The sequence below is a fragment of the Gorilla gorilla genome, chromosome 1, assembly GCF_029281585.2.
Source record: "Gorilla gorilla gorilla isolate KB3781 chromosome 1, NHGRI_mGorGor1-v2.1_pri, whole genome shotgun sequence".
Lineage (NCBI taxonomy): Eukaryota > Metazoa > Chordata > Mammalia > Primates > Hominidae > Gorilla > Gorilla gorilla.
In genome coordinates, this window is record NC_073224.2 from 53,400,181 (window position 1) to 53,469,051 (window position 68,871).

The window sequence follows — 68,871 nt, forward strand, 5'->3', positions numbered from 1 at the left end:
CTGACAAGGCTCTTTCTGACAGCCCACACGCTAGCTAAGTCAAAAGCTCAAACCTGTTGGAGAAACCAAAAGGACCATCTGCCTCGACACTTCTAAATTCTTCAAATTCAAGTCATCTCAGGGTTTCTCAGTTGGTATTTTTTTAAGATAAAGGTGTTTCTTTGATGTTGGCATAAGCCAGTTAACATACTTGAGGAGAGAACATTTAGGACACATGAGTTTATCTAAGCTATTGAGATTCTGTGTGACCCACATTATAATGGTTCTCAAATATTTTCTTCTAGCCCCTAAACTCCAGATTCCGATTCATATGTCCAACGGTCTACGTGCATCTCCAGGGGAATGCCTAGCAGGCATCTCTAACAGCATATCCAAAATGTAACTTGTTTTCTACCCAACTCGGTCCCACGTCACCTTTCCCATGTCAAGAAATGTTACCACCACCTACCCAGTTGCTCAAACTAAAATTCTAGGAATCATCCTTGACTTTTCCTAACTCTGCAAGACTTGTCAGTTCTCTGTCTAAAATATAAGATCTTCTCTTCCATTGCACTAGTCCAATCTGTCATTACCTCTCCTTGAGGCTGGGTTGGAGCCTCCCTGCTTCCACCCTGGCCTCCCCTTCTCCACACAGCAGCCCCTCCTACATGCTTTTAAAATGTAAATTAGATCCCATGCAGATCAGATCCCATGGCTTCTCCTGCTTGAAACATGTTATTTTTTAAACATTTAGAATAGGCTGGGCCAGATGACTCAGGCCTGTAATCCCAGCACTTTGGGGCACCGAGGTGGGTGGATCACCTGTGTTTAGGAGTTCAAGACCAGCCTGACCAATATGATGAAACCCTGTCTCTACTAAAAATAAAAAAAATTAGCTGGGCATGGTGGCGTGTGCCTGTAGTCCCAGCTACCCAGGAGGCTGAGGCAGGAAAACGGCTTGAACCTGGAAGGCGGAGGTTGCAGAAAGCAGAGATTGTGCCACTGCACTCCAGCCTGGGCGACACAGCGAGACTCCTTTTCGATCTCCTGACCTCATGATCCTCCTGCCTCGGCCTCCCAAAGTGCTGGGATTACAGACATGAGCCACCACGCCCGGCTGAGACTCCTTCTCAAACAAACAAACAATAACAACAACAACAAAAAACATTTAGAATAAAAACCAAATCATTTCCATTGCCCAAAAGTCCTTTCATGGTACAGCTCCTGCCCAGCTTTCTGATTTTGTCTTTCCCTGGCTGAGGAATTCTATGGCTGTGAAATGGGTAGGACACAGTGAACCTCAGCTATGTGCCAGGTCAGGAGCCTCCCGCACATCACCTGATACAGTCCTTGCTACAACCCAGCAAGGTAAGTGTTATTAACTCTGAATTTCTTGTGAGCATTAAGTGGAAATGGATGATGCTAGTGCATAAGCAGTGATCAGCAAATGCTGGAGTCCCTGCCTTTCCTTTTGTTCCAGTGGTGGAGGTGGGCAGGACCTGTAGCCCAGAAAAGTCTACACTGCTTAGGGATAGAACTGGAACCAGAGCCGGCTGTCCCTTGTCATGCATGCTCCCTTATCCACTAGCCTGATGACCTGTCTACAGGGGGAGCTGAGAAGGGTGAGTTCTCGCTCTCTGGAGGGACATGTGGGTTGCTGAAGGAGTTAAGATGTCTCTTACCAAACCCTGGCCCTCCCCATCCCTGCATCTGCCTTCGTGGCTTTAACGAGAAACCCAGGCGCTTCATAAGAGACTGTACAAATAACTTCTAGGGCGCCACTAACTCATTCAGCAGAAAGAGACCCAGGGCTGCCAATGTTTCAGGGAAGATAAGTGAGTGGAAAAAAGGTGGTTTTTATAGCGTCAGGCGGACAGAAGGATTTGCGTGGTTGAGCGTGAGCTCCGCCCCTGCAGCAGGGCTGAGAAAAACCAGGATCCGGGTTCCTCAGCCCCTCTTCACAATATTTGATTAGGAATTTGGGGCGGGACCCTGGTCTGGCACAGGCACGCACACTCTCAGTAGACTCTTTCACTCCTCTCTCTCTTCCTCTCTCACACGTTCTCCAACCCAAGGAGGCCAGACAGAGGGACGTGGTCACTCTCTGAAAGGTTCAACTCGAGGTAAGTATAGTCGTTTTACTTCGGGTTTATCCCTAGCAGTTTCTTAAAAGAAATAAAGGAAAAGTGGTAGGGGATAGGGGAGATGGGGAGGCAGGGAGGGTTCATTCCTCCTTCTCCACATCTGGGCCATGACCCCAGGGATGCTGGAGAGTGGCAGAGAGGGTGTCTAAGGGAGGGGTTCCAGCCCTGTACCTTTCTCTTACAGTTCCTTTATGGGTGCTGAGGGGACCTCCAATTCTCAGGCATGAAAAAGTGAAGGACCCTCTGTCTAGGGAAGCTTCTTCCCTGCTACTCATAAATCCCACCATTCTGGGAGTGTGGGCATTTTGAAGGGTATTCCAAGACCTGGATGTCCCTGCAATCTCTCTTATAGAGGGGTTTGGTACATAAATGCTATTATGGGAGAGGGGGAAAGTTTTGTGTAGAATGTGTGTGTGTGTGTGTGTGTGTGTGTGTGTGTGTGTGTGTGTGTGTGTGTGTGTGTGTTTGGAGTGGAAGGGAGAGAATAAAAAGAAGCGTTGAGAACTGGCCATGTCCAGGGAGCTGTGGATTGGTGTGGGGATGCAATCCAGGTGAGGGGATGGCCTCTGGCTTGACCTTCTCCACTGATAGGAGGGAGAGATCTTTCTCTAGAGTGGAGAAATGAAAGAACAGCAGTAGCTCCTGAGTAAACTTCCCCCAGCTGATAGAGTGGCAGTCCTGGAAACTTTCGACCTTACAGAAACTCTGAGCACAGGAGGGCCTCTAGCATTATGGGAAACAATGTAAGAGTGTGCAACCCTGAAGCAACATTGCTAAGAGATGGGATGGGGTAAGGAGAGGCATAAGCTCCCCATCAAACCCTTTCAGCACCCATGGCTCTAAGAAGAGGCTGAAGTGGGCAGGGTGCACAGCCCCTAGAAAGCTGAGTCTGAAGGGGAAGGTGGCTCTTGTCTGCCAAGGTGCCCAGTCTGAAAGAAGGAGAAACGGAGACAGAGGCTCACTGTGCCAGCCACCTTGGTCCTGCAACAGCCCAGGGCTGTGCATGGAAAAACGCTCTGTTGGCAGCGGGCCGCTCCATTCGTCTTCTCTCCTGGCCAGAGCCAGGGACCAGCCAGCTTGCCCAGTCAGTGGGCAGTTGGGTCAGCTTCTCCAAAACACTGTGGCTCTTTGTCTGAGGCCTGAGGCTGCCTGTGGATGAGCCAGAGTGCCTGCTTTTCTGCAACCTAGGAACCGATGGGATGAAGTGGGCCCAAGGAAATTGTTTTGAGGGGACAGAGAGGTCTGGGATGGATGGTGGTCAGGAGGTAACTCCGTTGAGTGTCACAGTTGGGGTCTTTCCCATCAGTTCACTGGATCTGATGATGTTGGCTTTTATACTCCTTTCTTTCTTCTGTTTACAGTTGCCAACCCCAGTAGGCCCAACAGCAATGTGAGGGCTGTATGTGACTCTTCCAGGCCAAGAAAGGTTCTAAGGTTTCTCTGTCCAAGGGTGACACTCAGGAAGATGCCCACTGCTCACAGGAGTATGTCATGCATTGGCTATAGGTAACCAGGGTAGGGTACCCAGGCCACCCCTAGTCTCTTACCTTCCATACCTTTAGTTTCCCTCTCAGATGACATCAGATCCACATTTCCTCTTCAGTCTGCCCTGTTCCTATCTCATTAGCATAACAGGTTCAAAAGCAACAGGTTACCAGCAATGTGGGGACCTAGACACAGAGCCTGGTCATCTAGGTGTCATCGCTGGGAGCAGGTAGCTTGGGAAAGGAGAGGGGAATGTCAGGGTCCTACCTCAAGCCGCTTTCCCTTGAGCATACACAAGAGTTTCCAATCTCTAGCTATTCTTTTGGTGTCCCTCATTCATTTCTCTTGGCCCCACATGGCTCTTGCATGTTGCCCATGGTGGAGCATGAGGAGTGCTAACACCTTACTAGGCACCATGGAAGAGAGAAGCAGATTAACTCAGACTCCACACACTGAGTACCTGCTTTAGAAGGCAAGTGCCACACCCAGTGCCAGGGTCCTCAGTCTGGAAAGGATTTGTAACTGCTGTATGAAGACCCTGTCCCAGCCAAGTTGCATGTGTAGCCACAAACTGCTAACCAGTGAGTTTCCTCACTCAGCAGACTGTTACAGATGATGGCACTTTGGAGGGCAACCTGAGCCTTGTGGTGGCTGCAGAGGGACCACACTCCTCCCCAAACACTCAAGACCAAAAATTCCCAGCCTGCCCAAAAGACCAAAAGATTTTCCAGACGTAGTTCAGCTCTTCCCCTTTGATGCGTCAAGTGGCTTCTGGAGGTCTCCCATCCTAGGGCTTTCTCCCTGGACTCTTAGAAAAATACTATTTCCCTGGAACATCCAAACTGGATTTGGGTTCAGATCTGAAGAGCATCCCACTACCATCCTTACCACCACACCACAAACACAGGTATTGCTGTGGGCTTTTCAGCTTTCCCACAGGACTTTCAGAGTGCTAGAGGCTCCTAAGAATCTGCCCCTCCAAAAAAAAATGCAGCCCTTCCCATTCAAAGACATTCTGTCTGTGACTCTATGACCAGGGGAAAATGCACTTAGCTCACCCCAAATAGCCATGGTCCGGCTGGACCAAGTGCAGAACCAGACTGGGAGGAGGCACCGAAGAAATGAGAGCAAGGCTCCTGCTCTCAGATGTTTGACATGGAAGTCAGCTCTGCATAGCTCAAAGCCTAAGGCTTGCCTACTCTGCCTCACTGCCTCTGTGGAGTCTCACTCATGCTGGCTTGCTCTGTTCTCTCCCGCTTCTTGCAGAGACAAAATGCAGTGGACCTCCCTCCTGCTGCTGGCAGGGCTCTTCTCCCTCTCCCAGGCCCAGTATGAAGATGACCCTCATTGGTGGTTCCACTACCTCCGCAGCCAGCAGTCCACCTACTACGATCCCTATGACCCTTACCCGTATGAGACCTACGAGCCTTACCCCTATGGGGTGGATGAAGGGCCAGCCTACACCTACGGCTCTCCATCCCCTCCAGATCCCCGCGACTGCCCCCAGGAGTGCGACTGCCCACCCAACTTCCCCACGGCCATGTACTGTGACAATCGCAACCTCAAGTACCTGCCCTTTGTTCCCTCCCGCATGAAGTATGTGTACTTCCAGAACAACCAAATCACCTCCATCCAGGAAGGCGTCTTTGACAATGCCACAGGGCTGCTGTGGATTGCTCTCCATGGCAACCAGATCACCAGTGATAAGGTGGGCAGGAAGGTCTTCTCCAAGCTGAGGCACCTGGAGAGGCTGTACCTGGACCACAACAACCTGACCCGGATGCCCGGTCCCCTGCCTCGATCCCTGAGAGAGCTCCATCTCGACCACAACCAGATCTCACGGGTCCCCAACAATGCTCTGGAGGGGCTGGAGAACCTCACGGCCTTGTACCTCCAACACAATGAGATCCAGGAAGTGGGCAGTTCCATGAGGGGCCTCCGGTCACTGATCTTGCTGGACCTGAGTTATAACCACCTTCGGAAGGTGCCTGATGGGCTACCCTCAGCTCTTGAGCAGCTGTACATGGAGCACAACAATGTCTACACCGTCCCCGATAGCTACTTCCGGGGGGCGCCCAAGCTGCTGTATGTGCGGCTGTCCCACAACAGTCTAACCAACAATGGCCTGGCCTCCAACACCTTCAATTCCAGCAGCCTCCTTGAGCTAGACCTCTCCTACAACCAGCTGCAGAAGATCCCCCCAGTCAACACCAACCTGGAGAACCTCTACCTCCAAGGCAATAGGATCAATGGTGAGACCTTGGCAAAGGGAGGCGGGGACTGGCTGTCTTGAAAGACACTATTCTGAGTGCTAGTGGCAAAGCAAAAGAAATAGAAATTGGGGAACCAGACAGCACAAATGAAGCAACCTGACAACCAAGCCATACCCCTGTACAAAAGAGAATACACTTATACTAAATAGCAGTGCTAAGACAATTCAGTGGGGAGTGGGTTGGTACAGAAGAAGACTTTCCAGGAGAGGTAAGTTTCATTCCAGGTCTTGAGAGATAAGTGGGCATGGGTTGGAGGTATGCAGGATGGAGACATTCTGGGACAGAGGCTTGCCACAAAGGAGCCAGTCATTTTCACAGGTCACCTGTCAACGTAGGGGACAGCTGGGAAATGTCATGTGTCTGAGATGAAGGGGTCATGTGTCAGGGAGCAGTAAGAGATGAGTTCGGAGAAGTTTAGGAGGGAATACTTCAAAGGGAGGGAGATTTAAGTTTAGCTTCTAAAGTCTGTTTCAGGAGAATGGTGGGTTGAAGCCCTGTACTTACTCACTGTCCCAGAAGAGGATGAGCTCTCTTTTTCCACTTGAACTACTCTTGCGTCTACAGCCTGGTCTTGTGTTTTGGTGTTTATTCTCAGAGCTGAATGCGGCACTTGTTCTGGTCAGTTCTTCCTGGAGTACAAGGACCCCCTGGTGGCAGGGCAGATATCCTTCCTAGGGTAACATGAGCCTGACTACCACCAAGCCTAGGACACTGGGCTTCCTGTTTCATAAGCACTTCCTTGCAATGCCCAAAGGAAAAAAAAAAGGCTGCCTCCCTGACTCTAAGAAATATTCATTTCAGATGGAATTATCTAGCTGATTTTCAGCTCCCTTTCGTCTTAGGATCTAGTATTCAGAACATGCTTACATTACCCCAGGGCCTCTGATGTCTTAATCCCAGCTGGAAGGTACTGAGCCAGCACTTGACCTCCCTTCCTGTCAGCAAAGTCCTCTTCCACCTGGAGAAGGGAGGACTCATTAACGACCACTGGCAAAGGGCTTTGAAGTGGAGCCTGCTGAGATAGAACGGCACCATCAAAGCGCTGAGAAGGACAGAGTCGTCACCCTCTCCCTCTCATTCCTTTCTCCCCTGTGCTCAGGGAACAGATCAGTCATTGAGCAAGATGTTAACAAGCTGGGCAGCCCTCTGAGTGAGAGAGGCACCAGCCCCAGAGGGCAATTTCAGAGTTGACAGTCGGGTGGGCAAGGCAAAGAGGCATCTGTCTGGCACCTTTAGTTTGAAGTGCCTGACACCATCATGTACGGCCTAAACTCTTTTTTATTAGAATCTCTCTTTCTTTGGGGTCTTCTTATTCCCAAGGTGGGGCTTGAGGGGTCCTCTAAGATGTCTTTTTTTTTTTTTTTTTTTTTTTTTGAGACAGAGTCTCGCTCTGTCACCCAGGCTGGAGTGCAGTGGCATGATCTCAGCTCACTGCAAACTCCGCCTCCTGGGTTCACGCCATTCTCCTGCCTCAGCCTCTTGAGTAGCTGAGACTACAGGCGCCTGCCACCACGCTCGGCCAACTTTTTATATTTTTAGTAGAGACGGGGTTTCACCGTGTTAGCCAGGATGGTCTTGATCTCCTGACCTCGTGATCTGCCTGCCTCAGCCTCCCAAAGTGCTGGGATTACAGGCGTGAGCCACCGCGCCCAGCCAAGATCTTGAAGATGTTGCAAGCTGCAGACGTTTGACATTTCCTTGTGGCTGTCTATCATCACACCAGCAGTTACCACTACTTACCTGCCACACACTCTGAATCCAGGAGCAGTCACATCAGAAATGTCACACCGTATGCTGTGCTTCATCCAAGTTTGACCCTGAAACTGTGACAGCAAAGAACAGCTGTCATGGGAAAGAATCTATTAGCACCTACCCATACAATCAGAGAAAGTTAGGATGGAAAAGGCTTCATCACAACCTCTTATCATCGTTCTGCCTTCATGCAGAACCACATCTGCCACTCAAATGGGAGGTGGACCACCTCTTCCAGACGCTTGTCAGAAAATAAAATTAGTGCAGTTTCCTAAGGTCCCGCAAACAAATTCTCTGTTCAGTCAAATAACCCCCAAATTTTCGGTGTCTACTCCCAAATCAATTCTTGTGCAACTTAAGTCCAAGCCCCGTGACTAGGTATCACTTAGTCTCTCTCAACCTTCTTTTTAGACAAAATAATGCTTTATTTTCCTTAAAGTAGTGAATTAATATATGTAAAGTGCCTTGTCTAGGGCCTGGCATAGAATATAAAAACCAATGATAGCTATTATTATTAGCCTTTCTTCTCTCATTGCCACTTTAAAGTTGACAGGCAGTTTTTGTTGTTGTTTTGGGGAAAAAGAGACACAGAGAAGGTAAAGCCATCTCTCAAGGTCCCCCAGATGATGTAGATTAGAACCCTGACCTAAAGGACCTAGAGCCAGGCATCTCCGACTGAGAATGGTGAGGAATATCTCTCTGATGCAGACCACTAGCAGGAAAACAGCTCCCAAAGCTCAGCCCCCTCTCCTACAGCAAACGTGAGGGACATCTCCCTGCAAACCAGTCAGGGACTTGGGGATGGGGGGTGTTGGAGGTGCGATTGAAACAAGCTTCTGAGAAAGGAGCTTAAAGAAGAACAGGAGCTCAGAGGCGCACAGGGGAATCAGATGTGGTCCTCTCCTCGCCACTTCCCTCTTCCATCAGTATCTCCCTCAGTTTTTCCAGCCTGGCAAGAACACAGCTCAGAATGTTATTCGGAAGCTTTGGGATTCAGTGGAGCAGGGCGGGTACACCAGTAGGAATTTGGAAAGACTTATGTCAGTATTTAATTTGGGCTAGAAAAATGTCCTCCAGTGCCTCCACACAGAAGCCTGTCCTATTCATGGGCTTGGGGAAGACGGGGCGGGGGGGGGGTGCTCACAGTACCCAGTGTGTGGCTAGAGTCCATATACACTGTGTGTCTAGCTCCCCACAAGTATGTCCCACATTTACCTATCCACAGCTGGGATCCGGAATTTTAGCGGGCAGTCTGAGGCCTCCAGGCTGGGAAAGAATCTATCACAGAGCCTGCAGCTCCATCCTGAATAGGGCTGGAAATGATACTTAAGCTGAGCCACTTTGCTTCTTCTCCTCACCCCACTGCTCTGCTTGTACACAGATAACATAGACCCAGCCCCGGTCTAGGCTCTGCCCCCAACCTGCTCACTCAGAGGCCACTTAATCTAGTCCTTGGGACCAGAAAGGAAACATCCAAAAGTATTCCAGAAATTCTACCCCACCGGGAGTGTTTTCCAAAGACGGGTATTTCCCAGTTTCCACTGCTTTTCTCAGTGTCTAATTTTCTTTGGGCCTAGATTTTCTGTGTTATGTCTGCAATACAAGTTAATTTGCTGCAACCTCACCTCATCTTATCTTGGTCAGTGCTTAACAGAGACTGAAAACCATTGAAAATGCTAATTTAAAAACACTTTTTTCATCAGCCTCTTTAAGCTCTCCATACTGTCTTTCTTGGAACTGTCTTCTTCATACCTATAACCTCTCCCAAGGGGAGCCCTCATGGTCACCCCTAAGAATAGAGTTAGAAAAGCACTCCCTGCCCCCGCTCCTCCTGCCTGGCCCCAGACTGACGCACCTCCTGACCACTGCTGCAAGCCGATGGATGCCTCTGGTACAACAGCAAGCCCCAGCTCTGGGTCTACCCAAGTATTACAGCTGCTAGGGATGTGTCCATGGACAATCCTACCCTCAAGACCCAATGGGTAACTTCATTCAAACCCCCTTTGCAGAGAATGACAACAGGAGCAAGTTTCCTGAAAGCCTCATTTACCATGGTAAAGACAGCCCTACGAGGCTTCCTCAGCTTTCAGTGGTGACTTTTGCCGTCTCTCCTGGAGTTTTAGCTGAGTTCTTGGCTTTTCCTTTCAAGTTACTGACCCAGTAGACTGGAGACAGAGTGGTTCATTTGTCAAAGAGGACAACCAGAGGGAGAACAGGGTTAATAGCAACAGAAAGATTTATGCTAATACCATCCAAGCAGAACTATTGTCTCTATTAGAATTCTGTAGTTTAGGGGAAAATCTTAGGAGACTTCTTTTCAGGTTTAAAAAAGGGAGTAGATTGTAATCATATTAAATGCAGGAGGCAGGGAAATTATTTATATGACTTTTGAGGTCCCTAGCAGCCCCAGTGCTCTATGAGTCCCCAGCTTCCTTTAAACTCAGAGCCTTGCTCACTGCTCTGGCAGTGTTTAGAATGGAGACGTGCAACCCCCTCAAAGCCCTGGCACACAAAGACACTTGTCTCTCGGCCCAGGCTTTCTCTCTTTAATTTCCTGCCACTTTTTCTATCTGTAAAGTATTAAGTCCCTCCATTTCCCCAGTCTTCTTTCTCACAGCAATTCAGCAAAGCCCTCCCTCTCCAAAAACAATCAAGTACTTCAAGGTGTCTACAGTTGGTCTTTGGCTACCCTCTGCTTCCCACTGCTGCCCACAGCTGCCCACCTGCCCCCCTACCCTGCTAAAAAAAAAAAAAAAAAAAAAAAAAAATGTCCCAGAGGGAAGGACGCTTAAGAACATTCCTGGGCCTGCAGAGTAAAGTTCAGGTTGGTGGTTAGGAAGTGAGCTGCAGACGCAGGCACAGTCCTAACTGTGTCCCTAGTTCTGCCCCTAGTGGTGCCAGTAAGTATGACTCCAATCCTGGAAAACATCTGCCCTCCATCCCCAACTTCCACCCCTTTATCTAAACTGCTTCACAAAGGCTAATCTCACTGTGGCTTCGGGTTCGTAATCTGGGCTTCTCTCCCTGACCCGTTCTCCTCTTGCCCCCACAGAGTTCTCCATCAGCAGCTTCTGCACCGTGGTGGACGTCGTGAACTTCTCCAAGCTGCAGGTGCTGCGCCTGGACGGGAACGAGATCAAGCGCAGCGCCATGCCTGCCGACGCGCCCCTCTGCCTGCGCCTTGCCAGCCTCATCGAGATCTGAGCAGCCCTGGCACCGGGTACTGGGCGGAGAGCCCCCGTGGCATTTGGCTTGATGGTTTGGTTTGGCTTTTGCTGGAAGGTCCAGGATGGACCATGTGACAGAAGTCCACGGGCACCCTCTGTAGTCTTCTTTCCTGTAGGTGGGGTTGGGGGGGGCGATCAGGGACAGGCAGCCTTCTGCTGAGGACATAGGCAGAAGTTCACTCTTTTCCAGGGACAGAAGTGGTGGTAGATGGAAGGATCCCTGGATGTTCCGACCCCATAAATCTCACGACTCTTAAGTTCTTCCCAATGATCTGAGGTCATGGAACTTCAAAAGTGGCATGGGCAATAGTATATAACCGTACTTTTCTAACAATCCCTGGCTGTCTGTGAGCAGCACTTGACAGCTCTCCCTCTGTGCTGGGCTGGTCGTGCAGTTACTCTGGGCTCCCATTTGTTGCTTCTCAAAATATACCTCTTGCCCAGCTGCCTCTTCTGAAATCCACTTCACCCACTCCACTTTCCTCCACAGATGCCTCTTCTGTGCCTTAAGCAGAGTCAGGAGACCCCAAGGCATGTGAACATCTGCCCAGCAACCTGTGGAGACAACCCACACTGTGTCTGAGGGTGAAAGGACACCAGGAGTCACTTCTATACCTCCCTAACCTCACCCCTGGAAAGCCACAAGATTGGAGGTCACCAGCATGATGATGATATTCATGACCTGATGTGGGAGGAGACAGCCAACCTCAGGCTTAGATCAATGTATAGGGCTATATTTTGGCAGCTGGGTAGCTCTTTGAAGGTGGATAAGACTTCAGAAGAGGAAAGGCTAGGCTTTGCTTATCATCAGCATCTGCAATGGGCCAAACACACCTCAAATTGGCTGAGTTGAGAAAGCAGCCCCAGTAGTTCCATTCTCGCCCAGCACTTTCTGCATTCCAAACAGCATCCTACCTGGGTTTTTATCCACAAAGGTAGCAGCCACATGGTTTTTAAAGTATGAGAAACATAGTTTGTCCTCTCCTTTTATCCAAGCAGGAAGATTCTATATCCTGATGGTAGAGACAGACTCCAGGCAGCCCTGGACTTGCTAGCCCAAAGAAGGAGGATGTGGTTAATCTGTAACACCTGGTTGTCCTAAGGCCATAGTTAAAAAGTACCAGCTCTGGCTGGGGTCCATGAAGCCCAGGCCAGGCAGCCAAATCTTGCCTGTGCTGGGCATACAACCCTCTGCTTTCACATCTCTGAGATATATCCTTATTAGTGAAGATGGCTTTTGCTTTATAGTTTGGCTGAGGAGCACTTAATTCTTCCCATTTCAAAAGGTAATGTTGCCTGGGGCTTAACCCACCTGCCCTTTGGGCAAGGTTGGGACAAAGCCATCTGGGCAGTCAGGGGCAAGGACTGCTGGAGGAGAGTTAGCCCAAGTCTGGGCTCTGCCCAGATGCCATCACATCCCTGATACTGTGTATGCTTTGAAGCACCTTCCCTGAGAAGGGAAGAGGGGATCTTTGGACTATGTTCTTGGCTCCAGACCTGGAATCCACAAAAGCCAAACCAGCTCATTTCAACAAAGGAGCTCTGATGTGAGGGGCAAGGCTGCCCCCTGCCCCAGGGCTCTTCAGAAAGCATCTGCATGTGAACACCATCATGCCTTTATAAAGGATCCTTATTACAGGAAAAGCATGAGTGGTGGCTAACCTGACCAATAAAGTTATTTTATGATTGCATCTGCAAGAATGGAGTCATTTAAAGCAGACTGCAGGAGGGTTACTTTAGGAGGACCTGGTGAGGTCGCAGGTCACACAGGCCTTGGACTGATAAGCCCTCTTTCTCATCTATTCTATTCGGGCAGATGAAGCTAAGAGGAAAAAAAAAATGAAAAAAAAAAAAGTCACTTGTATAAAAGCTGTAGTTAGCAAACTGTGTTCTGGAAGTTCTTCTTTAAGTCTAACTTCAATCCTTTCTACACATTCCCTTCCATATGGTCCCCAAGAGATATAGAATAACTGGGGTTTTTTTCAACCCTTTCCACCATCCTCTCTTGCAAAGCCGGTAATTCGAGATCTGGCTAGTCCTGGGTATTGTTGTCTTAACTGCTTCTGCCCTCTAGTGGCAACTGTGCAGCTCTGAGGGCAGCCAAGCCTGCCAAAGCCCGTTGGCCCTGGAAGAGGAAAACAAACCTTTACCCCCCATTTGTTTTCTCATGCATCCTGTGTTCATATCGTGAAAGCCTTTAAGTGCCAGATGTTGTGATAGGTGCTTAGCAAATGCCGCATAAGTTAGGAGGGCAGACTAGGCTTGTGCCTTCAGAACAATCCACTATTTTCTGATAGGGAAATAACAACTTATAGTTATTGGGCACTAAATTCTGTACCAAGCATGTTGCAAATATTACAACTCCATCTTAAGCCAAAGTAAACTAATTTGACTATAATTCTCTGACGCGAGAGTTAGGCAGGAATGCTAGTGTGTGAAACTACCAGAAAGAAATCATAGCTCTAATCACAGTCCTCTCTTCAAGGACAGCAGATAAGGCCCCTCTGCCTTGGATCTCCAGTACAGGAAGATGCCATGTGGAGGAGACAGAGACGTGGCACATAGGGCAGGAATTATCTAACTATAAGGAGGAATCCTCTGCCTGTCCGTTTTTGCTTCTTTGCAGCTCCCATGAGCATCCCAACCAAGACAGAGCAGGGAGAGGAATGGGAGCCAGCCCTGCTGCAAGGCTTCCCTTGTTTCTAAACCCAGTGCTTTGCAAGAAACAGGGTAGCAAGAATAGACTGTCCCTCAGGCTCAGTTGACTCTTTTTCTTTAAGCTGCCATTTGATCAGTCTTATTATGTGCTAAGGGCTTTACTTATTTAGTATTCTTCACCATTCTCTACCACGGAGATTATTATTTTCACTATTTTACAGAGGAGGAAACTGGAAACAAAGACGCAGAGGTCACCCAGGAAGGACGCATCAAGGCCGGGATCTGACCCTGGCCGTCTGTCTCCCCAGCCTGTCAGTTTTGCAATATTATTTCCACTGTGCTGTCCTAAGAATCCTTGTATTGTTGGATTATTAGGTGTATGCGGGAGGCTTGTGGGTCACTGGCTGTCATAAACAGAGAAAGATCATCTTACTTTTTTTGGAGATGGACCCAAATCCATTCTGCTAGCATTCACAGTTCCTTTATGAATTTCCAATTCAAAATTCACTTTTCATCAGTAAATGTTTAGTGAGTGCCACTGAGCAGGAACTGGGGATACTGCAGAGAACAAAAGCAAACAGCCCCTGCCCTTGGGGGCTTGTAGTCCAGTGCAGTGACAGTCCTTGAACAACAGCAAAAAAATCACACTGAGGATCATGTAGTTAGACTGAGAAAGAGCTGTGACGATGAGCATAGGTCTACACCAGGATTATCAAGGAGCCTGGCCTAGATACTCTGAGATACAGAGTGAGAGCACAGTAATCCAGACGAAGAGATGGAAGGGCAGGTCCAGGCAAAGATAGCAGCATGCATACACACCCTAATGCACAAGGAAGCTTCTGAGGCTCTAGACAGCGAAAATGGCTGCAGCACAGAGAGAAAGGGAGAGAGTTTCAGTTGATCACGCTGATGCAGTAGGCAAGGGTCAAAGACAGTAGGCTTTGTTCTCTTATTTCAGACCCAAGTACAAAGAAACTTAATTACCACCGTCCCAAACCCCATGTCCCAGGGCCTGCCCTACATGCAGGCTCACAGTTCTGCCTTCTAGCCACTAGTGGGCAGCATCTCATCTCGCACCACCAGCCTTTTCTTAAACCTTTAAATCGCAGCCCACTTTTTCCCAACTTCCTTTTTTTTTTTTTTTTTTTTGAGAAGGAATGTCGCTCTGTCGCCCAGGCTGGTGTGCAGTGCCACAATCTCGGCTCACTGCAACCTCCGCCTCCCGGGTTCAAGCGATTCTCCTGTCTCAGCCTCCTGAGTAGCTGGGATTACAGGCGCGCGCCACCACGCCCGGCTAATTTTTATATTTTTAGTAGAGACAGTGTTTCACTATGTTGGTCAGGCTGGTCTCGAACTCCTGACCTCGTGATCTGCCCACCTCAACCTCCTAAAGTGCTGTAATTGCAGGCGTGATCCACCACTCCCGGCCTTTTTTTTTTTTTTTTTTTTTTTTGAAACAGGGTCTCACTCTCACCCAGGCTGGAGTGCAGTGGCGCGATCTCAGGTCATTGCAACCTCCACCTCCTGGGTTCAAATAACCCTCCTGCCTCAGCCTCCCAAGTAGCTGGGACTGCAGGCATGTACCACCATACCTAACTTTTGACTTTTTTATAGAGATGGGGTTTCATCATGTTGCCCAAGCTGGTCTCCGACTCCTGGACGTAAGCGATCTGCCCGCCTAGGCCACATGCCTAGGCTTACAAAGCCTTTGTAAAGGATTACAAAGGAAACCAATTACATTGAAGTACAGTTACCAAAATATAAAACATATACATTTTTGATATAATAATATATATGTTTCTTTATCAAGTCGATGAATAACAAGATTTAGCAACAGGTCTAGTTAATTATAGTCATTTCAAAGTATTGATGCATGTAAATGGCATATCAAACTATTTTAACAACTGTAATGTGATATAAAAATATCTTGGCCGGGCGCGGTGGCTGGCCGGGCGCGGTGGCTCACGCCTGTAATCACAGCACTTTGGGAGGCCGAAGCGGGCGGATCACGAGGTCAGGAAATAGAGAACATCCTGGCTAACACGGTGAAACCCAGTCTCTACTAAAAAATACAAAAATAATATCTGGGCGTGGTGGTGGGTGCCTGTAGGCCCAGCTACTCGGGAGGCTGAGGCAGGAGAATGGCGTGAACCCGGGAGGCGGAGCTTGCAGTGAGCGGTCTGCACTCCAGCCTGGGCAACAGAGCAAGACTCCGTCTCAAAAAAAAAAAAAAATCTGTGGGCCGGGTGCTCTGGCTCACACCTGTAATTCCAACACTTTGGGAGGCTCAGGCGGATGGATCACTTGAGGTCAAGAGTTCAAGACCAGCGTGGCCAACATGGTAAAACCCTGTCTCCACTAAAAATACAAAGATTAGCTGGGCATGGTGGCGCATGCCTGTAGTCCCAGCTACTCAGGAGGCTGAGGCAGGAGAATTGCTTGAACCTAGGAGGCGGAGGCTGCAGTGAGCCAAGATAGAGCCTCTGTACTCCAGCCTGGGCAACAGCGAGACTTCATCTCAAAAAATAAAAAATAAATAAAAATATATGTGATTTCAGCTGGTGACAAAGCCTCAGGTACTGCTAATAAGGCTATGGTTTGTTACCTTCATAGTTGAAAGGAATGCTACATTTCTGTTAGATGTATGAAAAACAAAGATAGGATTTCTCATTTCTAAGTCAAGCCAAGGAAAGACAGGCAGAAACATGGATCATAGAGGGAAGACAAGAAAAATAGGCAAATCATCATCTTTTCTCTCTATGAACATAGCTTAATCACTCAACAAATTTTTCCTGAATGCAAACCTTGAGCTAGATAACGTCAGTAGTTGCTGCATTTAGTATGTGAAAGTTGAATGTAAAGTTCTCAAGGTTCTTGCCATGGCATTTGATAGAAATAATAATAACTAACATTTGTTTTACCTTAACAACTTAAAAGACACCTAGTTCATTCAAGAACCCATGAGGTAGTTTGCTATAAGTGCCAATTAAGGCATAGGGACAAAATGTTCATTTTTTTTTTTCCAAGGGTGGGGAATGATGAGGGGCAGGGTAGCCAGGAATGCTGCAGAACAGCCCCAAGCTCCCTCTCACTGGGGGCTTGCAATGCACTTCTTTGTTAGCTTTGTTTGCTAGCTCAGCCATTTATTCTACTAAGCACTCAGATGCAGGGTCCACAGTTGATGTATATCATCAGGAGACTCAGTATCCTGTGTAGACCTCAAACTCTCCCAGAAATTCTTCTGCCTCAGACAGATGGGAGCTAGTAGACATGACTCCTGTTGCCAGCTGAGCCTCTGGGTACCTAGGCTAGCAAGTTGTGCCCAGATGGAGCAAACACATTGCTCAATCTTGTAGCAGCCCAGGTTTCCAGAGTAGGAAACTTTTCTGGAAACTAGGCCATGCTCATATGTGCTGCATGAAATGGCACAATAAACTGGACCTAATCCTTTCCTGGACCGTGTGGTCCAGGGAGCAGAAGAAGGGGGAAATGAGTCCAGAAAGACTGGAATAGACAAAAGGACCAAGCAGACCATGCCCAGCCATGCTGGGCTCCAAAAGAAACTGCAAACACTAAAGATAAATGAGCTGTTTCCATCTATGTGTCCAGATTGTGAGCTACACGTAGGGGAGAAAGAACAGAATTACATTTGACCCAGTTTAAGAAATAAAAACAGGAAATGTGTCAGAGTTCCAAGAGGCAATAAGAAGACCTACCTACATAAGCAAGAGTATTGAAAATCAGAGGGGTCAGTCTTGAACTTTCTTATAACCCACCAGAAATAGAGAATCGGCAGCTTTGTCCTTGTATTCTATCCCAATAATCCCCACATTTTCTCCACAAGTGTTCATCAGAGCCATGAGTCTTGGCAAAATAGGACTCTGGAGGCAGGCAGGGACAATAACAGAAGCATGCCATTGGTGCCAGGCTTAGCTGGCAGTCCCAGAGGTAGATCTGAGTCAGATAACAAGACCAACAATGGCAGTTTGCACAAGAAGGTGTGGGGAAAGCTATTCCAAGGAAGGAGCCAGAAAACTCAAGTCCCAAAGTAGAAACACATATATACAATCAAGGTATACACACGGTCAAGGCGTCAGGGGCATAAGCAGTTCCAAGCCCTGTAGCAAGGGTAAGCCAGGAGCAGAGGGGATGTCCTTATGGCAGCAGGGCAGTGGACCCAGAACAGCCCTGAGGGCTTTGGCCCAGAGCAAGTGTCAGGTGGTGTTTCCTGGCCCGTCCTCCCCTAAGGGGACTCTCAGCCCATAGGCACCTTAAAATTATGAAAAGCATCTCTCATTGGCCTCACTTATCATGTTTTCTGAGCCAAAAATTATGACACGTTTTAATAAATACCTATGTTTTCATAGGACAATAAAACAGACTTTTTTTTTTTTTTTTTTTTGAGACGGAGTCTCGCTCTGCAACCTCCGCCTCCTGGGGTCACGCCATTCTCTTTCCTCAGCCTCCTGAGTAGCTGGGACTAGAGGCTCCCACCACTGCACCCAGCTAATTTTTTGTTTTCGTATTTTTAGTAGGGATGGGGTTTCACCGTGTTAGCCAGGATGGTCTCGATCTCCTAACCTCGTGATCCTCCTGCCTCAGCCTCCCTAAGTGCTGGGATTACAGGCGTGAGCCACTGCGCCTGGCCAAAACAGAATATTTTTAAACATTCATGTCCTAGAAGTCCAAGACATAATCATCAAGGACCATTTGGGGCCAGACCACCAGCTAGAGGCTGGGTTGTGTCAGTCCCATTTCTTAGTTTGCAAACAACAGAAACTGAAGTTAGCTGATTTAAACCGAATGAGAATTCATTCGTTTGTTCGTTTAAAGGGGGATGGCATATCAGGTAGTTCTGGGAGGGCTCCAGACCAACCTTGAGGGCATGCAACCAGAAACAACACCCAAGGACCCAAGTTCATGTCCATAAAGACCCCCCACCCCGCCCTGGCACAGACTCGGGAGTTCCATTTATGAGAACTGCTGCTGTTCCTGCCTGTGGAATCTGGAGGCCACTGCCATCACTGCCCTACCGTCACCAGGGTGGGTTCCACAGGGCCTTTGCTTTATCATGTCATTAACTTTCAATTCCAAGTCAAACTGGCAGAACCAAGTCAGGTGCTAGTGCCCTACCAGCAAGTGAGACTGGGAGGTGAGTATCTGGCAATCTCATATTTAATAATAGGAGTCAGGCTCTGTCTCACATAGTGGGGAATTTCCCAAAATAAATAAAGGGCTCAGATGCCAAACAGCCAAAAAATAGAAGATTTTCCTTTCAAGAAATCTGTGGAAGGGGTTTGTGAGGTGTATTCATCTTTTTTTTTCCCCTTGATACAGGGTCTTGCTCTGTTACCCAGTCCGGAGTGCAGTGGTGCAATCGTGGCTCACTGCAGCTTTGACTTCCAGACTCAAGCAATCCTTCCACCTCAGCCTCCCAAGTAGCTAGGACCACGAGTGCCCGCCACCATGCCCAGCTAATTTGGTTTTTAATTTTTGTAGAGACAGGGTCTTGCTATGTTGCCCTGGCTGGTCTTAAGCTCTTGAGCTCAAGCCATCTTCCTGCCTCAGCCCTTCAAAGTGCTAGGATTACAGACGTGAACCACCATGCCTGGCCTTGCATTCATCCATATACCAGCCACCAAGACAGCTCTGTGGAACTGGGTAAGAGAGACACCAACAGGGGTATGGAATGTCCTTATATAAATTAGGACTGCCACATACAAACACCTCCTTCTTAATCCAGAAACATTACATCCTGGTGAAAGCTAACACTGCTTTGAATCTGGTTTCAGATCCACAGAACCCATTTCCATTTGTTCCCTAGTGCTGCCGTAACTAAGTATCCACAAACTGAGTAGCTTAAAACAATTTTTAAGATATATTTATTTTCTCATAGTTCCAGAGGCCAGAAGTCCCAAGTCAAGGGTTGGAAGAGTCATGCTTCTTCCAAAGGCTCTAGGAATCCTTCCTTGCCTCATTCAGCTTCCGGTGGCTCCTGGTGTGCCTTGGCTTGTGCTAGTATAACTCCAGTCTTCACCTGCCTGTGTCTTCACATGGCCATCTTCTCCCTGTTTCTGTGTCTTCTGCTTCTTATAAAGACACCAGTCATAGCCGGAAGTGGTGGCTCACACCTGTAATCCCAGCACTTTGGGAGGCCCAGCTGGGTGGATCACCTGAGGTCAGGAGTTCGAGACCAGCCTGGCCAACATAGTGAAACGTCTCTACTAAAAATACAAAATCAGCCAGCTGTCATGGCAGGTGCCTGTAATCCCAGCTACTCGGGAGGCTGAGGCAGGAGAATTGCTTGAACCCAGGAGGTGGAGGTTGCAGTGAGCTGAGATTGCGCCATTGTACTCCAGCCTGGGCAATAAGAGTGAAACTCTGTCTCAAAAACAAAAAAAAAAAGACACCAGTCATCAGATTTCAGGCCCACCCTAATTCATTAGGATCTCATCTTTTAAATTATTTTTATTTTTATTTATTACGGACACGTAATATTTGTACATATTTATCTTACGATCTCTTCTTGACCCTTAATTAATTATAACTGCAAAGACCTTGTTTCCAAATAAGTCATATTGTAAGGTTCCGGGTGGACATGGATCCTGGGGGGACACTATTCAATGCACTGTGCCATCTAACATGGACTTCCATAAGGCAGACAAAAGCTTCATCTAGGATGTCAGACAGATGTTTCCAGGGCCTTGGGAATGGAATACCAGCCAAGCACTAAGTCCCAGGCACCTGAAACCCAGGCCTTGGTGTATGATACCCTGACAACAGCAAAAGCAGCCCAAGGAAGGCATCGTCTATTCACCAAACTAAACAGCAGAGAAAAAGAAAAGGGGACATCCTGGGTTGGTGTATACAGATGACAACTCACATTTATCCTTTTCTTTTCTTTTCTTTTCCTTTCTTTTCCTTTTCTTTCTTTTCTTTTCTAATAGAGATGGGGTCTTGCCATGCTGACCAGGCTGGTCTCGAACTCCTGGCCTCAAGCCTTCCTCCCATCTTGACCTCCCAAGGTGCTGGGATTACAGGTGTGAGCCACCATGCCCAGCTCACTTTTATTCTTGAGTCTGTATCTTTCCTTACTTTGTTAATTATGAAACTTTTAAAAACCTACAATGGGCCGGGTGCAGTGGCTCATGCTATAATCCCAGCACTGCGGGAGGCCGAGGCAGGCAGATCATGAGGTCAGGAGTTCCAGACCAGCCTGTCCAGTATGACGAAACCCTGTCTCTGCTAAAAAATACAAAAATCAGCCAGGTGTGGTGGAGCGTGCCTGTAGTCCCAGCTACTCAGGAGGCTAAGGCAGGAGAATCGCTTGAACCCCGGAGGCAGAGGTTCCAGTGAGCCAAGAACTCACCACTGCACTCCAGCCTGGGTGACAGAGTGAGACTGTCTCAAAAAAAAAAAAAATTAATTAAAAACCTACAATGAAGCACAGAAAGCAATATAACAAAGACCAGTGTATTTACCATCTATTTGTTTACCAGAGTTAACAAATGTTAACATTCTGTCATATTTGCTTTAGGTAAATTTTTAAGAAAAAAAAAGAACATTGGAACTATATTTTAAGTCTCCTTTTACCTCTTCCCATTCATCTCCCTTCCCCTGCAGAGGTAAACGCTCTTCTGAGATTGGTATATTTTTATACTTTTATTACATATTTATGTAGCCATAGAGAGTTGTTTGTTTCTTTAGATTCTACACGTGGCATCATACATTATGTATCACTCTGGTTTCTTCCCCGAACATTGTGTGTCTAAGATCTATACATATTGATTCTCATAGTTCCAGTTCATTCATTCTAGCTCCTGTAAATTTACTTCTCTCTTCTCCTTTTGAAGGACGTTTAGATAGTTTTCCAATATTTTACTGTTAAAAACATAATGCAGTGAACATCCTTTCACTTCTCTTTTGGGCTTGCATTTGAGAGTGTTTCTAGGATATATACCAGGGCTTCTCAACAGTGGTAGTTTTTGGCAAGTGGTGCTGAATAATTCTTTGCTGGTGGAGTGGGGGCTGCTTGTGTATTGTAGGATGTTTAGCAGCATCCCTGGACTCTATCCACTGGATGCCAGTAGCACCCACCCTCTAACTACACCCCAGTGGGAACAATCAGAAATGTCTTCAGAGTTGCCAAATGTTCTCTGGAAGGCAAAATCACCACCAGTTAAGAACCACTGGCATATATGCCAAGAAGGAACTGCTGAGTCATGAAGTATGACCAATTTACCTTTACTCAATACTGTCAAACTGCTCTCCAAAGTGGTTGTACAAATGTTCACTCACACCATCGGTATACCAGGGTCCCCATGTCCCTACATCCTCCCAATGCCAAATATTGCTTCAGACTTCAGAAATTGTGTGACACTGATAAGTGGGACTTGGTATTGCTTTTAATTTTAACTGGCATGTTCCATCTTTTGTTTTCAAAGATGGTAGCAATTACACTGATCTATTCCTTCCCAGAAGTTATACTGAAACTTTGTTGGCAATCCTCGAAAAAAGGAAAGGAGCTGGCCGGGCGCGGTGGCTCACACCGGTAATCCCAGCACTTTGGGAGGCCAAGGCAGGTGGATTACAAGGTCAGGAGATCAAGACCATCCTGGCCAACATGGTGAAACCCTGTCTCCACTAAAATACAAAAAATTAGCAGGGCATGGTGGCGAGCGCCTGTAGTCCCAGCTACTCAAGAGGCTGAGGCAGGGGAATCACTTGAACCCGGGAGGCGGAGGTTGCAGTGAGCCAAGATCACACTACTGCACTCCAGCCTGGCGACAGAGCGAGACTCCGTCTCAAAAAAAAAAAAAAAAAAAAAAGGAAAGGAGCAGAGTCTGCTGGCCCAGCACTGGGAATCCGGAACCGGGACCTGGGAGCTGCCTGCTGAGCATGCAGCAACAGAACCGGTCCTCTTGCCAACCCAGTCTAACACCCTCCACCAAGGAGGTGTGCTATGGGAAAAGATGAGCTCCTTGCACTTTTTTTTTTTTTTGAGACAAGGTCTCACTCTGTTGCCCAGGCTGGAGTGCAGTGGCACAATCATGGCTCAGTGCAGCTCAGCTAGTTTTAAAATTTTTTTGTACAGAAAAGTTTTCCCTATATTGCCCAAGCTGGTCTCGAACTCCTAGGGCTCAAGCAATCTTCTCACTTTAGCCTCCCAAAGTTCTGGGATTACAGATGTGTGCCACTGCACCTGGCTACCTTGCATCTTTTCTTGGTTACCTGGCCTAAGGAGCAAATGCAGAGATTAGAGGGCTACACTAGCACTCCTCTTCCTCTTGTAGAGGGGGGAAGGGAGATGGCCCTTTTATCCCAGGGTGGGAGAGGCAGGGAAAACAGCACCCCCAATGTCCCATCCAGGGTCTACCCCAGAGTAGCAGCTGCAGCTACAATGGCTGTATTGGCATTTGTGAACAGTGGCAGTGGCAGGTGCAGGCAGGAAAGCATCAGGAACAGGTACTGTGTGACTGCAGGTGAAGGGCAGCATCAAGGGTGAGAAGGAGAGAAGGCCGCAGTGAATGCACTATCATCCCAAGCCCAGGACTCAAGGCATCAGGCCATGGCTCATGAACACTGAAGGCAGCAGCAAGGATGGTTTGTAACACTGCCAAGGACAGAAAGGAAGAGGTAAGGGGCCAGCACTTATGCTGGTTGGGGTGAGGCACATCTGCTGATCGGCTCCACTGTCACATCACCAGATGATCCTTTCATTGCAGGACAGAACTGGATAGGTTGTGGAACCATTGTTATAAACCACAGTAGTGCCACACATCAATGTTTCATGTGTTAGCTGAGCAACATGGTTAGATTGTAAATTCTTTAAAGGTAGGGATCATATCATATGATTCCTGCTAATACTCCCCAAGAGTTAACACAGAGCTGCATTCATAAGTTTTTAATGATACTTGTGGAATCATATTCTTTGGGGCCCAATAAAAAGAGTGGCATGAAATGGATTTAATAGCCCATTACACACCCACCCCTACCACACACACACCTTTTTTTTTTTTTTTTTTTTTTTGAGTTGGAGTCTCGCTCTGTCACCCAGGCTGGAGTGCAGTGGCGTGATCTCGGCTGACTGCAAGATCCGCCTCCTGGGTTCACGCCATTCTCCTGCCTCAGCCTCCCGAGTAGCTGGGACTACAGGCGCACGCCACCACGCCCAGCCAATTTTTTTGTATTTTTAGTAGAAACGGGGTTTCACCGTGTTAGCCAGGATGGTCTCGATCTCCTGACCTCGTGATCTGCCCACCTCGGCCCCCAAAGTGCTGGGATTACAGGCGTGAGCCACCGTGCCCGGCGCCACACCTTTTTTTTAACCCAGAAAATATAAAGTGCTTTCACTTCTATGACATTTCTTTCCCTGACACATCTATGCAGTAAGGATACAGGTATGATACACCCTACTTTACAGACAGGGTAACTGGGACCTAGCACGTTTAATTGACTTGTCTCCCTAAAGGCACAGACTCAAGACTGAACCCCAGTCTTACTGGCTCCCCATTGAACTGTATCCCATCTTTGCGTGTTCCTTACCCTCTTCCCTGACCTCGCCGTCAGGCGTCACTGAAATGCCCCAGACGCATCACTGCTTTTGTTCTTAACAATGTGAAACATCAACCAAACCCAGCAGGTGATAGAACTGGACAGCCGCCAGGGGTCTGTGAGCACTGAACAGCCAGTCTCCATGTTCACTGAAGATAATGTATATATCAGCATGTGGTATGTTTGGGGCAGGCAAGAGAATGCAGAAGGGGTGAGTCTCCAGGTGACAAGAAAAGACTTCAGGAAAGGGATTTGGGGAAAACATACAAGCCCATCTAAGTGTTAATGTGCATATATGGAAAGAACATTTATGGAATGTTCTACCCAACAAAAGGAGAAAGTTAAATCCTATTAAAAAGGGAGTTGTAAGTCCTTGCGTGCTGCTGTTCTAAAAATGTTTGAGAGGTGGAAATTTGAAGAAAAGACCTTGAAGAAAAGAGAAATCTAGTCTTGCCAAGATAATTCTCCCTTCGTAAAAATCTAGGAGCCAAACGCAGGACCCATCCCAGGGCCTTGAAACCATACCAAGTTTTATCCTGAGTCTTAAATTACTTTACTCATAGGACTTTAAATGTCCTTAGGATCTAGCACTATCCCCAGCACCTAAACCAAGAATTGTGAGCTGAGGTAAAATGTGAGAAAGAAATGCTCATTCCTTTGTTATTAATACCTAAAATAATATCACCATTTATTAGGCAATTATGTGCCAGGCATTTTGTCACAATAATGCTAGGAGATAGTGCCATTATTATCATTAGTATTTTTCACAGGAGAAAATTGAGGCTCAGAGAGGTTAAGTAACTGCTCAAAGTAACACAGCCAGAAAGTGGCAGAGGCTAGAGTCGAATCGTGGTCACCTGTCTCTTCAGTCTAAATCTCAATGCTACTGTGCCGAATTCTTTGAGTTTGTGGGTGTGTGTGTGCTTCTGTGTCCTGGGGCGGGGGAACAACGTCACTCGAGATACATTAAACGACGTTTACAATGTACGTGCTGGGGAACTGTATGCTGTCTTAGAGGCTGAGGCTGGCGCCCGTGGCCACAGTACAATGGAGGGGGTGGTTAATCTGGTTTTAGAGGATGGCGGATTGGCGATGGCAGACAGAGCTCCAGTAACTGCGCCCATAGGAGGGCGCAAGCACGCAGAGACACGAGAAGAAAAGGAAGAGGGCCTGAGCCCGAACTTGGGGAAATCAATGCCCAAAGCCTGAGGGACTCTGGAGGGAGGACGGGAAAGGGCCAGAGGTTCACCCCCGAACCTCCAGTCGCTCAAGAAGCGCCGGGCGGGGCCCTGCAGTCACTCAAGCTGCGAGGAGGACCTGAGAAGCGGGGACGCCTTCGAGGTTTTAGGGACCTGAGCTCCGGCGGCAGGTGGCGAGAAGGCCCAAGCCCAACGGCCGCCCCGCCTCACCCCTTCCCCGCCTCCCCCTTCTCTGAAAGGCCCCATTCTCCACAGCCGCCGGGGGAGCAACTCCGTTGGGAAGCCACCTAGCGCCCGGCCCCACCTTTCTTTTTTTCTTTTTTTCTTAATAGTTCTCGGCCAAACGCCGCGGCGTCAGGGAGGGCTTGGATTGGCCCGCGCCGCCCCCGAGCCAGCCAATCAGCGGCTTGTTGCCAAGGTGGGGTTTCCCCAGAGCGGGCGGAGGCTGCGGCGCGGCTGCTGTTTCCCAGCAAAGAAAGCCGACTTGTGAGGGCGTCTGGTGGCACTTTCAGGTCCCAGTCAGCTGCTCGTGGGGATTGAGGGACGTGGGTGGGTGGCTGGGGGGTGAGCGGCCGAGGGCCCATATCCGGGAGGGAGGGAGGGTCACCTGCCTGCCTTCGCACGCCCAGCCGGCGCTGTCTCCCTCCTCCCCGAAGCTTCCTTACTGGACAGGTCTGACTCCAGGCAGCACGTGTGGGATCGCCTTGGCCGCAACGGTCCCGGGTGGAAAGGCATCGCCGTTGTCCCCTTACCCTCACCACCAAACATATTGAGGAAGAGGGACTTGCAAACGTGAGAAGGTGCAAAAATCATCCACCTAACTTCTGAGGCAGACCAGACTATGAACTGAAGACAGTGCTGTCTTGCAGTGTGTGCCCCAAAAGGGACCAGCTGAACATGCAGGCCCGGAGGGGCTAATGAGAGAATGAAAAGGGCCCCGGGAAGCAGGAGACGTAAATCGCACACCTTCTCCCCATGTAACAATAATGCCCAAACCGCCACAAAGCAAGGGTCTGGACGATAGGGTCTCACTTTTCCAACCATAGCTCAGTTACACAAGGGAGAAAGGGCAGAGGCAGATCTACCCCTCACACATTTTCTACCCCTCACACATTTTCCTTTGGCCTCATACTCAATTCCCCAGTCCTGTTTATCTCAGTTTCCATTGTGTAACCTAGATAAATGCCTCCTGTTCTAGTATGGCCATAATAATATTTAATCACATTTATTGTGTACTTTCTAAGAGCTGGGTACCCTTCTGAGCACCTCACAAAAATCAATCCTCCCAACAATACCGACTAGGAACTACTTTCATCCTATTTTAAGGATGAAAAAACAGGCAGTGAGAAGTCAGGTAACTTGCCTGTTGTCACAGAGCTAGCTGTACCTAGGTAGTCTGTTTCCACCTGGGAAACCCATCTGACTTTGCTCTAGAAGATGGGGACTTTCCTGCTATATTGCCAAAGGAAAAGGCTAGAATAGTTGCCTTTTGAAACACCACATGCCCCCCAAGAGCAGGACTTCAGTTAAGGTCCTTAGGACTCCCAAGGCTTCTCCAGATTCCCAAGAGATTCCCCGTGTGGCTTCACCGTATAAAATGAAAACAGATAAAATGCTGAATTTTATAGGTGAATTTCACCACTATGCAAAAAAAAAAAAAAAAAATGGAGCCGAGAAAGTCCTCCCATCTGTACAGTCCTGATCCCCTGGCCCAGCCTGGAGCATGCGTCAGAGCCGGAGAAAAGTGAAGTATTCATCCCACAAACGTCACAGCTTTGTTGTATATTTTCAAAATGGATCTCGCTTAGGGCAGAAACCAACTTTTGAAGTTGGGGAATGGTGGGAAGGGGTACAGGAAGAAGAGGCTGAGAACCTGCCCCCAGCTGGTGTTGGGAAAGGCTATTTTCAGGGCGCTGCTTGAGTCGGGAGGGCAGTCCGCTGTTTCACTTCCCATTCCCCCATGTTCTTACTCTCTGAGCCCTGCCTCTGGTGTAGTCTCCCCTACCTCCCCCACCCCCATCCTCCACCATCCCCGCTGCACCCTGCACCCGTTTCCCAGCTCCTGAGGCATACCATCTGCCTGTCCTCCCCCTTCCCAAGGGACTTAGCTCATCCAATTGAGACCTTTAAATAATTAAATGCCCCAAAGCCTCCCCACACTGATCCCCAGCCCCTGGCTGGGGTGTTTATTCAAAGACCAGGAGCTGGACTGGAGGGCGGCCAACCCCACCGCCTCTATTCAGTTCCTTTCTTTTCCTGTTCAGCTGCTGGGCGGTGGCTAATGGGTCTTTTCTCCGGCTTTGGCCCCTCGCCTGCCAGGCCCAGTGCACAGAAAAAACAAACAAAAAGAAAGAGCTGTAAGGAGGAAGCAGGACTTTGGATGTCAGCTCTTCCAGGCTAGGGGTGGGGAGGGAGGAGGACACCAGATCCACCTTACACTGGGAAAGGGACAGGGATGAGGGTGGAGAGAGAGAACCCAGAGGCTTGGCCTGCTCCTCATCCCAGTGCAGGAGCCAGAGCATCTCCCTCCGACTCTGGGGAGCTGTGTGACCAAAGGAGGCGGGGAGAGGTTGTGAAGTGGGAAGGGGGTGTCAATCACTTGAGTGGTTTGGGGTTTGGGCAGCATCCTCATGCAAATTAACCTGGTGAGTCACTGAAAGTTTGGTCCAGACACAAAGAAGCTGCTTCTCTCACCCACGGCCTCCCTCCACTACAGCAGCCCTCCTCCCCAGCCAACCAAACAAAAGGCCCAAGCCCAGCGGTGCGTGAAGGAGTGAATGGGCGAGGCCTTCCCTGGTGACATCCCACCAGACAGATGGCAACAGTTGCCCCACACCAGTTGCAAGCCTCCTTTTCATCCTTCTCCCAAGTCATAAAGGAGAAAGACCCCAGTCCCTCTACAGCGCATCGGCTCCTCAGGGCCAACCCGAAGGCAGAATGGGGGCTAGAGGGTAGGCTGCCAGGGAGCGGGAGGTGAGAGGGGAACTGACACTGCATGTTTGGCTGGAAAACAAAAGTTTGTTGAAAGCACGGGTACTGAGGCCAGCCTGCCCATCTGTCCTCCTTTGGGGAAGCTCTGCCCCCACGCTCCTCCTGGGCTTCTGACCAGCTCTGCGCAGAGCCAGGGCCCCTGGGAAGGAAGACTTCAGTTAAGGGCAGCAGCACTAAGCTGCAGTACTTTGGGACTTTGTACTTTGAGGCTTTCATCAGGCAAACATCCCTTGACCCGCATTGTTTTGCCTCTTCAGAAATGGGTTTAAATGGAAAATCCAAGGCCTCTGGGACAGGTGGGGAATAGTCGGATCTGGGTGCTCTGCAGTTAAATGATAAAGTTTGAGTTGTTCCAGAATGGGATTCTGTTAAAATCATCCCCACATTCCCGCAAACATTAAGAAGCTAGGAGTGGGCCAGGAGTCAGCAAACTCAGCTTCCAGTCTCAGCTCACTGTCTGCGTGTTGTGTAATTCTGGGCAAGTCATCTGGGTTGTTCAAGTTCTAGTTTCCTCTCTGTAAATTGGGGAGTTAAAAACCCCCACCGCCCTACCTCCTAGTGTGGTAGAGAGCAAGCTGATGCTCGGTCCAACACCAGGTAAACAGAAGAAGCTGCGCAAGGCTCTCCTCTCAAGTTTCCCACACCCACATCTCCCAGGAAGTGGAGTGGGCACAGCACTTTAAACGTAGTTCAAAGTACTTCACATCTATTATTTCATGAGGCAACTGAGAGCAGAAAGGTCTAAGCCTGTGCAGAGATCTTTTTTTAGAGAGTAGGGGTGGAGGCTGAGCTAAGGCTAGTGCCCTCCCCGCAACCTCCTGAATCTCAGATTTTTGTCTCCCTTCTCCCTCTGCCTTCCATCAATCTAGCCTGACTTAGGAGGATTCAAGGGGAACTCTGGGTTAAGGTGCTAAGAGTTTATTTATTGAGGTCAATACATTCAGAATAAAAGGGACTCATCCCTATGTCTTAATCAAAGGTTTAGTAAAGTTACGATTCTGAGGCCATAGGCATGCGTTCTTCTAGGCTAAATGCCACTGCAGAGGGCTGAGCTAGTGATGCTGGTGTCAGGGGAGGATGGGAAGCACAGGGGAGGAAAGTGGGTACCCAGAGAACACAGGGAGCAGTACTTGACGCTCTTCTAACTGGCCTCATGCCCTGCTCTTCTGCCCACCCACCTGACCTCCTGTTGTTTGTGTTAGCCAAAGTGCCAGTGCTCAGAAGTGGTTGAAATGTCTTCTCCTGGGCATAAATAAGGTAGTAAAGACATGTTAGCTGCAAAGGCATTTCTCAAAACATCTGTCTTTCCCAATCCTTGCCCAAGCTAACCTCACCCATCTCTGATCATTTCCATTTGTGTACCTAACATCCCAGCACTGATGTAGATCATGCTGTGTAATTCCATTAGTTTGCATTCAATCCCATGTGGTCAGTGTTTTAGGTACTTTGATATATAATTTTCCTGTCACCTCCTTTGGACTGGCAACACACTGTGGACCCATCCCTGTTTTTTCTCCTCTGCTCTCCTCTCTCCCTGTGCTTCTCGAAAGGACCTGTCTCTGCCCATAAGAGGGCACTTACTGCAGGACACTCATTACTTGCCTGCCAGACTGATGGCTGAAAACTCAAAACCATAAAAATGGGTTTCAAGCTGCCAGCTGCAGATGGCCCCATGCTAGACCCAGATAACAACCTCTGGACTCCAAGGCCAGCATGGATCCACATCAATCCCTCACATTCAAATAGCACCATAATCTCAACAAGTGCTTTTACATCCTGGCCGACCCCCCTGGATATCTTTGAATTTCATCCTAGGAAACAGTCAGTGCTCCATTTTCTTTCCCCCAGGGAGGTGTCACAGGAGAAGCCTATTGGTCAAGCAGTAATTATGACAGAGATTATTTTCTTTTTGTGAAAACAAGAGAAGCCACTGAGACCTAAGCCTCCACCCTGAGCAGGCTCCAGTAAGGAAGTGGGTCACAATGAACACAAGGAGTTCCTGTGTTTTGTACCAGGGCTGGGAAGTCAGCAGCTGAAATTCCTGATTAGGGTGAAGCAACCCATCTGGCTGGCCAGTCTGTATTGAACTGGGATTTCTCCAATTGGAGTGAGACAAAGGGTAAAAGAGAGGCTTCCCTAAAGCATCTAGACTATCTAGTCTCCTCAGTCCCTCTTGCTTCAGCTTCATGTCCAGGTACTGTGTTAGATGCAGATGCTGTGTGAATGTTGGGCAACATCAGAGGTGATCTCTAGGACCTTATATTTAAATTGAAATACGACATATACACAAAAAAGAAGCCCATGGAAGACACACAGTGGGAGGGAGCAGTGGCTTCTTGCTATAAGAACTCAGCAGGTTTTTAAAACATCACCTAACATTAGGATGAATGGCAATGATTTCACAGAGGAGAGGTGATCTGAGCTTGGGCATAAGAGATGTGTAAGACTGGGATGCCAGACTGCTTATCTTATGTAGGCTATCTGCAAAGTGAACTGTGGCTTTGTGTAAAAGTTCCTGGAATCCAGAAGACAAGAGCACTAAGCGTGACAAGAAGAAACATAAGAAACTCTGGGTTGTTTGCTATAATTTTTCTTGTTTATTCAGTCAGTCTTGGATTCAAGCCTGACTGCCAGTTACTAGCACTGTGCCCATAGGTAATTTTGCTTAACCTTCTGAGCCTGTTTCTTCCTCTATAGTCTAAGGGTAATAATGTCAATGCTATAGAACTGCTCTGAGGAGGCCAGGCATGGTGGTTCAAGCCTGTAATCCCAGCACTTTGGGAGGCCGAGGCAGGTGGATAGCATGAACTCAGGAGTTTAAGACCAGCCTGGGCAACATGGTAAAATCCTGTCTCTATAAAGAATATGAAGATTAGCTGGGTGTGGTGGTGCACGCCTGTAGTCCCAGCTACTCCGGGGGCTGAGGCAAGAGGATTGCTTGAACCCGGGAATTTGAGGGTGCAGTGAGCCAAGATCGTGCCACTGTACTCCAGCCTGGGTGACAGAGTGAGACCTTGTCAAGGAAAGAGAAAAGAGAGGAGAGGAGAGGAGAGGGGAGGAGGGAAGGGAGGGGAGAGGAGGGGAGAAGTGGGAGAAGAGGGGAGAAGAAGAGGGGAAGGGAGGAGAGAGGAGGGGAGGGGAGGGGATGAGGGAGGGAAGGAAAGAAGGGAAGGATCACACATACATATACAAGTGTATCATTTCAACTGGATTGGAAAAACTGAAACAAACCAAAAATACTGTCCTGCCTTCTTGGGAAGAGTGGCCAGGGGGAAACCCGTGACAGTGTCTCTGCACCAAGCTGGCTGGATTTGGGGACCTTGGTGAAGGTGGGGAATGTGTAGCTGTTTCAGGTCTCAGGTAAGGAAATGGAGGCTTTGCCAAGGTCTCGCTCTCCACTCCTGGCCTTTGCCTGGGGAGGCAGTGCCATCCATTTCATGGCAGGTAGACAGTGGAGGTAGACCCAGTACTACCTGGGCTTCTCATGTAGAGATTAGAGTCCAGGGTGGCCTGAGGTCATTGGGGTGACCTGACCCCACCCTTTTCCCCCTGGAAAGAATGGAGGTTGTGAGCTTATGAAATGACCTCCTCCACCCTGACCGAACAGACGTGTCTGCCCTGCTCAGGAGGCCTTTTTCCTCCCTGGTCCCCTAACTGTTTACATGCTCTCAGAAAGGCAGGTGTCAGGAGGCAGCTGCTGCTTGTGGTTAGCTCCCCCTAGATACAGAAGCGCCAGCCTTCCCCGCACCCACTGCCATTGGCTAACAGGAAGCCAAAACAGACTCCCTCTCTCCACCCTCAGCCACCCCAGCCAGTAAATAGAGAGTACAGGAAACACCTGGAGGAGCAGGCAGCTGGCAAGGGAACATTCTGCCCACGAAGAAAGGGTTTGCAAGGGAGTAGCTAGGCTGGGGAGGAGCTGGGGGAGGGGGGTCAGGGGCTTAATTGCACTTCTCATGGCACCCACCGGCTGCTAGGAACTAACAGCTGAGTTGCTGAAATGCACCATCCTCCTCTCAGTCCCCCACTGACACATACACAGTAAAGGGATCATCCCTCTCTAGCACCAGCTTGCCTTGAGTGAGGACAAGAGCAATCATATAGGAAAGACTCCTCAGAAGGCTTTGCCTCCTTAGCCTCAGCCAGAGCTTCTGAACCTCTGTGGACCATGTAAAAGTAAACCCGTGGTTCAGGCATGAAGACTGAATCATCAGTCTTCATCAGCCCACGTGATGTGAAAGCCCGCCCATGTAATGTGAAAGCTCTTTCCAAAGATAAGTCTTCAGTTATTTCCAAACTTACCTAGATCTCCATCTGTGTCTGCCTATTTACTGCTTATGATCTCAAGTTGTTGAGGTTCAGGGTAGAACTGACTTCACCAACATCAAATGAAGCCCTGCCATCAGCATCCAGCATCCACCCAAGAACGTGTTCACTGGTGTGTAGACCTTGTGCCGGGAACCATGTATGCAGGCTGGCTTAGCTTACAGAGCTCCTTCACTCCCTCTTAGGAGACTCCCAAATAGAGCACTTTTCCTTTTAGGTTTAGAGTGGGAGGATGGAGGGGTGGTGAGGAGGGGACACTTGCCCCACAGCTACCTGAGGACCACACTGTAGTTCGTTCAACCCGTATCTGTCATCCAACGGTCAGTGTACTTAGGCCTGCTCCGTGCAGAGTGCTAGACAAGCACATGGAGGTGAAAAAGGAAATAGAAATGATTCCTGCCATGGAGGTGTGAGTGACGACAGTTGGAGAGGGGAGAAGGGCTTGCAGAGCCACCAGACGTCAACTCAAAGCAATGTGCTGCCGGGCCCGGTGGCTCACGCCTGTAATCCCAGCACTTTGGGAGGCCGAGGCCAGCAGGTCACTTGAGGTCAGGAGTTTGAGACCAACCTGGCCATTGTGTTGAAGCTCTGTCTCTACTAAAAATACAAAAGTTAGCCCAGTGTGGTGGCACATGCCTGTAATCCCAGCTACTTGGGAGGCTGAGGCAGGAAAATGGCTTGAACTGGGGAGGCAGAGGTTGCAGTGAACCAAGATCACACCACTGCACTCCAGCCTGGGTGAAGGAGTGAGACTCCATCACACACAGACACACACACAGACACACACACACACACACACACAGAGCAATGTGCTGACTGTGTTTGCTATAAAAGTGTGAACAGTAATAAACTATGTGTATACACCCTTAAGGAGTTCTGAAGTAAGAAATATGTCATAAAGATGTGAGCAGTTTTAAACCATATGCATGAATGCTGGAAACCCCTGAGGTAAGAACGTATATAGAGGACAAGTGGAATTATTCAGGGAAGGCATCCTGAAGAGGCAGTGGTAAGGGAAAACAGCACTGATGCTGGAGACAGGCGCACATAGGTTTTAAATCCATTTCCACCACTGCCCTCTTCTGGTTACTGGTGCCTTGCTTTCTTCATCCGTGAATCTGAGGTCATAAGATCTCAGAGACTGCATTCAAAAAAACAGTACAGATACTGTGTGTAAAACACCAGGCAGAGTCCCTGGCAATAGTGGTGTTCAGCACACAGTAGGTGCTCACATCCTAGAAGAAAGTGATTTGTGCCACGTCAGTTGGCAGAGTACAGAAACTTGCAGATGTCAGCAGAGCTGCAAGGAAAGGTGAGCAGGAGAGAATTTGGTGAGGGTCTCTGGCCTGGTTGGGCTACTGCACAAAGAGTTTGGGGTTGGAAAGACTGAGAGAGCCTGGGATTCCCATCTTAGGAATACAGAATGGCAAAGAAAGTCTGCAGGAAGGGAATGGCATGATGAAAATAGAGTTTGCATGCTCGCTTCGGCAGCACATATACTAAAATCAGAATGATACGGAGATTAGCATGGCTCCTGTGCAAGGATGACACACAAATTTGTGAAGCATTCCGTATTTTTATAAATAAAAAAATTGGGGAAAAAAAGAAAATAGAGTTTGCATTGTGCTAGGATGATGGTCAGTCTGGTGGTAGGGCAGGGAGGGCAGGAGGCTGTTGTATGAATGTTACGAGGACAAGACCTGGGTTATGTGCTGGCAGGAAATAGAGCAGAAGAAATAAGTTGTTTTTTTTTTCCTGTTCCATGTGGAAACGAAAATAGAATGGTACGAGATAATTTAGCACAAGTGACTCATTTTACAGATAGGAAAACTGAGGCTCATGAAGGAGAAAAGGTAGTGCAAGGCTGCAGCCATTGTGGATTTTTCACAAGATGATTTATAAACTAAACACTTTCCAAAAAGAAAGAAAGAAAGAAAGAAGAAGAAGAAGAAGAGGAAGGAAGGAAGGAAGAGAAAGAAAGAAAGAAAGAAAGAAAGAAAGAAAGAAAGAAAGAAAGAAAGAAAGAGAAAGAAAGAAAGAAAGAAAGAAAGAGAAAGAAAGAAAGAAAGGAGAAGAAGAAGAGGAAGGAAGGAAGGAAGGGAAGGAAAGAAAGAAAGAAAGAAAGAAAGAAAGAAAGAAAGAAAGAAAGAAAGAAAGAAGGAAAGAAAGAAAGAAAGAAAGAAAGAAGGAAGGAAGGAAAGGAAGGAAGGAAGATGAAAACTGAGGCTCAGAGTGGAGAAGGGACTTGTTCAAGATATCGAAGGCTTCTATTACAAGTTACTGTCAGCCCTGAAGCTAGGCCCCCTATTTCCTCACAACTCCTACCCCAGTGCCATTTCCGTCAGCCCCCAGCCAGCCTCCAAAGTAGACACTGGGAAGGATTTCTCTGGATAGAAATCAGCGTTTAGTAGCTGTGGAATCTATTCTCCCTCTCCTGCCACTGAGGCCAGAGTCCTTTCCTGGCATCATCCCAGATTTCTTCTCTCCAGGTTGTTACCTTTTGGGTAAATCAATTTAGGGAGTTAATTGATAACGAAGGCTCTCTCACATTATGATTTAAGGTGTGAACACCCCCATTTAAGTGACATTTACATTTCAATAAGAGGTGTTTAAAGACCTAAAAGCCTGCAAGATTCAAAGGACCAAGTTTTCTTAAGGTGCAATCACAGGTTCCTAGTGAGTCCCAGCTCAAAATTGCTGAATGGGCTTAATTTTTTTTCTTCCACCCCTGATCTAAATTCCTTTCATCCACTAGCCTCCACTCTTGGCAACTTTGACATTCATTTGTTCAACCAGTATTCACTAATACCTACTAAGTACCAGACACTGTTCAGGCAAGGTCTCTGGCCTACATTCTAGCTATAAATTCAGGGTTATAAAACCGAACATCATGGGAACTCAGGGGAAGGCCACGTAGCCCAGTCTGTGAAGGAGAGATGTCACTGAAAAACTGTGAACTTGAAAGTGTGAACACTGAACAGTGAACATTGGAAAAGTGTGAACTTAAAAACGTGAGTGAACCTGGCTAAAGTAGGTGGAAAGGAAGGGGACAGGGCATTCCTTGAGCAAAGGCCTGGAGGCTGCCGTCCCAAGCACAAGTTTAACGGGTACCACCAGTTGAAGGTGGGGAGCGCTGCTTTTTATCTAATTTTAGGGGTGAAGAGGCCCCTTATGTGCCCTCACTTCTATCAGGAACATGCCAGAATGCTCCTTCTTAGAGATTGTGGCCATAGGGACAGCCTTCCACTGAGGTCCTCAATGCAGAGACTCACTCCTAGCTTGGGGGGTAGGGTTGAAAACCCCTACATCCCATTCCCAGGTGGCCCCAGGTACATCATAGGCCACAAGTTGAGAGCACATGCAGATATGTACTTTTAAAAAAACAGCCTTTAGCACTTTCAAAAAATTAGTTGCCATGATTAGAGTTTAGGGAAATGTCAAATAAACATCTACATTTCAGGCTGCTCTTGAAAATTACCATATCTGAAATCACTGGCCTCATGATTGCAGTGGACTGAAGCTAAGGAACAGAGGCTCTGTTCAGACAAGGTTTGAGCTCACTCCTCAAGTTTACCATGGCTTTTGTCCAGCCAGCCTCACTTATCTACTGCCTGGTCCCACCCTCACTCCCCTGCCCATCGAATTTTAAATGGCCCTTCCCTGATAGTGATGTTAAGTAAAGCAGTTCTTGCTCCAAACTCACCCAGCTATTACCTCTTCTTATCTGATATGCTCTAGGCAGCCTGTGCAGTTTACTGGACAAGAGTTGAATCAAGGTTCATTCTTGTTTATAGGAATGAGGGTGGAGAATGGCAGAGCCAATGGGAACAAAATGGCTTGAAGCTGCTGGGGCCCAGAGAACCAGGCTCACATCAGGGGAAAGGATTGGCTGCGTATCCAGGGCATACTCGTTTGTATAAGATCCTTATCCAGGGCCCTGGTAGCCTCTTAGACTGAGCTCAAACGTTTTTCTTGCCAGCTCTGCAAAGAAGTGGTGTGGAGAAAAAGCCAGAGAACTTGGCCCTGCCCTTCTTAGCTTCTCCATTTATTTCTCTTCTGGGAAGGGAGAACCTGTGGGTGTACTCCACAGATGGGCTGAGTGGAGGTAAGTAAAGCTGCTATTAGAAAACTTTCCCCATCCACTTTGTGTGTAAATGAGCACATAGCCCAGTTTGGTATTAATCCACAAGCAGACCAGTGGAGCCAATGGGTCAAAGTTGCCCTGTGGCCCGCCGAGGTCAGATGCCTAGCAAGGATACCGTACATTTCTGCAAGAATGACAGAGGTCAGACATGAGTTCATTCAGTTATCAATCATTAATTCAGCAGGTACTTTTAGAGTCCCTACTGTAGGCTACACATGACCCTAGGAAGGGCTTTTGGATTGTGCATATTTTCTTTGCCACAGCCTGGGCTGTACATGTTTTTTATTTTTATTATTTTTATTTTTTGTAGAGATGTCGTCTCACTATGTTGCCCAGGCTGGTCTCAAACTCCTGGGCTCAAGTAATCCACCTGCCATGGCCTCCCAAAATGCTGGGATTATAGGCGTGAGCCTCCACACCTGACCTGTGCATGTTTTTTTTAATTTTTAATTTTTCTTTTTTTTTTATTTTCGAGATGGAGTCTTGCTCTGTTACCCAAGCTGGAGTGCAGTGGTACAATCTCAGCTCGCTGCAATCTCCGCCTCCCAGGTTCAAGCAATTCTCCTGCCTCAGCCTCCTGAGTAGCTGGGATGATAGGCATGCGCCACCACACCCGGCTAATTTTTGTATTTTTATTAGAGACGGGGTTTCACCATTTTGGCCAGGCTGGTCTCAAACTCCTGACCTTGTGATTCGCTGGCCTCGGCATCCCAAAGTGCTGGGATTACAGGCATGAGTCACCACCATGCCCGGCCCTGTGCATGTTTTTAAACAAAGGATTGAAAATCATCTTTGTAGGGGAGAGGCCACAGGCTGCTCGGATGGTGTTATCTGTAGCCATTCTTTTTTTCTTTTTCTTTTTTTTTTTTTTTTTTTTTTTGAGATGGAGTCTCGCTCTGTCGTCCAGGCTGGAGTGCACTGGTGAGGTCTCAGCTCACTGCAACCTCCACCTCCCAGGTTCAAGAGATTCTCCTGCCTCAGCCTCCTGAGTAGCTGGGATTACAGGTGTGTGCCACCACCCAGCTAATTTTTGTATTTTTAGTAGAGACGCGGTTTCACCATGTTGACCAGGCTGGTCTCGACCTCCTGACCTCATGATCCGTCAGCCTTGGCCTCCCAAAGTGCTAGGATTACAGGCGTGAACCACCACACTCAGCCAGCTGTAGCCATTCTTGAAGGTACTAGTAGGTGCTATGATTTTAAGAATGATTTCCTTCCAGTTAGAAGTATGCCAGAGTGTTCTTCTTCATTTTAGGATCTTTCACTTTAGGACCCTCTTCAGAGTCCTTAAGGAGATGGGGTTATTTCTATTCTCAGGCCGGGCATGGTGGCTCACGCCTGTAATCCTAGCACTTTGGGAGGCTGAGGCGGGTGGATTACATGAGGTCAGGAGTTTGATTCCAGCCTGGCCAACATGGTGAAACCCCATCTCTACTTAAAATATAAAAATTAGCTGGGCATAGTTGCAGCACCTGTAATCCCAGCTATTCAGGAGGCGGAGGCAGGAGAATCTCTCTTTTTTTTTTTAAGGTTTTTTTTATTATTATACTTTAAGTTCTAGGGTACATGTGCACAACGTGCAGGTTTGTTACATAAGCATACATGTGCTATGTTGGTTTGCTGCACCCATCAACTCATCTTTTACATTAGGTATTTCTCCTAATGCTATCCCTCCCCCAGCCCCCCACCCCCTGACAGGCCCCAGTGTGTGATGTTCCCTACCCTGTGTCCAAGTGATCTCATTGTTCAGTTCCCACCTATGAGTGAGAACATGTGGTGTTTGGTTTTCTGTCCTCGTGATAGTTTGCTGAGAACGATAGTTCCCAGCTTCATCCATGTCTCTGCAAAGGACATGAATTCATCCTTTTTTATGGCTGCATAGTATTCCATGGTGTATATGTGCCACATTTTCTTAATCCAGTCTATCATTGATGCACATTTGGGTTGGTTCCAAGTCTTTGCTATTGTGAACAGTGCCACAATAAACATACATGTGCATGTGTCTTTATAGTAGCATGATTTACAATCCTTTGGGTATATACCCAGTAGTGGGATTGCTGGGTCAAATGGTAATTCTAGTTCTAGATCCTTGAGGAATCGCCACACTGTCTTCCACAATGGTTGAACTAATTTACACTCCCACCAATGCAAAAGCATTCCTATTTCTCCACATCCTCTCCAGCATCTGTTGTTTCCTGACTTTATGATTGCCATTCTAACTGGCATGAGATGGTATCTCATTGTGGTTTTGATTTCCATTTCTCTGATGACCAGTGATAATGAGCATTTTTTTATGTGTCTGTTGGCTGCATAAATGTCTTCTTTTGAGACGTGTCTGTTCATATCCTTTGCCCACTTTTTGATGGGGTTTTTTCTTGTAAATTTGTTTGAGTTCTTTGTAGATTCTGGATATTAGCCCTTTGTCAGATGAGTAGATTGCAAAAATTTTCTCCCATTCTGTAGGTTGCCTGTTCACTCTGATGGTAGTTTCTTTCGCTGTGCAGAAGCTCTTTAGTTTAATTAGATCCCATTTGTCTATTTTGGTTTTTGTTGCCATTGCTTTTTGTGTTTTGGTCATGAAGTCCTTGCCCATGTGAGGCAGGAGAATCTCTTGAACCGAGGTGGCAGAGGTTGCAGTGACCGGAGATCATGCCATTGCACTCCAGCCTGAGCAACAAGAACGAAACTCTGTTTCAAAAAAAAAAAAAAAGAAAAGAAAAGAAAAAGAAAGAAAGAACAAGTATTCTCTTTTTATCGAGTACTTACATGTGCCAGGACAATTATAAGTAGATTATGGCTCTCATTTAATCTTTGTAACAACATTTTTAAGTGGGTTATATTCTTCATTCCATTTTACAAAGGGGGAAATTGAGGCTTGGCTGAAGTCACTAGCCACCAGGTTGCACAGTGGATAGATGGGTGGTAGAGCTGAGATTAAACCTCCCTAGGGAGCCTAACACCAGAGCCTGAGCTCCTAACCTCTTTGTAGTACTGCTTCACAGTGTTTGCAAACTGAAACCTTAACAGGCAGGAGTCTGACCCAAGCAAAAGATTATTAATTACTGTACTTCTCAGCCCAAATTACCTTACCTTTCAGTTCAACTAATTGAAAATAATGATAATAGTGGTGCTAATTTGCCCCCCCCCCCCCCCCCCAGTGATTGGCAGTATAATGGGGATGGATGATTTAGAATCAAAAGCTGAAAAAGGCTGGGCGAGAACCGTAATCCCAGCAGTTTGGGAGGCTAAGGCAGGAGGATTACTTGACGCCAGGAGTTTGAGACCGGCCCAGGCAACATAGCAAGACCCCATCTCTAAAAAAAATAACAAAAAATTAGCCAGGAGAGGTGGCTCACACCTGTAGTCCCAGCTACTTGGGAAGCTGAGGCAGGGGGATCACCTGAGCCTCGGAGATGAAGGCCGCATTGAGCTGTGATCATACCACTATACTACAGCCTGGGCAACAGAGTGCAACCTTGTCTCAATAAATAAATAAATAAATAAATAGCCAAAGAAAAGAACGTAGGTCATTTAATCCAAAACTCTAATTTTTTTTTTTTTTTTAAACGGCGTCTCACTCTGTTGCCCGGGCTGGAGTGAGTGCAGTGGCGCAATCTTGGCTTACTGCAACCTTGGCCTCCCGGGTTCAAGCAATTCTCCTGCCTCAAGTAGCTGGGATTACATGCACCCGCCACTATGCCCAGCTAATTTTTTGTATTTTTAGTAGAGACGGGGTTTCACCATGTTGGCCGGGCTGGTCTCGAACTCCTGACCTCGTGATTCGCCCACCTCGGCCTCCCAAAATGCTGAGATTACAGTCATGAGCCACCACTCCCAGTTTTTTGTTTTTTTTGTTTTTTTTTTTTTGTTTGTTTGTTTTTTAAGACGGAGTCTTGCTTTGTCGCCCAGGCTAGAGTGCAGTGGCTCAATCTCGGCTACTACAACCTCTGCCTCCCGGGTTCAAGTGATTCTCTTGCCTCAGCCTCCTGAGTAGCTGGGGCTACAGGCACGCGCCACTACACCTGACTAATTTTTGTATTTTTAGTAGAGACAGGGTTTCACCATGTTGGCCAGGCTGGTCTTGAGCTCTTGGCCTCAAGTGATCCATCTGCCTCGGCCTCCCAAAGTGCTGGGATTACAGGCATGAGCCACTGCACCCAGCCAACTCCCTAATTTTTAAGACAGAAAAGCTGAGGAGCTTGTCCAGACTCACACGGCTAGTTAAGAAGTACCAGGACCACAACCCATACATTCTTCCTCCCAGTCCAGAACTCTTTCTGTTGCACCAATCTTTGTTGAGCCAGGGATGCTGTGTTGGCCTGGAAGCCAGGACACCTGAGTCCTCACCTTCCTTACCAAAGGCTCCTTACAGGAGACAGGCCTACAGAAGTGGGTTTCTTCCTCCTGGGACTTGTTTGTTGCAGCACCAAGGACTCCCCCACCCAGAACTCCTTATCAGGATCCAGGATGGGCTCTTAATCTGCAGCATGCAGAGCCTTGTCTACCCTCTCTGGGGAGGTGCATTATCATTCAAAAACAGCTGACTGACCACAGGTCTCCCAAGCTGGCACTGCTTACTAAGTGGAGAAGATGGAAGCAGAACAGACCAACCAATGCCTAGTCCCTGAACACATGAAAGCCACCAACTGCAACTCTTCAAGCAATTTCAGGCCAGAGCCCCTGTACCCCCAGGTAGCCGAGGGGTATGCTCCAGTTCTACTGAAATTGGTTCATATCAAAAAAGAAAACACATTGCTTGACCACAGAACCCTCTCATGTAAATTGAGGGACTACTAGTTTACCAACAGCCAAGAGTGGCCCTGAGGTGAATCTGCCATGCTGTGGCTTCCCTGACTTGAAGACACACGTGGGTGAAGGGTCCCCTCAGTCTCCAGACAACCTTCCCTGAATTTCAGGCTTTCCACTAAACAAGGAAATATCCTTCATGAGCTAGGCCTTTTAGGAATCAGGAAGATAGATGCTGACTTTGTACCATACACTCAAAAGAGGGTGGGCAAAAACTCCTCAACCCTAACTAACCCTGTCCTTACATCCGAAAGAGTAGGTCCTTAGATGCTGACTTTGTACCAAATGCTCAAAAAAGGTTGGGCAAAAATTCCTCAACACTAACTAACCCTGTCCTTACATCCAAAAAAGTAGGTCTTTTTAAACAAGTGTCTAGGACATTTATTTCAGAAGCTACAAATAAAAATGGGACTACTCCTTTCAGTAACAACCCCTTGATACAATGAGTCTTAACCAAATTCTATTTATGACACAGATGACCTGGCCTTCCCTAACCCCATCCCTGGCTCCCCTACCCTCCTCACTCAACACAGGCATAGCACACACAGCCTCCCTGGGCTACTTCCAACATAGCACATCTAGGGAAAACTGTATGTTTGTTGATAAAGGTCATGGAGGTATGAAATGAAGTTGGGGGAGTTGTCACTGTGTATGAAGCAACATGTGTAAAGTTTAGTTTAAATACAGGTCACCGCCAGGTGCAGTGGCTCACACCTGTAATCCCAGCACTTTGGGAGGCTGAGGAGGGTGGATCACCTCAGGTCAGGAGTTCGAGACCATCCTGGCTAACATGGTGAAACCCCGTCTCTACTAAAAGTACAAAAATTAGCCAGGCATGGTGGCAGGCATCTGTAATCCCAGCTACTCCAGAGGCTGAGGCAGGAGAATCACTTGAACCCGGAAGGCGGAGGTTGCAGTGAGCCAAGATCGTACTACTGCACTCCAGCCTGGACGACAAGAGCGAGTGAGACTACATCTCAAAAAAGAAAAGAAAAGAAAAGAAAGAAAGAAATAAACAAATAAATACCGTTCACCTACAGCCAAGAAAAAACTAGACCAGGTTGGGAATGTACTTGCCCTCAGTGGGAAACTCTGGGCTTGTGTCAAAAATCTCATGGAAAGAACTCAAAAGTCAGGGAGGATAAAAACTGTTATTTCCTTGCATGTAACCAAAGGGAGTTACAAATTGGTAACAAACTTTTGGCTCTCACTCCAGTGTTTGCTGTCAGAAGTAGCTGCTCTCTAGCTAACCTGTAGCATTGGCATTCAGCTCCAGTGCATAGATCCTGAGGCCTAGCTGCGCTTGTCTAACAAGACAAGTATGGTGGATAGCAAATGGCAGCCCCAGAGATGACAAGAGCAGCTTTTCTGGGAATTGCCAACAATCCTGCCTTAGCCTGGGAAGGAGTTCATTACCCGCTGCTTACCAAACCCTGGTCTGTGAGACAGGCTGTATCTCAATCATTTTTAATAAGTTCAGTGCCTAGCACTTACTGACAATACATGCTTGCTAAATGAATAACTGACTGAATGAATGAATGAATGAAATGAACGACTATCAAAAACAAGATGCATAAGATGGAGATCTGGCTAGACTAGGGAATGTTCAGACTAGAACCCTGTTACTTCTAGAATCTTCACAGGGAAATTAGAATCCTCATTAAAGGTGGAAGTAGGTTGGGCGCGGTGGCTCACGCCCGTAATCCCAGCACTTTGGGAGGCAGAGGCAGGGGGATCACTTGAACTCAGGAGTTTGAGACCAGCCTGGGCAACATGGCAAAACCCCATCCCTACAAAAAATACAAAAATCAGCTGGGCCTGATGGCACATGCCTGCAATCTCAGCTACTCAAGAGGCAGAGGTGGGAGAATTATTTGAGCCCAGGAGGCAGAGGTTGCAATGAGCTGAGATTGCACCACTGCACTCCAGCCTGAGTGACAAAACTGTCTCAAAACAAACAAACAAATAAACAAACAAAATGGAGGGAAGTAAGGAGCTACTTTCCAGGAAAGAGGGGATGCTTGGAAATGGCCCAGCCATACAACCAGATTTTTCTTTTATACCACCCACATGCTGTAGATTGTCTGAGTGCAAGTGAGGAGAAATACTATTAAACACAAAGAAAGGATTTGGATCTGAAAGGGAAACACAAATGTACAACGTGAGGATTTTAACTTCTCTACACCACACAAGTTTATCCTGCTACATTTTTATTAAAGTAACAAAAAGGTGTACATTTGTCCATAAGCTGTACATTCTTCCATATAAAAACACTATCATACAATTAGTAACCTTTGTCTTTTCTGTCAGAATAGCTTACAAACATACTACTACTATTTTTACTTACTAGGAGAGACAGGCCTGCTCAACAGTCCAGCTCGGGGGTTTTGTTGTTTTTAAAGTGAACATCATAAAGAAGACAAGAGAGACAAGACTAAGCATGAGACCATGAGGCTGCTTCTAAAAAGGCAGGGACCTGTTTGCAGACAAGATGCAAGAACACAGCCTGCAGTGATTCACAGCTTTGTTTCAACCCACAAACCAGAAAATTAGCTCTTGGGTCTGTGGGCCCAAAGTGAACTTTAAAGCAATAAAGACTGGAAGCAGGTCTGGGAAGGCAATACAAAATGTGGAGAGTTGAAAAGGAGGCAGAGCTGGCAGGAATGGGTAGGGAGAGTGTTTGGTAAATAGCACCTTTGAGTCAAAATTGAGCAGTTAAGAAATCCAGGAAAGGGGATTGGCTGTGGGGAGGGGAACCTGGGGGTAGAGGAAGTGGGGTGAAGATTCCTCACTAAGGGGCAACAGCAGGAGGGTGGCCATCCTGGCCAAATGCCCTAGCCCTGTCCTTCTTAAGGTGATCCGGTTTGGGAAACTCGAGGTCTTTTGAGGACCCCTCATCAATGTCACTGAGAAATTGAAGGAAGGGAGTTTCTTCCCAGTGTAGCTTTCCACTTTTCTCCAACCCACAACAGTAAATATTGCACAAGTCTACGACAAATTTGGATTGTACTGAGACAGACAGCAACCTTTCCCACAGGTGCTCTGAGCACCAGGGAGAAAAAACAGTGCCCAAGGTTTGGCTTTTATTTAGTGTCGGCCCTACAAGAATACCAAGTAGTCTTGCAGAACATGGGGCACTCTCCCATTCAGCCAAGGAATACATGCAAGGCTGACTAGCCAGCCATCATCCCAAGGAGAGCAGGAGAGATGGTTCCCTAAGCCCACCAGGGCATCAGGAGGTTCTGATAGCCAGTTTTCCTTCAGACCCTCCTGGGACCCAGGGGGCATATTGCACAGTGACTGAGAACTCTTGTCCTAGAAAATACGGTAGCTCTATGACCCGACCAGAAGGGAAGGGGGAGGGGAGGGTTAGAGGAGAGTTGTGCTTTTGAAAAGAAGGCAGTAATAAAGGACCTGGAGTTCCCTGTAGCTTTTGAGCCACCTCTCAAAGGGATCATGGCAGCAGCATCAAGACTTTCATGTGGTTCCAAAAGGAAGAGTTTTGGCCAAAAAACATCCCCAGTGGATACTCTTTGGGTCCCAAAATTCCATTGCAAATCACCCCCAAATTATTTGCCACACATACACACAGAGCAGCACTAGCAAAGCAAAGGTTTTGTGCAGAGTTCCCTTCCATCCTAACCCCAATAACCTCCAGTTCCCTCCTCCCCCTTCAGAAAACCCAAAGCTTTAGATTCCTGGCTGGAAAGCAACATCTACAGGCCCCTGAGGGTAGAATTAGAAACAAGTCATGATTTCAAGAAAAGCTGCTTAGGACAGTAGGAATCAGGAGAGGCCTTTTCACTCTCTGCCCAGGACCTCATTAGAAAAATAAAAGAAAAGATAACATAGTATTGTTTAAGTCCAGGCATGAATGCCCTTGAGTAATAGAGGAGCCGGGGATGCAGGTGTCTGGCTGGGGGAGACAGAGAGCTCTGAACTTGGCCTCTCTTCCTCCCCCAGGGCAAATCCCGACCTCTCTGTTCACAGTTGCTAACCTTGCTTGCTCCCTCTCACATCTTCCTGGGGTGCTAGCCAAACGTCTCCCACTTCACCTTGGCTAGGTCTACCCCCTAACAGCTCCCCCTCCTATAGGCAGACACTGGCTCACAGACTCAAGCACACAACAGTTCTCTCCAAAGGCACCTGGGGAGGCCACTTCCAAGCAGCTCCCTTGAAGGATTTTTTTTCTTAAAAAAAATCTTTTGGTTTTTTTTCCTCCTTTCTTAAAAAAAAATAATATATATAAATAGCTCTTCATTTAAAAATACAGTTCCCCAGGTTGAGGTATGTGGTGGCCTGTTGTCACGGCAGCATGAGCACGGCGGCGCCCAGGGCGGGGGCGGAGGGGCCTAGCTGGAGACCGCCATCACGTAGTTCTTGGAGGGGCTGCTCCGGCCCAGCAGCACTTGGTTCTTGCAGGTGAGGAGCCCACAGGAGGCGGCCAGTGGGGCCTCCTCGTACAAGACGCAGATGGAGCCGTCCTCCCCAATGCGGTAGGACACCTCATAGGGGTCCACCCACAGGGTCAGCTCGCTGGGCAGCAGCTGATGCAGCTGGGGCTGGCTGAGTCCGATCTGGCTGGCCACCCTGCTGATGATGGGGTCCATCTTGTGGTTGATGCGAATGCAGCGGTAGCCGGAGCCCTTGGACGGCTTTTCGGGAAACCAGTGGTGTTTGTAGTGCTCTGTGGAGACAGGACCAGGGGGAGATGCCCTGGTTAGATCAGCTAGGCCATGGATACTACCATAGGGCGGGGTGGAGGGTCAAGGGACAGGAGGAGAGGAAGGGGCCCTTTAAATAAGGGAGGTGGATTCCTCTGAGTTCTAGGACCCTCTTTCCACTTAGCAGAGAAAATTTTATGGAAGCTGGAGAGATCCACTTTCCTGCTTCCAGGACAAGTGTATGTGACAGAGTGTGTGTGTGTATGTGACTGTGTGAGTGTGTGTGTATGAGAGAGAGAGTGTGTGTGAGTGTGTGTGCGCGTGTTGGGAGGGGATTCTAGAGCTCTAGGGTACTCTCTAGTGGCCAGTGTATTGCTTTTGGCACACCCCCAAAGCAAGGGAAGGGTGTGACTGGGACTGGCATGTCCAGGCAGGGCCTCTGGAGACCTGTGAGCTGAAGTTTCAGGGCCAGGAAGGCTGCCAACATTGTTGGGTCCACAGCAACTCACTGGACCTCCCACCCTGTGTTCCCTCTGCTTCCTTCAGAAGAGTCAGAGAACCTTCCTTAGCAGTGCCTAAGGGAGTGAAAACTGGGTTGTTTTGATGAAACATCTGTTTTCCTCAGAAGGCAGGGTCTGTGTGGGTGCGTTCCGAGATGGCTATCGCTTCCCAAAACTGACAGTAACCAGCTAGAAACAGCTGGGAGAGAGGTCTCTCCCCAGCCAGCGAGCGGGCTGCTTATCTCTTCACCTCCCAACTCGAAGGCCCGCACGGCAGGGTCACGAGCTACCAGGCTCTCCTCCCTATCACAATAGGTGGCAGATGGCTAAGGGGAACCAAAGAGAACACAAAGGGGGCCCAAATTCCAACTTGAAGCCAGTCAGCAACCAGTGGACTACCCCAGGCACAGCGCACCCCGACCGGCAGGAAGAACCGCACTGGGACTCCAAATTGTTGAAAAGGCTCGACTGCACCTTCTTCCCTCATCCGGACCCCTCGGCCGACCGGGCGGCCCGCAACAACATCCATCGAGGGTCTTAAGATCTCGAGGGTCCAGCGAGGGAGACGAGCCCGTAATGAGACAGGGGCATAAGCTGGGGACTCGGGCTGGCACTCCAGGACCAGGGTCTACGCCTCCGAGAGCGTAGAGGGGCGCGCCCCATCAGAACCGCCACGGCCGAGACCCGAGCACAGGGCTGGGGAGGAGGACCCAGGAAACTGGGGACTGCGGGCCGCCCCGGGGGTCGGAGGAGGGCCACCGAGTCCCAAAGCTGCTCCCGTGGGTCACCCTGCCGCAGGAGTAGAAGAAAGACGGCCCTGGCAGGGAGGGGGCCGACCCCCGGTGGCGCCAGGCCCCTCGGCATGCGCTCACCTGTGAGTGCCTCCTGGAGCGCCCCGCTGAAGACCTTAAGCCTCTGCTCGCTCACGCAGCCCCGGGTCCTCAGGAGGCTGGAGAGGAAGCCCACGGCGGCGGCGATCTCCGGGAGCATGTCGGTTCCCTTCCCGTGGCTCATGTCGCGCGCGGCTCGGGCTCAGTGAGCGGTCTCGGGTGGGAAGTGCGTGTCCACAAGACAGCGTTACCCTGGCCGCTGCTCGGGCTCTGCCCGGACTTTCCCCGGGCAGCGTTTTTCAGGAGGTCCAGGGAGGTGGGGGGGCAGCCGGCGGCGGCGCTCATTGGTCGCGGCCAGCGGATGGGGGCGGGGCCCGGAGCCTCCCCGCTCGGCCCCGCGCTCCGGCGCTTTTCCCCGCCCCCGCCACCCCAGCCCCCGCCCTCGCAGCCTTGGCGGCGCTGAGGTCATCGCTCGCTGTCGTCAGTGCTAGGAACCTGCGCCCGGCTGAGCTGAGCGAGGCGAGAGGAGAAAGCGAGGCCCGGGGACGGGACTGAGAGCTCTGAAAGGAGGGAGGCGGCTCCCGAGTACTCCGCGCCAGGCAGGCCCCGACTTCGCCTCTTCGCCCATTTTTAAGGCTCGAGTTAGAGGCCACCTCCTCCGAGAAGCCTTCGGTGACACCACCTCTCCCAGACGGTTCCCCTTTCTGATTCCCACAGCATTTTCCAACCATTCACGGTCAGAACCACTCACCAGGACGTGTTGTCACCATTTTATCGCTTTGCCTCGTCTCTTAACTAGACGAAATGGGTTCCTTTTGGCTCTTTGGAAAGGGAGGCTGTCTTCTATTTCCGTGGTAATCCCACCTCCCACAACAAGTTCCATTCTACAGCAATGCCTTTTCTCTTGCTGAGAAACATTCAAGTCTAAGTTTTCTGGTGGGTAGGGGTAGGGGGTGTGTTGCAAGACTTTTGTCTTCTCAACTTATTTTTCTAGTTCTCACTTTCCTTAAGTGCTAATTTTTTTGAATTAGTGGTCTGCTCTCAACTGTACATATTTTTCCATCCACTCCCTCCTTCCCCCAGCCGTCTTCCTTCCTCATTGTGGATTGGACCTTCTCGAGAAAGAATCTGGCCTCAGTCTCCCTCTTCCACACTCAGGGACCGCCACCATCACCGGCACTCGGTAAATGTCTGCTGAATGGGGATAACTTCTACCCAACACCCCGAAGCCTGCCCAGGGTCTGGCATACAGATGCCATGTTTGTAAGGTGACTAAAACCCAGTGGCCTCTGTAAATTCCTATTTTCCTTGGACTCTGAGCCCTCTCACCACCTTCTGGAAGCAGTGTCCCTGTCTTTTTTCCTTATGCCCCAGGCTTCTCCACCCCCCTGTCTGGCTGTGCTGCCCCTGGATCCCTTCGTGCCCCGTTCCCCGCACTATGTCTCCTCAGTCCTCCTCCCTTTTCTCTAGGCTGCCTTTCCTTGGAGAGGTCCTATGCATGTAGTCTGTCTTGATGTTTACTGTTTTACAGTGGCCTTTCTCATCTGCACAGTCTGTCCTCCTGTCTTTCCATCCTGCTCCTGTTCCCACCGGCTCTGTCCTCTCCCTCGGATGTCCAGCCACCACCTCAATGTCAGCCGAAGCCCACTGGCTCTCCAAAGCTCTTGATCTCCATTTCTGTCAGCGATACCATCATTTCCCAGTCACTCCGTCCAGAAAGGTCACCCCCTCCTTGTACTTTGCTCCCTAAATCCAGTCCCCAAATCGGTTGCTTCTTACTATCTAGACGGTTGCAGTGGATTCTATCCAGTCCCATCCCCAGACCACCCTTCCCACTGTTAGTGGAGTTCCCTTCCTAAAAGACTTCATTCCCTAGCTCTTCTCTTGCTCAGGTCATTCTGAAACATCCCCTCCCCCATTCGTCTACTAAATCAAGTCCAGACTCCTTTGCCTAATGTTTAAGACCCTTCATAATTTAGCCCCATCTGCCTTTTTAGGTTGCTGCTACTTTGTGCTCCAGGGTCACTCTTCTCACTGCCCTCTAAGTATCAGCAAATCTACAGCCTGGATCCCTCAACAGCTTGCCCATGATCCCCATCTCTGCCCTGTAACGTGGTCCCCATTCCATGCATGCCTGAACATGCGTGACCCTGCTGCTCCGTGGCTCATGTCCTTATCTCCTGCATACATCATTGTCTATACCACGCCCCACCCCTGCCTCAATCTCTCACACTACTGAAGGTACAGTGTAATCTCGGTCTTCCACCTTGAAAACCTATGCTGACCATTCTCTCGAGGCTGAGTTAGTCATCCATACCATTCTTTGGGCATTCACAATCTATCATTTGGTATTGTTAGTGATCTTTTTAGAGATTCAACCAGAGTTTGCAAGTTAATTGAAAACAGGTTACTATGCTCACATGTCCCACATTTCTGGAACAATTCAGAATTCAAATATTTTGCTCTACTGCTTCATATAACAAATAAAAATGACCCAAAATTCTAATATTTTGGCATTAAACGTATCTCTTAGATGGCCTCTTTCACCGGCTTCTCCCCAAATGCTGGATCAGGCCAGATGAGGCCATTACTTCTGCTCACTGAGGGGAAAGAATTATTTGTTGCAGGAAACAGGGCTGACCCTGGAAACAAGATAACTTAGAGATATACCCAGCCATGGAGACCAGGTGTCAGCAAGGCCGGAACTGACCAAGGTCAACCACCAAGGAAGTCAGGGAAACAGGTCAAGATATAGACAGCTATATAGGGTTGTTCAGCACCTAAATGTGAAAACGCTGAACATCTTCCTGGGTATGTCTTTGACAGGTGTGAGTTGTAGGAGATGCCTAACATCTCTTGCAACTGAACTGCTGAAAAAAATCTTATGGTAGCCCCTCGACTGTTTTTTGCTTCAGAAAATAGAATTCTGTCCTTATGTAGATTTTTCTGTCCCTCACCAGGCCACATAGTGAATTCTCAAGAGAGCCAGGACTGGGACCAAATTTTCTGACTTCAAGTATGGGGCCTTTTCATTAGACTGTTGGGCCCCTCTGCTGCTGTTGCATGGGCCGTGGTCCGACAGAGCTGTCATTGCAGGCGATGATGCAGTGAATGGGACAGGAGCCAGGAGGCTGGAACCCCTCGTCTCCACCATTACCCAGGGTGTGCCTTGGCCTCGTCATTGGTGATTAGTTTGTGAACTTTGTGTAGGGCAGAAATGATCCATAAATACCAGAAGGCAGTCCCACTGCTCTCTCTCTCTTTTTTTTTTTTTTTTTTTTTTTTTTTTTTTTTTTTTTTGAGACAGGGTCTCACTCTGTCATCAGGCTGGAGTGCAGTGGCGCGATCTCGGCTCACTGCAACCTCTGCCTCCTGGGCTCAAGTGATTCTCCTGCCTCAGCCTCCCGAGTAGCTGGGACTACAGGCATGCACCACCATGCCCAGCTATTTTTGTATTTTTAGTAGAGGTGGGGTTTCATCACATTGGTCAGGATGGTCTTGATCTCTTGACCTCGTGATCCACCCACCTTGGCTTCCCAAAGTGCTGGGATTACAGGCATGAGCCATTGTGCCCAGCCTCTCCTCTTTTCTTTCTATACACAAGCCTAGGGAGAGGAAACTTAATGTATCTCACATTCAAAGTTCCCAAGTCAATATACAGTGTAGCCGGGCGTGGTGGCTCACGCCTGTAATCCCAGGACTTTCGGAGGCTCAGGCAGACTGATCACTTGAGGACAGGAGTTTGAGACCAGCCTGGCCAACACGGCAAAACCCAGTCTCTACTAAAAATACAAAAAAAAAAAAAAAAAAATTAGCTGGGTGTGGTGGTGGGCGCCCGTAATCCCAGCTACTCCAGAGGCTCAGGCAGGAGAATCGCTTGAACCTGGGAGGCAGAGATTGCAGTGAGCCGAGATCACGACATTGCACTCCATCCTGGGCAACAGAGTGAGACTCCATCTCAATAAGTAAAAAATAATTTAAATATATATATATATACACACACAGTGTAATTGTACTCAACTCTGGATTTAGGTTCTCAATCAATTTCTGAATACATTATAGCAGTCCCAATTGTTTTTGAAATTTCCTGAAACTACTCTTATATTGCTAGGACCAGAATCCTTAGAAGCTCTAAAAGTCAAGATATCACCCCTGCTTTTTTTCTTTGCGTGTTGCCTGTTGCTTCCCATTCCTTGGTATAATCAAGGTGCTGTTTGAGCAGCAAGATAAGGAGAGTGGGTTTCCTCTCCCTCCCCACCTGTCCTTCCTGCTTCTCTTTCTCCCTTCCTGCCCTTCCTCCTCCTCTTCCTCCTTATTCTTCTCTCCCTCCCTCCACTCCCACCCAAGGGTCTTGGGTTGAATTTTGAACTTTAAATGTTGACTTGTGCTGACCAGTGACTTCACCCACTGAAGAGGGGGAATGGGGTGATGGAAGTGAGGGTGGACTTCATTTATGCCTCATCTGGACCAGAATTTCTGTCCCATGTGACCTGAGACCTATTGGTTCCTCTAGTCCTGGTTGCTCATCTCGCCCACTTGCACAGCCCACCTGTGTGGCCGACTCAGGATTGACCCACCTGCTCTCTTCAGGCCATATTCCCACGCAGAAGTGGGTCCCACTCCTCAGGCCTCTGTGCTGGCCCTGTCTGTGGGGTTAGCATGCAGCCCTGCTCTCCATTTCCAGCTCAGAAGCAACTGGATCGTTGTAAGTGATTTCTATCTTTCCCAGCACCCTGTTGGGCCTGTGGGGACTTGGCTTGGTTGGCTCAATTTTCTGAGTACAAGTAGAAACCTGAGGTTGAGTGAGGCAGGCAGAGGCTGGGCTGAGATATTGTAGGAGGGTAATATCAGGTCATTTCTCCACCATGCAGAGTGTAGTTTTTGTTGGTCTGTGTGTCAGTGTGGTTAGGGAGGTATTAGTATGTATATTTGAGTGAGCATACATACTTAGATTGCATGTGGGCTCTGATGTTTGTGGGTAGCAGGGGATATGGATATGTGTTCGCTATGTTAGTAAGCACATATAATGGTATCTGTTGAAGAAAGTCGTCTTGTGAAATGTGGGTGTTATGGTAGAGTGTACATTTTGGTGGAGTATGTCTGAGTGTAGCTGGTGCAAATACTAATTTGATCTTTCCTCTTTACAGACCTCATTGGTGACAACTTGACTGTGCTGCCCAGAGCTGATAAGAAACATCACCCGGGGAAGACCAGCTGCCTCTTCCTTGCTTCCTAATCAGGGTGGAAATACTGCTAAATATATCACAACTCTTTGCAAGCATCGTTGGGTAATGATCGGGACATCTTTGTGGGTTCCCTATCATTTTCTCACAAAGTTGAACCTTTCAAGGTCAGTTCTAGGCCAGCCAGTCTGGGAGTCATTCTTTAGAATCAGAAGAGAATTTAAGAAGAGGAGAAGATAAGATTGTCTCTAAAACCTGCTAATGAGAACTACAGGAAGGTGGGGATGCTAGCTATTTTTAATATTTCTCGTTTGAACCCCTTCCTCCACCCCAGAATGAACTGAGAGTAGGGACAGAAATAGATAATGCAAAGATGGTTAGGGTTGAGGGTAAGCAGAAAACTACCCATCTAGACCGAAGGAAGGCTTGCTAACATATCAGTAAGCAAACAGCTTTCTAATCTGCAGGTAACAAGTTTTACATCCCTGAGGACACTTTTTGAGATGGGACTTTGTTTGTTTGTTTGTTTATTTGTTGTTTTTTGTTTTTTTGAGACAGAGTCTCGCTCTGTCTCCCAGGCTGGAGTGCAGTGGCATGGTCTCGGCTCACTGCAACCTTCACCTCCCGGGATCAAACGATTCTCCTGCCTCAGCCTCCTGAATAGCTGGGATTACAGGTGCATGCCACCATGCCCAGCTATTTGTGTGTGTGTGTGTGTGTGTGTATTTTTAGTAGAGATGGGGTTTTATCATGTTGGTCAGGCTGATCTCAAACTCCTGACCTCGTGATCTGCCCTCCTCAGCCTCCCAAAGTGCTGGGATTACAGGCGTGAGCCACCAGGCCCAGCCTGGGGCTTTTTGAGACACTATTGAAGGCTGAGGAAGAATCTGGAAGCTAAAGAGTAACCCATTCCACCACCTGCTCTGAAGATAGAAGAAGCAAAAAAAAGATTAAATTGTACAAAAAGCACTTAAATTAGACAACAGAAGAATTTCCTGATACAAAGTGGGTGTCTAAGATGCGTTAAACAAGATGCCTGCTCCAGCCAGGACTCAGACACTCCTGGGTGGAGAGCATCTTCATAGTTTGGGATAAAAGTGACTATACAGAGTGGTGGAGTGAAGGCTGCAGGCCCCTCCCCAAGGTGGCATCTAACCCCGGAGGTATCAGGACCTCAGAGGCTACCCACATGATTTCCAGCTGATGAGCAGAAATAGCTGTGGCAGGTGCAGGCTTCACTTGCTGCCACCAACATGGGAGCTCACCAAACACCCAGTGGCCAAAAGAACCAGGGTCTCTCTAAGCCCTGGGCTCACCGCCAGGCAAGCTTGGGTGCTTGGGAGGGCCATGGTTCTTCACAGGGCAGCTCTGGATTTCTTCTCAATTTACTCAACTCTCTCTCTTGAATCCCATCTGTGCAGCTTAGAAGTCACAAATTAGAACCCCCCAAGGCAAAGCTGACCATAGATACAAATGGTTTTGTCTGTATAGTGTTTAAGCACTTAAAAAATTCATTGTGAACATTTAATAATTAGTGTCAAAATGAAAATATCTATAGTTTGTCTGTAAAAACCAGAAGATCTGTTAACACTGATCCCACACTTCTATTTGGCAATGACTGGCCCCTAAGACAGGGGGTATGTCCTCTAGCTCACCACAGTCTCCACCTTTACCTACTGCATCCCTGCTGAGACAAAGTGGTACTTGCCATTTATTAAGGATGAATGCTGCTTTTTTTGTAAATTATACTTAATCCTCATTTGCATTACCTGCCTTCATTCTGGAGGTATTTGAGTTTGCATCTCCTGATAAAGAATAAATCTCAAAATTGTCATCTCTAACTTCACCTTTATTACAGAGCTTCCAATTCATTTTTTTCCAACTGAGAGCTGGACATCTTTGGAGCATTTTTCTGGTGTTTCAGTCTCAACATGTAATAGATCAAAGATACTTCTCTCCCTTCTTCCTTGTTTCTTAGTTCTTTCTCTCTCTCCTTAGTATTACCCTTCTTTTTCTGCTTGAAAAACCTTCAATAGCTTCCCATTGCCTGTAGTACTAATTAAAAATCTCTCATCTGACATTCAAATGGCTGCATACCAAGGGACCTTAGGATACCCATTCAAATCACCCAGGAAGTTTGATAAAAATTCAGATCACACAGCCTCTCCCTGAGATTCTGGACCCCACCCACCTCAAACTACTGAATCAGTTATTAAGTATATACATACATATCATATATATATATGTGTGTGTGTGTGTATATATATATATATATATATATATATATATATATTTTTTAGACGAAGTCTCACTCTGTCACCCAGGCTGGAGTGCAATGGCGAGATCTCGGCTCACTGCAGCCTCTGCCCCCCACCGAGTTCAAGTGATTCTCCTGCCTCAGGCTCCTGAGTAACTGGGATTACAGGCGCCTGCCACCACGCCTGGCTAATTTTTGTATTTTAAGTAGAGATGGGGTTTCGCCATCTTGGCCAGGCTGGTCTTGAACTCCTGACCTCGTGATCCGCCTGCCTCAGCCTCCCAAAGTGCTGAGATTACAAGCGTGAGCCACCTTGCCTGGCCTTTAGTTATTAGGTATATGAGAGGTAATTTATAGGAAGCATCTAGCATACTACCTAAGTATTATAGATGCTCAGCAAACCATATCTCATAATTGCCAACTGTCAGAAGCAGGGTTTTCAGAAATAATCTACACAAAAATTTTAATTCTTCAGATGGAGAAAAGAAAGGCATGAGATGAAAAAAAGATGTCCAAAGTTACACAGCTACTTAGTGGCGGGGCTAGGACTAGAACCTAGATCTCCCACCCAGTCTAAGGCCCTTTCCATTAGGCCAGACTCCCATCATGTGACCCTGGCTTTATTCATGTATTTACTTACTCAATGAATATTTATTGGGTTCCCCTGGGAGCCAGCAGTGGACCATGGTGGGTTTGGGAGTTGGTATCAGCATTCCAAGTGTCTATCTGGGGGTGAGGGCTGGAGGCTGAGTGTGTGAGATGGCCACTTGGAGACACAGAGGAGCCCAGGAGCAGAATGAGTTCAGCTACTCACATAGAAGTTGATGTTTCCTCAGGTGGTAGCAGGAATTTAGAGTACAGAGAAAGGCCCTAACCCTCGCAGGGCAAGATCTTCAGTCAATGAGAAAGAGCGGCCGGGAGGGTCCATGTTGATGAGACAGTGGGATAAATGAACTTCGGAGAAAGGCATGAGGAATGATGGCAGGGAAAGGCTAACACAGAGCAAGATGCACTGGTCCCCACTGCCTCATTCTGAGGAGTGTTGGGTGAGGCAGAAAAACAGGCTTCTCTTGACACAGCCCGTTTGAGGGAATGCCAGGAGATGGAGGAAATGCTTGGAGGGGTGAGGATATAGGGGACTTTTCTGGGCCCAAAGGGGGCTCAATGAAAGGGTTTGGAAAGGAGGGTGGTGAGAGTTAGACTAGCACAGAGCACACCCACAGTGGAATGGGGATGAGAACATGTGTCCTTCGGACAGTGACCAGCATCCATAGAGGGAGTGAGGATTTTAGTCTTGGCTGGGCCTTGGAGGTGGCAACCAAACACAGGGTTCTAGGAGAGAGGCCTGGCAACTGAGACATGAGATCCAGAGTGCTGGACAGGGCAGAGAAAGACAACCTCCAGGGAACTTCCATTTCTGCTGTCAGGGGCCAGCCACTGCCTTGATGACTGCAGAGTGGTCTTCGTGTCTCGGAGGCACAGGGCCTCCAGGGTCCTGGATGCAGGCTGTGTGCTCCCCTAACTCACCTCTTCATCCTCTCCATGCTACTCTGCATCGCGTTGGCTGCATCTGTGTTGCATACCACACAGGCCGACTCTCCTGCTGCTGGGAGGGAGGGGCCGGAAAGTGTTAGGAATTCATCAAGCTTGTAACTAAAGCTGACTCTATGCCTGGCCCCATCTGGGGAAGGAATCTGCTCCCCCAAAGGCATGTATCTGAGGGTTGCTTCTCAGCTGCTGTGCTCTACTAACCCACTAGTGTTTGTAGGAAGATGAATGATCTGGGCTTCTCACCCTCCTTTGCCACCCTGGCTGTGTGGTCAGGGAAGGGTGAAGGCAAGAAGGATGGCGGGGGGTATAGGAGAGAGAGTGAAGAGGGGATGAGGTGGGAGCTGGGGAAGGGGAAGAGACGTGGACAGATGGCCAGACCAATATGGCTGGAAAGGTCCCTAGTGATGTGTTTTTGTTTCTGCGACTCCCTCGGTGTATCAGGAGCAAAAGGATGGGAACGATCTGCTAAAAGTCTGTTATCCTGGAGGCCCCCCAAGAATGTGACCTCCCACACCTTCTCCCTCTAGGCCTTCTCCTATGGTATGAGAAGGTGTGACTGAAAGTGCCAGAAACTCACAGGGGAACACATGGACTTGGGACAGAAGCAGATCTGAAGCTGAATTTATTGCCTCTTTCCCAAATTTAGAAGACAGACATGTTGTAAACCCTCCTCATCCTCACTCCCAGGGGCCCAGGATAAACCCCCTTTATCTCCAGATGAAAAACAAGAGAAGAGGCCCTGAACCTATTGGAGCTTCCCCAGATGTTGTTTTGGCAGAGCCGTAATGGGGCTGGGCCTCCTGGGGCTGAGTGTCTGGGGCAAGCAGGAAGCTGGCATCATAGCTGTGACAGCCAGAGACCACCTGGGGGATGGGGGCTGAAGGGAAGAGGAAGACAGATTCAGAAAGGAGGACACAAGAAAAAGTCTAAAGAAGAGGTACTGCAGCTTCTCACCTGTGGCCTCCTGGTTCTGGGCCTGAGGTGCTTCTCTACTGCACCATGGGCTCAGGTCCAGGGATCTGTGTGGTTTGGAGGAAGGAGCTAGGAGAAAGGGAGAGATGGTTGGAGTTCCCTGAGCCTTAGTTTGCTTATATGTAACAAAAGAGTATTGGGCTAGGAGACCCACCCTGCCTCTTAGTCTGTCATCTACGGTTCACATTGATGACTCCTTGGGTCCTAGTGGAATACGTGATCACCTGCCAGCAAGAGAGGATTTTTCTGATGAGGTGACAGATATCCTGGAGCCCTACTTCCTGAGTGGATCCCATATCCAATTACTGGCCCAGTCCTGTCAGTTATCCTCTTGAAATACCTTCTACTCAGCATCACTGAAGCCACCAACCGTTAGATCGTTCTTGGATAGTTTCAACAGTTCCCTAAGTGGTCTCTTTGCCTGAAGTGCTTCCCTTCCTGCCCTTTCCTCAGTCCATACTCTGCTGTCAGAGCTCCTAAACTACAGGTCTGTCTTGTCTCTTTCATGTTTAAAAGCTCTGAAGGCTCCCTACAGTTGAAAGTTTAATTCTTGGTTTGGCCTTCAAGGCCTTTACAATCTGGCCCAACCTCAAAGCTCAATTAACCCATTCTCAGTGTTTCTCAAATACATACTTTGCACTTTCATACCATTGTGCCTTTGTAGTTTCAACAGTGAGGTCTTGCCATGTTGCCCAGGCTCTGGAATGCTGTGCTTATTCAGAGGCATGATCATAGCTCCCGACAGCATCAAACTCCTCACCTCGAGTGATCATCCTCCCTCAGCCTCCTGAGTAGCTGAGTGCCCAGCTTATTGTACCTTTAATCATATTATTTGCTCTGCCTGAAATTCTCTCTGTTCAGCTCTTTGTCCATCAAAAAGCTGACTAATTATCTCTGTGCAAGTGATACAGAAGGAGTGAAAACATTATTTTTCCCACATTATTGAAGAAAAAAGTAAGGCACATATAGGGCAATGGACATGTCAGGAAAGTCTCTAAAAAGGGGGCTGGGGTAGTGGGGTGAGAGTGGGCTAGGGAAGGGTGGGAAAGGATTCTAAATCCTACTTCCTCCATCCCTTGCACTAAGAATAAGGTTGGGGAGGAGTGGAGAGGAATCTTTATTTAGATTAAGAATGGGTGGTCTGAGCTGCTTGTTATGATATATTAGTCTTTTTTTTTTTTTTGAGACAGGATCTCACTCTGTTGCTTAGGCTGGAGTATAGTGGCATGGTCTCGGCTCACTGCAACCTCCATCTCCCGTGTTCAAGCTATTCTCCTGCCTCAGCTTCCCGGGTAGCTGGGATTACAGCTGTGCGCCACCACACCTGGCTAATTTTTGTTATTTTTAGTAGAGACGGGGTTTCGCCATGTTGGCCAGGCTCGTCTCGAACTCCTGACCTCGAGGGATCTGCCCACCTCGGCGTTCCAAAGTGCTGGGATTATAGGCGCCTGGCCTTATATCAGTCTTGTTTTGATGATGACTGGCCCCGATGGCATATAATTATGCTTTTTTACATTGGTGTCCCTGGATGGGCTAATTAAGTTTTTGAACTGACGGATTTGTTCTAGTGAGGTGGGCAGAGCACATCCCTTAAAGCCACACTGCCTAGGTTCAAATCCTAGCTGTGCTATCTTAGGCAAGTTATTGAAGCTTTCTGTGCCTTAATTTCTTTATCTATAAAATGAGATTAATAGTAATTCTTACCTCTTAGAGTTGTTGGGAGAATCAAATGAGTTTACAATACTTAGAATAGTGTCTGGCACATAATAGTGGTCAGTACATGTTAACTATTATTACTTATAATTTATACTTTGCTTACTTCCAAGAAGAATTTGAGACAGCTTAAAATATTAAACCACATAGAGGATGATTTTATGTGTGTGTTTATATTATATTAAAGATCAGAAATGAATTGGTAGTAGGAGGAAGAAAGAGAAAGATAGATATTTACAAACTTGTTTGAATCAGATACTTCTTTGACACCTAAATTTATCTTTGAACTTCCAGGAAGCCAAGGTAAAAAGGGAAATACCTGCATTATATAGTTTTCATTGTGAAATATAAACAAGCATTCAAGTTAGCCTGTTAAAACCCACCCCCACCAGCCTGCTACATCCACACATTCCTCAAGAAGAAATTTATGATATGAATCCCTATGTTGGAATACTGGAGCCAAGGAATCTGAAGTTGTTCTCAGTTGGCATTTAGTATCTTCCTCAATTGGGTTTACCTTTCATAAGAGCCCATAACGACAACAGAAGTAATCAGGATAATGGCTGGGATAGTAACAATCAATATCATCTCTACATTTCTTTCTATCCTTATTTCAGGGTTTCCTTCCTTCCCTCTTGGCTCGGGAACTCTCTGAGGTCAGGGGTTGAGCCTCGCTCGGTCAAATAGTCAGGTGGCCCCAGGTGGTTTCAGCTGCCTCCCTGAAGCATTAGAGTTGTGTAGAAGCAAGGTGGAACCCATGGCAAAAACTCATGAGGTGAATGAAGACAGGAAGGTTATGAGGTATGTCTAAGAGGGCTTTGAGACGACTGAGCTCCCAAACATGTAACAGAATGATTATCTTAGTGGGAATGGGTAAACTCCTAGAAAGAGAACAACTCCGTGTCCCCTGCTTTTTGAATTCAGCAGAATCTATTGTAAGTCAATATCCTTATGTAAAAACATTGCATAAGTCCAGGAAGACTGCCACCACGATCTTCCAGCCTGACCTGCCAGACTTAAAAAAAGCGGCTTGGCCAGGCGCAGTGGCTCACACCTGTAATCCCAGCACTTTGGGAGGCTGAGGCGGGCAGATCACCTGAGGTCGGGAGTTCAAGACCAGCCTGACCAACATGGAGAAACCCTGTCTCTACTAAAAATACAAAATTAGCAGGGCGTAGTGGCGCTTGCCTGTAATCCTAGCTACTCGGGAGGCTGAGGCAAAAGAATCCCTTGAACCTGGGAGGCAGAGATTCCAGTGAGCCGAGACTGTGCCATTGCATTCCAGCCCGGGCAACAAGAGCGAAACTCCGTCTCAAAAAAAAAAGAAAAAAAAAGTGGCTCTTTGCCTACGAACTTACACACTCAGAAGCTTTGGACCTATCTCGTTGAATTCTTAGACAGGTTCAGAGGTGTGGCTGGAGGTTAGAGCTGAATTACTCCACAGAAGAAAACAAAAGGAATCTATATTTTTGTTCCTGAGAGAGAGCAGCAAAAAAAGGGGGCTTGAGTAACCTTAAAATGGTGTTGGGAGGGCCTAGAGCCAGTGTGAGAGAGGAAGCCGAGGGAAGTTTAAGAACAGAAATGCCCAACACTCCCTTTTTAAGCTCTTTACATTTTTGCAAAATTAACCCCCTCAGGAGACCCCAACCTTCACTAAAGCCCATGATGTACATACAGACCTTGTAAGGAGTTCATATGAAGAAACAAGAGACAGGGCTGACACGGCTCACAACAGTGAGAGCTCTCAGGGTCAGCAGGATGATTCCCAAAAGGAACTGACTTGAGATCCCAAAGCCAGAGGCACTGATGAGAAGGAATGTCTTCTCCACCCTCCATCCCCACTTCCAGGGGAATCTGGAATATTTTGAGGAAGACTATTGGATCACTCATCGATCTTCGAATAAAACATTGAACCAATCTTGCCCAGCACCTAAAGAGCAGTTGGGCACAGCTGACGAACAGTTTACCCACTGGGAGCATGGAATTAGGTGTCACCTTCAAATACCTGATGTTTAATGAGGACAACCATCTCCAAACGGAGGATACCTGCCTGCCCACTGGGCAGTCTACTTCTTGGCAACCTAGCACAGTCCTCCCTGAGAGAGGGTTCCGTGGGGGCTCGTTGAAGCCAATGAGTGGGGAGGAGAAATGCTGCAGAAATTTACCATGTCTGGCTGGCCCTATGGCTCACTGCCATTTATGTATGGGTCACATGGGTCACAAATCAATCACTTGACCTCGTGATCTGGATACCTTTTGTTGTCTTTGTCCTAGAGTGATCAAAGGAAGGAGATTTAGTCCCCACCCTCAGAGGTAGAGAGTGTGGGTTCTTCATTCTGACTGGGGAGAAACGGTTCCTGCCCGCAGGACACTGCAAGTTCCCAAGGAGGGAGAAGCATCCACATCGAGGACACAGACGCAAAGCTGCCAGGAGACAGGCAAATGTGGGCAGAGCCACACTGCACAAACACGATTCACAATTAACCAAGGAGTTGGAGTGAAGGTGCCAGCAGGAAATAGCTTGTTGGGCCTGGGAGTTTTGAGATGAGCTGGATTTGGAAGGAAAGAGTTCTTACTAGCAGCGACAGAAGACAGTCACGTGCTGCACAGTGTCCAGTACTGTGCGAGGCGTTTGCACGATGACCGCTCACCCGCGGTTCCCCTCCCTGCTGGAAGGATCATCTCCAGCATGCTCACCACTTGCTTACTAACAGAGGCCCCAGACAAACAGCTCGCCATAGTACACACAAGAGGCAAACTCCGGATGACTTTATTTACACAGCTTAAGCTTTTCAACAGGGTCAAAGGGCATTCTCACAGCACATGGGTGTGGCCCGGGAAAGGCAGGTTCTGGAGGGGGCTCCTGAACAGGTTCCTCCTCCCTGGCACCAAGTGACCACCTGTAAGTCTGAATAGCACTTTACAGCTTGCAAAGCTGTTTTACACCAAGCAGAACACTCATCTAGTCCTTACAAGGCTCGAGGCCAGTATCCTCCATATTTTATGGAGAAGGAAGCTGGGGCCTGAAGAATTATAAGACAAATTTAAGGCCCCAAGGCAGAGGCAAGGATGTCCTTTCTACCACCCGACACTGGCCTAGCATCACAGCCTTCCGGCCGTGGACTTTGGGATGCAAAGCATTCAGGGACTATCAGAGTGCATCAATGAAAGGCCACCTGGTCATCTGCATTTCAATCTAGCTCTGCACATTTCATGAGAAACCCAAAGAGAGAGGATGCAGAGCGACAGCGTCTGGGAAGGCTGCCTGCCTGGGCTCTGGCTCTTGGGAGGAGACGGGGAGGCTGGCCTCCCTTTTCCAAATGCGGGTCACCTTTGCCCCAGCCTGGGCATTGTTTGGGAGAGGAGAGCCTGGCCCTTGATGGCTGGCAGCTGTTGCCCTCCCCAAGAGCGCCCCTGCCCTGCCGGCCCCTCCGGAGTCTGTGCCCATATAAGGGAAGCACTTCCCGGCAGCTGAGGTAGAGGCTGTGACGCCCCCAGTCCACGTCAGCGGCCGGCGGGAGGCGGGAAAGCCCAGCAGAAAAACAAGTGACGCGGCGCGGGAGGGAGGCGGCGGGTGGCGGGTGGCGGGTGGCGGGAGGGAGTGGCCGCGCCTGCCTGGTTAACCCCTGCCCAGGCGGCTGGAGCCAAGGACTGAGCGCGGCCAGCCAAGGTCGTGGGCTGTCTTTGCCCTTCTGTGTGAATGGGGGTGTGGAGCGGGGAAAGTCGGGGGCCAGGGGCTGCGCTGGTGACACCTGCCTGAGCACTTCTGTCCTGGGGTGGGTGCAGGTGTTTGTGCTCTGGAGGATCTCCTCTTTGGGCATCCAAATGTGTTTCACAGCCTGTGCATTTTGCCTGGTGGTGTCAAGGACGCATATGACATGGACAGCCATGGTGTGTACTTTTACTGCAGAGCCCAGGGATTTTCCCATAGGTGTTTAAAGACAATCACATCTCCTATTGAAACTCAATCTCTTCTGTCCTGAAACAAGCAAATAAAAAGAACAACTGGCATCTGTGTTTCCAGAGAACCCCAGAAAGTCTCAGAAGAGGCACTGCTGTAAGGGGACTGGCTTCTCATTAGCCAAGTGGCCTCCCCATGTCTTCCCCAGGACCAGTCAAATAAAAAGGTCTGGCCTAGGGGCTGACGGAGAAGCAGCCTGAAAAACGAGGGTTTCCAGAGGCCTCCTGCCAGGCAGAGGCCAAGAAAAAAACAGAAAAGGAAGAGAAACTGCGATGAGAACTCAGGGCTCATCATGGAGCCTTCACTGTCCTGGGGCAGGTTGGGGGAGGCACTCTGATTTCTGAGTCCAGCTGAGCACTCAGATAAAGCCTGTTGGAGTGCTGTTCTCAGAGGCCTGCCTCGTCTCGCCTGAAATTATGGGTGTGCGTGCCTGCCTGTGGTGGGTTGGGGAGTAAATTGGCTAGCTCAGCCTCCGGGGAAAGTCCCCAGGGCCTCCCAACCATCCCTTCACACCCACAGTGCTTAGCCACCCACATTCGCTCCTCTATCTAAGACCTACTTCCTCTCTCTACTTCCCCTGGCCCAGTCTCTCCACGGTAGAGAGTTGTCTGGGGGGAAAACTCACCCCATCCCCAAGCTCTGGGTGCTGTGATAGAGTGGGAGTTTGAGGCATGAAAAATAGCTAGTGGCCCTCCTTGGCAGGGCATTGGCCGAGGATGTGGCAAGTTTGCTTTGGCTGTGGGCACGGTCCCTGTCTCTGAGGCTTACCATCACGGTGGCTGGTGAACATGGTTTTATGCCTGGGAATTTTAAAGGCTGTGGGAGGGGCCTTCGTTCCTCAGGAGCCAGTGTCCTGGGACTGGATGATACCAAAGGTGTTGAAGAATAAAAACAATGGGGTAGTGTTTGTGTTTCTGCCTGGACAGTACTGCATAGTGGTTATGGGTGGGCTTTGGGGTCAGATGAGACCTTAGCTCTGCCACTTGCTGGTAGGTCTTCTGGCAAGTTCCTAACCTCTCTGAGCCTCAATTTCCTTGTCTGAAAAATAGAAGTAAAAGTATTAATCGTATTGATTCTTTTTTTTTTAGGCAGGGTCTCCCTCTGTCACCCCAGGCTGGAGTGCAGTGGCAGGATCACAGCTCACTGCAGCCTTGACCTTCTGGGCTCAAACGATTCTCCCACCTCAACCTCTGGAGTAGCTGGGACCACAGGCATGCAACACCACACCTGGCTAATTTTTTGGGTATTTTTTGTAGAGATGGGGTTTGCCATGTTGCCCAGGCTGGTCTGAAACTCCTTGAGCTCAAGCAATCCATCTGCCTCGGCCTCCCAAAGTGCTGGAATTATAGGCATGAGCCACCGCACCTGGCCTGTATTGTTCTTTTGAAGATAAAAGGAGATCACGTTTATTAAGCATTCTGCACATATGTTCACTCTTTCCACAATATTTGCACACCCAGCACATAGTAAACACATTAAATAGTAACTTTTATTACTATTAGCAGTGGTAGCAGTATCATAAAAGTCCTCAAGGACACCACATGGAGAGTTAGTCGGAGTCACCAGGTGTTCCAAGTTTGCCTTTGGCGGTCTCCTGCCTCTCACCTTTCTTCAAGGTTTCTCTGGTACCTCATCACCTCCACCATCCTGACCTCAGCCTGGCCTGGAAGAAAGTGCAATGAGTGTGGAAGCACAAGACCGATGCTTCCACCCCAGCTTTGCCCTGCCCTGGGCCATTCCACCCTTCTGAGCCTCCATTTCCTTATCACTGAAATGGGGAGAATACTTTCTGGCTGGCTTCGTTTATTGTGAGAGTCAAGAGAATAAACGTTTGTGAAAATACTTTGAAAACAGCCCCCACCTATCAGTTCTCCACCAGGTGAATTTTCCCTTCTCATCCTCGACACCAGCTCCTACCCCATTCCTCCCCTTCAAGTCTCTCTCTGTAGATTTTCATGGCTTTGGGCATTTTGTTCACAGCTCTGTTGACATTCCCTTGACCTCAGAATTCTGGAGGTGCCTTAATTCCGACTTCCCCTATAGACGCCTCCTCAGGGCAGGAAATATGCCTTATTCATTCATCCTGTGATTCCAGTGCCAGGCCAAGGAAGGGCACATAGTAGGAGCTCAGTCAGCGCTGATTCCCTTTCTTCTACCAGCAAATCCCAGGGATGGAGGCCTGAAAAAGAACCCAGTAGAATTTAGGGGAGCAGACTCTGTCCTCCAAGAGAGAGGGGTTGGGGAAGAAGGGAGGACAGGAGGAAAGGAGGGGAGTGGCCCTTTGCTATGCAGGCCAAAGGATGCCCACTGTCACCACACACAGGCGCAAGGTAATACCAGTCTCCATAGGGTGACATGGTGCTGACTGGTTTTACTCAGCGATCCCAAGGCTGGGAGAACCTCTGAGAGCCTCAGCAGAGGGCCAAGCCACTCTTCCTGGTAGGAAAGCAGACATTCTGCCTAAAAGGGAAGTCCTTGGGTAACAAGTTCCACTTCCTCACAGCCAGGGCACTAACCTAAAACCCTACCCTCTCCTCCTCCCCCACCGCACAGGCAAACCATTTCCTCTTCTGCTGAGCTCATGGAAACAAAGAACAGCTGTCCTCTCATTGATTGGTTTAAAAATAAGAGACTCTTGCTTTTCCTCCCCAACCCCCCACCCCGACCTCTGATGACCAAAGATCTCAGCACAGTCCCCCTCAGGCCTCCACCCACTCCCCTGGGGACAGAGGGGCAGCCCCTGGGCCGCCCACAGGCTCCCTCCTCCTCCCTGTGGGGACCAGCCTCTGCCTGCCACTGAGCCATACCCGTCCACCTTTGGTGGGTTGACTGCAGCTGCCCAGCCACTGGCTCTTACCAGTGTGGCCTTGGCATTCACACTTTTGCCACCATAATTTTGTCTCTGCAGTGGGCCTTGCACAAGGCTGGGAGGAAACAGCCTCTGTAGAAATCAAGGTTTCCTGCTCTGTGAGGGCTGATGCGGTGCCATGGAGATACTTCCTGTGACTTTGCCAGGCAAACTGGAGGCCAGGGGAAAGATCGGGAGTGTGAAGTCCTGACTTCACAGCTACTCAGAAACCCCTCTAAGCCTCAATGTTTTCATCTGAAAAATGACAGTGGCAAACTGCTTATAGAGGGACTGTCAGGATCAAACGAGATATGGTTATGAAGGCGCATTGAAAACGGTGCCACCATGGACACACGAGTTGCTATTTCTGCCTGCCACCTCCACAGACCCCAGATCACCACCAGCTGCAATCTCTACGAGTGACCCTGCCTTCCTGAAAACCCCAAACCAAGACTTGCCTCCCTGGGCATCTGAGTCCACCCCATCCTGTCTCCTCGGGCTTACTTACTCAACCTACACCACAGGGAAATGCACCAGTTGCTTAAGAGGTGTGGAAAGTTTCCTCCAGTTTTTTCCATGGTTTGTGTGCTTGTCTTACCTGTCCCACCTCCTTCCTAGCACCGTGGGAGTATAAGCTGGCTCCTCTGCAATGGATCCATGGCCAGTACCTCTGTTCCCTCACAGCACAGGGTAACAATAAGTGTGCCAAATGGAAGTGTGTGTGTGGGAGAGGGCACACAGCCAGATGGCTCCGTGGGGCAAAGCCTTATTTCTACCACATAGGACTTTGTAGACAATCACTCTCTGGCTATAGAGGGGTTTTATGCTCATTTTCTGTTGTGAATCAAGCTAATTTTGGATTCACTGGGATACAACAGTGAACTGAAAGGCAGCTGCCTGCAGGAGGAGCTCAGAGAACCAAGCAGAGCCAAGCCCTGGGAAGCCTTTTAGAGGATGATTTGCAGAGAAGGAGTGTGACAGTCATAAGTGTCCCACACTCTCAGTCCTCAGCAGGCTGTCCCTCCCAGTCCCAGGTTCACCTTGCAGAGGTGTGGTGGAGAACAAGCGTGCCCAGCAGCTTCCCGTCTGAAAGCCAACTGGCACAGCCCACCTCCAGTGGGCCACCCATGTTTCTGGGGCCAATGAGCCTCTGAGCTGGGAGGTCCTGGCCAAAGAAATGCCCTCCTGCCTCAGAGAACAGAAAGTTCCAGAAGATCCAGGGTAGCTTTATTCCTGACTTAGCAAGCAGACCTAGAAGTGGGATGGAGAAGGGCTTTTGAATCTCCCTCCAAAGGTCCAGAGAAATCTCCTTGGAAATTTGATTGATTATTGATTATTGTAACAAGAGTTTCTCCTCCCCCAGGAAGCTCCCCAGAGTGGTCTTCTTCTAATAGAGGCGGAACTGTGTGATGGGTGGTCAGAGGTTCCGGCTGCTGTGCCAGACCGCTTGGGTTCAAATCTTATCTTTAACAGTTACCTAATATTCGCTGTGCTTCAGTTGCCTCATCCATAAAGTAGAAATTACAATGATATCTATCACATAGGATTGTTTTTGATTAATGAGTTACTATGTGCAAAACACTTAGTTATTATATTGTTATTATAATTGTTATTATATAATTATATAATTGTTATTATATATTATATTGTTATTATAAGAAAGAACTTTACTTAAGAGGCTTCCTAGTTTAATTTCTCTACCATTATGAAAAGAAATTCTCTCCCTGATTCCGACACCTTTGTTTCTTTCTTTTTCTTTTTTTTTCTTTTTTCTTTTTTTTCTAAGAGAAGGGGTCTCACCTTGTTGCCCATGCTAGTCTCAAACTCCTGGGCTCAAGCCATCCACTCACCTCAGCCTCCCAAAGTGCTGGGGTAATAGGCATGATCAATATATAATATATATGACATTATATATAATATATTATGTTTCTCCTGGCCTCTGAGCTCCAGGTTCAGCAAGAGGAGAATGCTCAGTTCCTTCCTGTGGACTAAAAGCCACAGGAGACATTCATCAACAGCAATGGGGTGATGAGAGCCATTTGGGAGTATTAGGAAGTGGAAGGTCTGAGAACCTTTTCAAACTAAGAAACCCACCTGGCCAAGGTGTCCCTGACTTGACTCATTCAGTCCCTATCCTGCCATATATTTATTATAACTATATTATATCCCAGAACTTTCACATTTATTGTGTTATTTAATCTTCATGATGATCCCACAGAATAGGCTATGAAGATATTATCAGAGAAGGCAACTGGGACCCTGGGACGGGTCTCCCACTTCCTGTCCTACTGAAAAGGATCCCATCCATCTTTGCCCCAGGCCATTCCACTGAGGAAGCTGCAAGGTGGTTCCATGGAGGACCAGTTCAGAGTCCATAATAACAGGATGACTTAATGACAGGTTGAATCAGTTTGTTATTTGGAGCAGGCACTGCAGGGAAAGGGCTGGCCATGTTAGACGTGGCTCATCCTCTTCCCTCTTCAAAAACACTCCCACTTAATGCTTGACCTCCCAGAATCAAGGAAGTACGTGGCCTTATTGCTAGAGCCAAAATTTGCAGAGTCAAGTGACATCCAGCCTGCTAACAGGAAATTCCAGGTGCCCTGAGGACAGTGGTGCTGGCCTCAAAGTCACAAGAGCTTTCTGGGTTTAGGCTCACCCTGCACTGATTCTGGGGAATTGGGAGTAAGACACAGAACCTCTCCATACACTTGGCCTGGGAGGATCATCCTGCCCTGCTCACGGGGGAGAGGGACAGAGCCTGTCAGTCCCAGCCCCAGCTCTCCAGCATGATGCCAGAAGTCAGGAGCCTGGTGAACTCTGGCTCAGCCACCAACTCTCTGGGTCTCAGACT

At 48.4% G+C, this 68,871-nt stretch overlaps 2 protein-coding genes, 1 long non-coding RNA gene and 1 other non-coding gene across 5 annotated transcripts; 3 read left to right on the top strand and 1 right to left on the bottom strand.

Moving 5' to 3' along the window:
* The first annotated feature begins 1,599 nt into the window (after window positions 1-1,599).
* FMOD (fibromodulin) lies at window positions 1,600-12,551 on the top strand. 2 transcript variants are annotated; one of them, XM_019029000.4, is made up of 4 exons: window positions 1,731-2,102; window positions 4,875-5,860; window positions 10,686-10,853; window positions 11,351-12,551. In XM_019029000.4, the coding sequence occupies exons 2-3, from the start codon at window positions 4,882-4,884 to the stop codon at window positions 10,835-10,837; spliced, it is 1,131 nt and encodes a 376-aa protein (XP_018884545.1). In that variant the 5' UTR covers window positions 1,731-2,102; window positions 4,875-4,881; the 3' UTR covers window positions 10,838-10,853; window positions 11,351-12,551. The 2 variants fall into 2 exon arrangements, with proteins under 2 accessions (XP_030872074.1, XP_018884545.1); XM_031016214.3 differs by having other exon boundaries at window positions 1,600-2,102; window positions 10,686-12,551.
* A 21,512-nt stretch (window positions 12,552-34,063) lies between these two features.
* On the top strand, window positions 34,064-34,167 carry LOC129530143 (U6 spliceosomal RNA). Its single transcript, XR_008675690.1, has one exon. It is a non-coding gene; the product is annotated as a U6 spliceosomal RNA (small nuclear RNA).
* A 9,564-nt stretch (window positions 34,168-43,731) lies between these two features.
* BTG2 (BTG anti-proliferation factor 2) lies at window positions 43,732-47,884 on the bottom strand. The gene is made up of 2 exons (XM_055368693.2): window positions 47,575-47,884; window positions 43,732-46,225 (listed from the first exon to the last, which is right to left on the bottom strand). The coding sequence occupies exons 1-2, from the start codon at window positions 47,714-47,716 to the stop codon at window positions 45,891-45,893; spliced, it is 477 nt and encodes a 158-aa protein (XP_055224668.1). The 5' UTR covers window positions 47,717-47,884; the 3' UTR covers window positions 43,732-45,890.
* Window positions 47,885-47,992: 108 nt separating this feature from the next.
* LOC129534103 (uncharacterized) lies at window positions 47,993-54,560 on the top strand. Its single transcript, XR_010133444.1, has 4 exons — window positions 47,993-48,268; window positions 48,616-48,715; window positions 52,046-52,237; window positions 52,680-54,560. It is a non-coding gene; the product is annotated as an uncharacterized lncRNA (long non-coding RNA).
* The last annotated feature ends 14,311 nt before the right edge of the window (window positions 54,561-68,871 follow it).

Coding starts and splice junctions, on each gene's coding strand:
- FMOD (XM_031016214.3), top strand. CDS start 4,882: ATGCAGTGGACCTCCCTCCTGCTGCTGGCAGGGCTCTTCTCCCTCTCC. Junction 5,861..10,685: donor CCAAGGCAATAGGATCAATG/GTGAGACCTTGG, acceptor TTGCCCCCACAG/AGTTCTCCATCAGCAGCTTC.
- BTG2 (XM_055368693.2), bottom strand. CDS start 47,716: ATGAGCCACGGGAAGGGAACCGACATGCTCCCGGAGATCGCCGCCGCC. Junction 46,226..47,574: donor GCTCCAGGAGGCACTCACAG/GTGAGCGCATGC, acceptor CTGTCTCCACAG/AGCACTACAAACACCACTGG.